The sequence below is a fragment of the Manihot esculenta genome, chromosome 14 (genome assembly GCF_001659605.2).
Source record: "Manihot esculenta cultivar AM560-2 chromosome 14, M.esculenta_v8, whole genome shotgun sequence".
NCBI classification, from domain to species: Eukaryota; Viridiplantae; Streptophyta; class Magnoliopsida; order Malpighiales; family Euphorbiaceae; genus Manihot; species Manihot esculenta.
Window position 1 is genome coordinate 18,106,664 of NC_035174.2, and position 72,089 is coordinate 18,178,752.

General features: G+C 32.7%; 1 protein-coding gene across 1 annotated transcript; it reads right to left on the bottom strand.

The window, feature by feature from the left end:
* Positions 1 to 47,320: 47,320 nt before the first annotated feature.
* LOC110599615 (NADPH--cytochrome P450 reductase) lies at positions 47,321 to 53,408 on the bottom strand. The gene is made up of 18 exons (XM_021736085.2): positions 52,841 to 53,408; positions 52,690 to 52,749; positions 52,487 to 52,563; positions 52,312 to 52,369; positions 52,116 to 52,199; positions 51,985 to 52,021; positions 51,153 to 51,222; positions 50,864 to 51,058; positions 50,676 to 50,768; positions 50,338 to 50,563; positions 50,103 to 50,186; positions 49,857 to 50,008; positions 49,303 to 49,399; positions 48,758 to 48,907; positions 48,592 to 48,669; positions 48,366 to 48,488; positions 48,113 to 48,226; positions 47,321 to 47,781 (listed from the first exon to the last, which is right to left on the bottom strand). The coding sequence occupies exons 1-18, from the start codon at positions 53,192 to 53,194 to the stop codon at positions 47,701 to 47,703; spliced, it is 2,133 nt and encodes a 710-aa protein (XP_021591777.1). The 5' UTR covers positions 53,195 to 53,408; the 3' UTR covers positions 47,321 to 47,700.
* Between the last annotated feature and the right edge of the window lie 18,681 nt (positions 53,409 to 72,089).

Below are 72,089 nucleotides of genomic sequence, written 5' to 3' on the forward strand. Positions count from 1 at the left end.
AAATGAAAGAGAAAGTGAGTAAGAAAGTCAATTCGCCAAATAAAAAGGATGAAAAGAGAAGTACCTTGATCCCGAGATATGAGTGTGCTTTTGAGAAGGATGGGTGGGTGAGGAGCGTGGGTCTGGCTTGCTAGCAGATGGCTCTGCCGGGACAAGATTGTGTTCCTCACCACCTGAGTAATATCAATCTTCCTTATGGCTTTACCCATTTCCATAAGAAAAAGGTAAAGCCTCGTCTTCCTCTCTCATTGGACGAACCCCATCCTTCTTCAGCTCTACCGAATAGTGCTAGCTGGTTTGAAGGCCCCCAAAGCCCCCCGACGTACGATGACAGAGGATAAAAAAACTTATTTTTCTACTGTTTCAAAGAAGATGGCATCTGATAAAAAATATTCAAGTACTTTCGACTGCTAAAGTACTAGAACTCCTAATTTTTATGGGTACTTAGTTGGCATAACTGGGAGAAAAGTGCTATATGTGATTATTAAAACACATGAACTGAAAGGCCACTAAGATTCTCCAACTATTAGGATGAAGCTGGATAACAAAAAGCTTGTGAACCCAGAGGACCTCCACAAAGGAGAGGTCTTATGTAACAGCCCGGCCTTCCTCTGGGTCCGGCACTGTTACCGCTCACGGCCCAGGGCTATCCCTCGCCTGGCCTCTTGCCACCTCGGGCTTTCCACTGGCGTCGTGAGCAGCTCTTAACATCCCTTCACCCTCACGGGTTCCAGGCAGGATTTGTCCCTCGGGGGAGCCATTACGGCCCGCCCTAGCCCGAGTGGATTTGGCCCAATTCCTTCCTCTGGGAATTAGGTCGCCTCCCCCACTGCTCGAACCCTTGACCTCCCACTTTAAGGGAATAGTCTAGTGAGAGTGAGTACCAGTTGTTCCATTGGAACAATTGGTACTCACTCTCACCAGACTATTCCCTTAAAGTGGGAGGTCAAGGGTTCGAGCAGTGGGGGAGGCGACCTAATTCCCAGAGGAAGGAATTGGGCCAAATCCACTCGGGCTAGGGCGGGCCGTAATGGCTCCCCCGAGGGACAAATCCTGCCTGGAACCCGTGAGGGTGAAGGGATGTTAAGAGCTGCTCACGACGCCAGTGGAAAGCCCGAGGTGGCAAGAGGCCAGGCGAGGGATAGCCCTGGGCCGTGAGCGGTAACAGTGCCGGACCCAGAGGAAGGCCGGGCTGTTACATCTAAAGGGAAACAGAGACCCACCTTCAACTGCTCCTCGAAGATAATGATAGTGTCGCCAATGGGGATTAAGTCGTTAGCACGAATGCGGGAAGGAGTAAAAATTCGAAAAATTTTTGAGAAATGTGATAGGTGTCATACAAACGATCCACGTTGCTATCCGAAAAGATGGACATGATATCACTAAGAGAGTCACCTTCGTTCTCGAGGGCCTCCCTCAATGGAACAATGGGAGCTGGCACTCGAATGAGACCATCGGAGGAGGAACTGAAAATAGAGCCCCGCTAGGGGAGAAAGAGGTGTTCCTATCCATATTAAAAAAGGACAATAAATTTACCGTGAAATAGGTAAAGACTTTAACAGAAACGAGAAGGGAGTTGTAGAATGAATTTCTCTAAAAAAAGAAGTTGCAGAAGAACCCAAAAGTGACACTTAGAGAAGACGATAGAACTTTATAAAGATGGTTTTGACAACAGGCGTTAAATGCGGCACGATAAACATTGCAGTAGTCATCAAAAGGATCAGTAGGTGAAGCAACATGAGTAGCAAGAAACCAATCTCGAGGAGCCACATGTCTCAAACCTTGATAAAAGATGTCCCCTTCGAATTTGAAGAAACGAAGACCAGTGGGGAGACCTCTAATGCAACATAACATCTGCCCAAAGTAAACTATGAGTTGTCACCACAAAACAAGAGTCACATGGCAAGTATCTGGCAAGTAAAAAAAGCGGTCCCACTTGAGGAAAGGAAGACCCAGACACTTTAATATCCGGTTTATCGACAAGACTCACCCTTTTCTGATAGACCGAGTATTGGCTCAGAGTTACCGTTATCAGGCACAGTCCAACATACTCTCATTTTTTCCTGTGATCGCAGGATCACCGACTTATTAGCTGACGATGTCTCTTATCGAGCAGCCAGCCACATCATCACCAGATTTTCAGAAAATGTTATATTTATCTCCATTTTCTTATAATATAAAAGGGAAACGATTACAGAAGTAAAGGTACACTATCTCTAATACCACTAAAACTCTGAGTCATCAATTGTATTCTCTATATTCTTCAAGGTACTGATTTGTGCGTCCAAGTGGTTGCCGTGGACACCCACCACCTCACGTTTTCTTTTTGTAGGTTTTCTTCAACCACAGTCCAATATCGTTTTAACCATATTATCAACCTAATCTCATCAACATCAATAATAATAAATTTTTAAGTAGATAATGATTTTATTATTTAGTTCAAAAAAAATGATTTTATTATTTAAATTAATTTAGATAAACTACAATTTAATGAAATATAAATTTTAGTTTTCATATTTTTTAAATTCTACAATTGAGTCTTTAAAATTTTAAAAAAATTATAATTTAGTCCCTATCATTAAAATTACAGTTGACTTACTGTTAATTCAAAAAAAAAAAAAAAAAAACCAAAATACCCTTTAGTATATATTTTCCATCTAAAACAACAATCCTTATGATTTAGTTAGATCTACAATCTAGTCCTTAATTTAAATGGTATATTTTTTTCAATTTATTCTAATAGTGTAAAATATTTAACTTTGAATATTTAACTATTTATAAATAAGTATCTATAATATTAGAAATTGGTCCTTAATAATATACTTATTTATAAATAAGTTCTTATCTTTTTATAAATTATCTTTAACTATTATAATTATTTATAAATAGCTCCTAAAATTTTCCAAATTGATACTTATGTATTATAATTATTTATGAATAAAACCTTATATTTTGCAAATTGATCTTAAATATTTTAATTATTTACAAATGATATCTAAAATTTTATAAATTAATTCCTGCATATTATAATTATTTTCGAACAAGTTAACTATTGATTTTTCTATGGCCAACTCATAAAAGTATGGGGTTTATGTATCAATAATCATAAAATTTAAGGCTTAATGTATAAAATTTAAGATCTTATTTATAAATAATTATAATATTTAGAGATTGATTTATAAAATTAAAAATATATTATTAAATAATTATACTATTTAAGGATTATATTGTAATGATATATGAAATTATTTATAAATGATTACAATATGTGGGGATTAATTTGTAAAATTATAGGAATTATTTATAAATAATTAAAATATTTAGGACCAATTTATAAAATATAAGGTCTTATTCATAAATAATTGTAATATATTAGGATTAATTTGTAAAATTATAGGAGTTATTTATAGATAATTATAATATTTAAAGATAATTTATAAAAAGATATGGACTTATTTATAAATAAGTATATTATTAAGGATTGATAAGTAAAATTTTAGGTACTTATTTGTAAATAGTTAAATATTCAAAGTTCAATTTTTTATAATATTAGAATAAATTAAAAAATATAAAATTTAAATTAAGGGACTAAATTGCATATTTAATTAAATCTTAGGACTGTTGTTCTAGATAGAAAATATATATTAAAGGGCATTTTGATAAGTTTTTTTATAAGTAATGACTAGTTAACTGCATTCTAATGGTAATAACTAAATTGTATTTTTTTTTTTGCCAAATGTCAAGGACTCCATTGTAGAATTTCAAAAACACGAGGACTAAAATTTATATTTTACTAAATTACAGATACTAAACTACAATTTATCTATTAATTTACTATTAATAAAAATTTGAATTTTGAGTTATATATAAAAATTAAAAGGTAAATTCATTCATGGCATAAAATTAATAAAATAATACATTTAAATATTAAATAATATTAAAAGAATAAAATGTGATAATATAAAATTATTATTATTATTATTATTATTATTATTATTATATATATAAAACTCCGAGCATTATAATGAGTATAAAAATATCCAACACACCTTGAATAAGACTAGTCTACTAAGTATATCCCTTGATATGTTTTATTGTTTCTTGCAAAATTATATTTTAAAAAATGAATTCAACCCGTCTCTTCAATATAATATCTATTGGCTAAGAGATGTCTCTTAAGAGATATATTTTAATTTTTTAATCATATGATCCATCTTTTCAATTTAACATCTATTGGCTAAGAGATATGTCTCTTAGAACAGACATGCCTTTGATGACTTAAGTGGTTGACCCACATGGATGACCCATTCTATTTTTCAATATCTCTCACTCACACGTATTATGTAAAATCTCATTTCAAATTATAAAATTTTATATTTTACAAATAAACTGTGTGACCAGTGCATACTTCGAGAACTTAATTGCCATATATCTATTAAGATGATATAGCATCTCAATTGATGGGGTTTAGAGTAGATGTGATATGATCATTTATCACATTCATATCTCTCACAATCTCTTTTCAATATTTTCATATTCATAATTATGTTTTTATCTCAAAAATAAATATATTGACCGATAAATGAATGCAAATTAATATGATAGTACTTCATGATCTTTCTTATCTCACAATTCTCTCAATTTTAATTTAATTTGTTTTCTAAAAATATCTTTTTAGATCGAATCATTCATAATCTTTTGACAACGGTCTAAAAAATTAATAACTAAATTAAGTCTTGATTAACTGATCGAAGCTATGAGGTACAAGTTCAAAATACTTATAACCTTTAAGACTTCACATAATAACAAGCATATATTAAATTTGTATTGTTTTTATTGGATATTTAATGCATACATGGCATGAATCGTATACCACATTATTAATTCTATTCCTATACAATTTATGTTTATATATCATTCAATATTGTGCAGATGATAGTTTAGATATTTAATGTCCGAATTTAAATATCTACTGCAAGAAACATGTTAAAAAACTCTCACTTGGCATTAAGATAAATTATTTAATTTAATCACATGATTAAATTCATTTTCGAAGGCGATATTAAAATTATAAAATTTAAACTCTTTATATTATCACTATTGATAATAATGAATTATAATTATCTTATCTTTATTAGTCACTTAGATGATAAAGGAGATTATCTATGTAAAAAGACTAATCTTTTATGTGTCTACCATACTTTTCAAATCTTAATATTCTAAAATATATATACAAAAATGCATATGAATTCATAAAATAATTTATGTATAAATAATATTATTTTTAATAATATAATTTACATGAATATCTATGTAAATTCAATGAATTAATACGTCTATTATAAACAATATTTGTAATAAACCTTGAAAAGGATTTTATAGCCACATATAAATCTTTAAAAATTGACTAGTGACTAAACACATAATAATTTTATATTATTATTATTATTATTATTAGTAGTAGTAGGAGGAGGAGGAGGAGGTAATAATAATAATTATAAATATATATACACACATACATATACATATATATAATTATTTTTAATAATTTTATATTTTAGTAGTATAATTCTATTAGTATGGAAACAATATATATACTACATATATAATCTATTTAGATGAACAAATTATAATTAACTAACTAAATTAGCTACATATAATAGTAGAAATATTTAATAATTAAATAATATTACGAATATATATGTGTTAATTTTATGGAAATTATATTATATATAAAACATATTATTAAAACTATATATTAGAATCATAATATCATTATAAATTATTTAAAAATGTATACATATAAAATTAATTTTTTAGTACGATTTCGATATGATTTTTGATAAAAAAAAACCATAACTAAATAGTTAAATAAATTCGGTTTGGTACATTTCGATTCCTACACCATCGATTTTTTTCGACTTCAATTCAATTTGGAACTTTAGGAACCGTGTACAACCCTACTAGTGACTTATGACTATTATCCATATTTACCACTCTTGATTTTTGTTCCGGCCTAAGTTCTATCATTTCCGTTTGTAATCATTACCACAATTTGATTGGAACCTTTCATGCCTCTTTTTATTATTATTCCTCATTATACTTGGTCAAATAATCAAGTTGACTTTTTTTCTCTTTTACTAGTAGAAAAATAAAATTATTATGTCATAATCTCATACATTAATTCAAAATATTATTGTAAACCTCGTACTTTTGCTTATCATTATTGTATTCATCGTTTTTCTGGATTCTATACTTCTAAATTTTATATTTTAATAATTACTTTTTACTCATGGACATATTGTTATAGTTGTAACTATACTTCTTGTCATGCCACAACTCTGAAATTTGTCTCATCCTTAATCACCTTTGTTGTATCCCTTTGTTTAACCGTCTTTCTAGCTACATACTCTATAAAATATGACATAGACATAGTAATTATGATGCCACATAAACTTCAATTTCGTCCTAAAAATCTAAGAAAATATTTTTAAAAAATTAAATATTCTATACTGAAAATAATTCTAACTTCACAATTCTATAAATTATATTCACATATTCTATGTACATCTCAAATCCATATATATAAACTTCAAGTCCACTACTTTAAAACCTTAGTTCATTTTCCATATTTACATATTCTAGATATCAATATAAACTAAGTTATTATACTTAAAATACTCTATAAATAATGGACCAAAATTATATTTATTCTAAACTATCTTTATCTCAATCACATATATGTTCTGAGAGTTTGAGCATTATTAATCATAAGTGATATGTTAATATTACCTAAGCAATCACTACTTATCTAATAAAATCTCCTAATATTTTATGACATTTATTACCCCCTTCTTCTTACTCTAATCAATTATTCATTAGCGAATTATTTTCATTTTTTAAATATTTTAAACATTAGATTAGCCTTATTTTGTCTTCTTTCTCTGTCAATTTATATACTAAAAATATCAAATGAGGTTCCATAAAAAGTTTTCATTTCTTCTTGGCCAAAAAGAATCTTCAATACGAAGTATCAAAATATTTGTAAAATATTAAGATATTACATTCAAGAATTAAATTTATAATCAAATATTTCACATAAAAAACTTATATTTTTACTATAACAACAATTCATTTTACACAATTGTCTCACTTGAAACAATACTTAGTTATTCTCTTCTAAAAAGTTTGTCTTACTTTTACTTATTCCTTTTAAATGCGACAGAGTTTTCATGAGAGCAGCCAAGTTACTTAGTCACATTAATGCCCAACATATATCACTGATATTCAAAAAGGTTACAAACTCCTTATTAGGGAGTTCTTAGCTCATCTGTAGACAAAAAAAAATCATATTATGGGACAATTGTATTAAAACAGAAGTTATCTGTGATTAAAAATATCAAAATGATGCACGAAGTTTTTTACTATAATCTAATATTCGTAATTTTTTATAATTTTATCGCTTTTTTAAGTGTATCAACATCATAATATTAATAAAAATAACATTTTAAACAAAATATTTTAATTAAAATAAAAATTTCAAGTTATTACATCAACCAATATATTAGATTTTTATATTGATATATAAATATAAAATAAAAAGGACATAATGCAACAAGCTTAGGTTTATATACATATTTATCCTATACAATAATTAAGTATGCTAATACTTATTTTATATTAGATTTAGAATTAAAAGTTCATTAAGTTCTCAATCAATATCTAAAATCCTAATATGTAATAAGTTTAACATAATTAATTATATAAAGGAATAATAATCTTAAATTAATTAACTTTAAAATTAAACATCAATATTTATCCAATAATAAATATGAAATTATTCAATAAAAATATATATACATATATATACCTCATCATATAAAGAATTTATCAGAACAAATATATTGTTCTTTATAAACAAACATGATTTTAAACATTTTAATAATTCCTTACAAGATCTAATGAAATCAAGATGTAGGTCTAAATACAACTCATAGTCAGATTTATATAACTTTATTTCACGAAATTTTATCTCTTAGTACCTCTTATGTATAGTTCAATAGGATAACTCACAATCTTTGTTACTACTTAGTTAATAAATTTTTTATAAAGTTCTAAATCAATCACTAGTAAAATTAAACTTAAGAGCTTTATGTATCTATATATTAGTTATTCTTCTAAGATTATATCATAAAATTGCTCATTGACTTAACAATTTGCTTTATAAACCAATTTAGATCATTCCTTAATAATTACAACTGTGGGTAGGTTAACAAATTATAATCATATTCAGTCATTCTAAAAGTGCATATCATCATTGATATCCTTACTGAATTTATCAATTTTTTTTGTATCATATATAAAAAATATTTAACCGTCAACAAAATAATTTATTTACACAAAATAAATAATTTGAAGACAATATAATGACTCAAAAAATTAAACAGTAGTAAAGAAAATTTGGACACATTATTTTTTTTATAGTTAAAAAATATTTATTCCCACAAAAAAAAATATAAAATATAAAGTGCACAACATTTTATTTGAAGTTACCAAAAATATTTTTAAAAAAGTTTTCATTAGAGGAAATATTTCAAAATTGTGGCATGTGCCCCATATGGCTCTAATGCGTAATGAGGATCTATATTCAGGCATATATAGCACTTATGTGAGGACTAAATGATTTGTCACTTTAATTGAAAAAAAATTTGGTTGAAAGCACATAAAATTATGAAAATATATAATTTTTTAATTTGAAAAAACACCTCTTTTCAATTGAAAAATGTACGTATTTTGATTGAAATCACATATATTTTTAGTTGAAATGACATATCTTTTTAGTTGAAATGACACTTCTTTTAGTTGAAAGGTCATATCTTTTCACATTAAAGAACATATATTTTCAGTTGAAATGACACATTATTTCTATTGAAACAACATATCATTTCATATGAAATACCATGATGTTTCAAATTTGTCCTTAGTATTGTAATTATGTATAATTTTTTTATTATCAGATGTCATTTGATTCGGTAAATAATTTTTCATATAGGTTTTCTTAAATAGTAGAATTTTGAGACTTTTTCTCAAATTTAGAGTCATGTCTCTCACACTTTCTAATAGTATAAATCATGTAGAGAGATATTAAGGCCTAAAATAGCAGATATGATCATATTGTTAAATTTTAGAATTTCTATTAAAAATTCAGAAATAATTTTAATTTAACTTAAAAATTTAATATGTTAAATATATAAAAAAGACAAGAAAAATAAATATTAGGGCTCTGATACCGATGAAGAAAAATATAGACTCTTCAACGCATGGATTCTTGTACATGAATCATAATCCATGTCTATGTATAATACTTTAGGACCATCATTTATATAACTAGTCTCTAATATAATCACATGTATTTAATACGAATTATATTAAGAATTTTACAGTCTAGATGTGTATCTTATTTGCAGAACTAAAATATTATGCACTTGATTGATAAGAGTCTACTAAAAGATGAAGATCAAAGTGCACACAATTTTCTTCCTCAAGTGTATCCCTTGATATGCTTTATTGCTTCTTGCATAATTACATTTTAAGAAATAACTTCACTTCTCTTTATATAGAAGAAAATACTAAGAGATATGTCTTTTAACCATATGATGCATCTCTTCAATAAAGCATCTATTAGCTAAGGGATATATCCCTTAGGATGGACATGTCTTTTGATGAATTGGAATTTAGTTAACCCACAGGGCCGGCTCATTTTAATTTCCAGTTGACATTATGAAACATAATAAAGAAAATATGAAGCTAGCAAAAGAGAAGAAAAACCCAATTGAATAACTCTTCAAATGATGAAAAACTTATCCAAGAGAGCCGCCATTGAAGAAGTAGCAGTTGCGCCTTTGTTTTTCTAGGTATTTTATATTGATAATGAAGAGATGAAGGTGAAATTTTTGAGAGAAAAAGGTAAACAGTTGCTATACTTTTAAAGTAATTTACAGAGATGTAACCTGCAAAGTAGTCCCTCATTAAACTTTGTGCAACAAATACTCATTAAACAAGGGATGAAATTGTCGTTAATTTGAAGAGAAATGATTGAATTACTCTTTAATTAAAAAAAAAAAGGAAATGACCCTTAAATCCATAAACGATTTAAAATCCAAAACCTAATAAGCTTCACCCAGACAGTGAAAACCTATCCTCTCAATCGACTTGATAGAGATGGACTTGAGGCTTACTCGATTTAAGTTGTTGAGCATATAAATGAGGTTAGGCTTTTATCATAAGGTTGATCAAATGCCATTAATGTTCATTGCGAGGTTGAGCAGATGCAAGGTTAAGCAGATAAAGCAGACACGAGATTAAGCCTTCCATCATTTGAGCAAACAAAATAGATGCGAGTTTGAGCGTTACATTGTTTAAGTAAATTGGGGTTAAGCAGATCATTGATGCACTGAATGAAACTATTGATTCAACATAGAGGTATAGATTTAGCCGCACACTACTCTTGCATTGTAAAAAACATACTCGATTAAAACTGCATGACCTTTATGTTACTCTAACATTTTTATTTAGGCATTTCCTCTTTAATGGCATTGCTTAGGTTTAAATACTTCAATGCGCGTGAAATTATTGGTTATTAATTTAAGTTACATTTCCTCTTCAGTGACATTTCTTTGTGGGTATGGTTCAGTTGAAATATCTTGTAGATCACTTTTCTTAACGATGAATGGTGAAATTGCATGTTTCATTGGATAGTTAATTAAATATCTAAAATTAGCTATTTGAACCTCTCAAATATCCATTCTCGTGGTAATGTATATTGCTATTATTGATTTCCATCATTTCCACTCTAAACATTATGGACAACCATTGCATTTTCAATTATTATTCTATACAATTGGTAAGATATGGCCCCAGTATATGAGATTCAAAATTTCAAATAAAAAATAAATTCACAGGTTAAATATGATTTAACGATTAAATAACAAAGTGAGAAACATTAATTTTTAACAAAATGTAAAAATTAGAATATGGCTTTATAGTAGGAAAATATCCTGAATGCTGAACACATTTTAAATTTTATCTCATACTTTCAATTTTATTAATTTATTTTCTAAGTTATTAATTTTTTCTTAGTTATATCTAATGGTAGTAAAGTATAAGCCTAACCTATCCTGGCAATGTTACTAAGGTAAAAAAATGTATGGACATTAACTACTTGATTTAGATATATTTTTATCTTGTGAGTTCAATATTGATTGGAATTTAATTAACATAATATGCTATATTTGTGAGTTTAATATTGATTAGATATTTCATTATATTTTAAAATAAATAGCTATGAATCCCTTAATTTATATTGTAACTCTGAAGTTTGACGATGAGGTAGTCAATTTGAGGAGCAAGCAAATAAGTACTTATACTTCACGCTGCTATCTGATTGTCATGATGCCTTTAAGATTCAATAAGATTTTATGGATATTATTCAGCATGTGAGTTACATGTGAAGTGTGACAATGACATTTTGGCCTTGTTTGATAAGCATAGGGATAATCCGGTGATTGAGTTATCATGTTATGAGAAATGGTTTACTATTGGTTTTATTATAAAAGGTTGTGCCAGTTTAGTAATGAATAAAATTAAACATAGAGTTACAAATCATCATTCCCTCTTTAGGCCAATATTGCATATTAATGAAAAAAAAATAAACAAGAAGAATATGAGGACAACTGGTACACCCAAAAGCAACCCACAATAAGTAGATGTTATAGATATTAGTAATCATCCTCATGCTTTAGGCAATGTTGATACACCTGTTGAGCCAGAGCCTAATAATTCATCCTCTCCTCATGTGTGTGATATTAGTAGATATATGCTAGGAGACAGGAGTATGACCTTAACTGTAGAACTTAGAAATTCAAATATTCAGGAGAAAGATTAAGAGGAGGAAGATTAAGGAAATGAAGATATTCAGTTTGATGTTCATGATGATGAAGCTCCTTGTGAAGTTCAAAGTGAGGATGAGGACTCAAGTGACGAAGAAGGGAATCTTGATGATGAGCAATTTAAAGTTGCTATAGATAGTGATAGAATGAGTAGCTTGTAGTTTGAAAATTCAACATTTATTGACTACTTGTGATGAAAGCTTTGATAGTGCAAGTGGTTCTTCTAAAAGGAAGAAAAAAAAACTCTCTTTCAGTTAATATTATAAGAAATCATATATACATTTTAGTAATGTCGATGTCCCTTTTGAAATTGGGCATTGTTTTGTGGATGAAAATGCCTTTAGAGCTGCCTTATGTGATTATACAATAAAGGAAGTGTATAAGCATAAAAAGAATGATACGCACAAGGTAACAACAATTTATAGTGCAGATGGTTGTCCATAATGAGTACATGCGTTTATAATCCCAAATGGTAAGACTTTCATGAGGAAGATCTTATGAGGGGAGCATAATTATGTAAGACCAGTGGAAAATAAAAACAAGAATGCAGATGCAAAGTGGATAGCTAACAAGCTAGCTAACTCATTATTTGTTGACATTAAGATTTTATATGATTTAATGTAGAATGAGTTGATTAAAAAATAAGGAGTGAATTCTAGTTGATGGATGTTATGTAGAGCCAGACATCAAATGAGATTACATGTTGAAGGCTGGCACAAGGAAAGCTACAAGATCCTAGAGCTGTATATTGAACATTTAAAGAGATGCAATCTTGATACTATTGTCAAGTTTGAGTTTGAAGAAAGATCTTTTGGATGCACTGAGAGTCTTTAAAAGGATGTTTCTATCCTTCCAAGCAATCATAAGTGGATTCTTATTTAACTGTAGACTATTTATCATATTTGATGGCTTCCACTTAAAATGACCTTATAGTGGAGTGTTACTAGTAGCCAGATGATGATGGAAATAGTGGGGTTATCCCATTAGCAATAGGTATTGTTGAAGTGGAGTGCGGATCAAGTTGGGACTTCTTTTTGTGATATTTACAAGATTGTATTCATAATGGTAACAATGATAAGTCTTACACCTTTATGAGTGATTGCTAGAAGTTAACTCACTTTCATAATAATTTTTCATTCATTGTTAAGATATTCATTTGTTTGTTTTTCCTTTAATTATTCTTTCTTCTTTGTACGGGATTGTTGATGTTGTTAATACTTCATTATAAATGGTTAATGTAGTTTCCATTAAATCAGTGGTGTCGTCATTCTTCTTGAGAAAACACAAATACATATCACCTTAAAACAATATGACTAAATCATCAATAATTAGATAAGGAAAATAAGAATATGGTCAATTATAGTACTATTAGAAGCTTTTAAGCAAAAGTATATAGTGAGAATGCACAAAAAATATACAAATGGATGTAGTTGGGATGGGAAACTTACACCAAAAGCAAACAATTCAATTAATAAAATTATAAGTCAGAGTTGACATTTCCGTTTTTCACCTCAAAGAAATGATGAGTTTGAGTCTGTGATGGACCTTTGAAACTTATAATCAAACTACAAGAAAAGACTTGTTCTAACAATTGCTGAGCAATCAACAGCCTTTCTTACAAACATGTTGCTTTATGCATAGGGTATAAGGGAGACAACATAGAAGATTACTGTAACTCTTATTACACTGTAACAACTTACATGCGATTGTATGAAGGGGTAATTCATATAGTGCCCTCATAAATATTTAGAACCACCTTTTGATGAGTAAAGCATACAACTTCTTCCATTGAAGAGATTACCTAGTAAACCTTGTAAAGTGAGGAGAAGGGAAGAAGGTGAAGATAGACCTTCTTCTGAACAGAAATTATCAGCATCTATTCAATGTTCAAATTGTATGGAGTTCGGGCATAATAAACATACATGTCAAAAGCACCTATTTGTAACAATGTATGTTAAATCTAATTTAACTTTATTTTATTCTGATTATAATTATGCTAGTCTTTTATAATTATAAAAACTTATAATTTTTTTAATATTGCAACAAGAAAGAAAGCGAAATATAGACCGTAAGAAAAAAATAGTGTATGTTTTCAAATATTTATTTAGTTGTATTCAAATAACATATTTGTATTGAACATTCAACTAGAACACACAAGTTAATATAGATGCAAGCAATAATAGACCAACATATACAAGTGAAACAACTAAACAAAATCTTATGGATACTATCATTTTTAGATGCAGGTTGTTGATAAGCTATATTTTGGATATTTTTGTTGCTTGTGCAACATTATAGATATTTTTATTGCATCTCACTTTTTGATATTTTTTTTTTCATATTTTTATAGATTGTGAATATGGACCCTTTTGAAGGTAATTTGTATATATGAAAGTTGTTGTGTGTTTGTTTAATGTGCATCATTATAGATGGCGAAGAAATGGATATGGAGCTAATTTGCATTATGGATGTGCAACTCATTTTTTGATACTTTTTGGATGATTTTGTTGATCATGGATATGGTATATGTAATACCCGGCTAGAGTCCGACATCGGAATTCTACTTTTCGATGGAATCTCGGATGTCGGAATTCGCTAGAAGGGTAAGCTTTATGTTTGGTAAAGGATTTTAGTATGTTTTCATGTTTTAAGTGCAAAAGGAAATGAGGTTGTGAAAGAAAAGCACCAAGGAAGAAATGCAAGGTTCGGCCGCCGAAGGTGAAGTTCGGCCGCCGAACATGCATGAGTTTTGATTTCACGTTAGGCCGCCGAAGGTGGTTGTAATACCCGGCTAGACTCCGGTATCGAAATTCCTACCGTCCGGTGGAATCTCGGATGTCGGAGACCTCTAGAAGGGTAGAACCATGCTTTCATAAAATGTTTTCATGTTTTTAATGGTTTTAAAGTATGAAATAAAATGATTTTTTGCATGAAAAAGTCCTTGGAGGAAAACCCAGGTTCGGCCGCCGAAAGTCAAGTTCGGCCGCCGAACATGCATGCGTTTTGGAGGCACGTTAGGCCCCCGAAAGCATGAGTGAGGGAAGTCCAGGTTCGGCCGCCGAAAGTCAAGTTCGGCCGCCGAAAGTCAAGTTCGGCCGCCGAAAGTCAAGTTCGGCCGCCGAACATTGCATGGATGCGGAGGCACATTCGGCCCCCGAACGTGGTCTGGCCAGCCACTATAAAAGGGTCCCTTAGCCGAAAACGGGCGAGCTTTTCCCCATTTTCGGCCAAGGTGAGCTTTCCGCCGTCCCTCACCCATTTTTGATGTTCTTCCTCTAAATCTTTCAAGATTTTCACTTGTTTTCACTTGGTTTGAAAGATTTAAGCTTTTTAAACCAAGTTTTGGAGCTTTGGGAACTCAGGAGCTCATTTTCGTGGATCTCCAAGTTTAGGTCGTCTCCCTCTCGATCTTCAAGAGGTAAGAGCCGATCTTAAGCTCCTTATATGTTTTAAGTAAGTTTTAAGTGATTTTATGGGGTAGAATGGCATGTATAGGGTTGTATGAGTTTTTAGGTAAATGTTAGGTTTTATGTGATTTTTGAGCAATGTGGCATGTTTGAGTATGTTTGAAGTGTTGTAGTTGGGGTATATGATAGTTTGAGACCCCTAGGTGTAATGTATGTGTGGTATGCATGTTGTAGAATGAGATTATGCATGATTGGAGGTTTTGGGAGGCAAGAGGTTCGGTTGAACCAAGTTTCTGCCCTTCTGGCAGAAACCAGGTTCGGCCGCCGAAGGGAGTTTCGGCCGCCGAACCCCCTTTGTGGAGGCAGCGCCGAAGTGGCCCCCGAAAAGAGACTTTCGTCTCTGTCTGGGACTTTCGGCCGCCGAAGGTGCCGCCGAACCTACCTGAGTTTCGTCTCTGTCCAGGACTTTCGGCCGCCGAAGGTGCCGCCGAAAGTGCCCTGTTCAGCCATTTCATGCATATTTTCATGTGATGTTTTCAGGATGTTTTAGGGGGGTTTTTAGGGAATGTATTAGAGTTATGTTTATGTATGTTTGGTCCCTCATTGGAGTCCACCTGTGTAGGTTCGGACCCGAGGAACCAAGGACCCCAGCAGTGAGCCAGCTGCTACAGAGTTTGTCAGGGTCAGCCAGAGGTGAGTGGAACTAAGCTTAACTTTTTAAATTAAGAAATGAAATGCTTTTATCATGCTTCATGCACCATGATCATATTATAGGTTGTTTGCATTAGAATTCACGACTATGCCGCATTGTACTGTTGTGATAGATGATAGTGGATGGACATTAGGATGATTCATTAGCCTTCTATATACGAAGTCCTGTGGTGCCCATAATAGGGCCGGGCAATACGAAGACCTGTGGTGCCCATAATAGGGCCGGGCAATAACTCCGAGTACGAAGTCCTGTGGTGCCCATAATAGGGCCGGGCAATACGAAGTCCTGTGGTGCCCATAATAGGGCCGGGCATGGAGTTGAGGGATTTGTGAATCAGTCCATCCGTGGTGTGATTTATTTGTGCAGTGACGCATTCCATAATAGCATGTTTTAAATATTCTTTTTACAGTTCTACTCACTGGGCATCTAGCTCACCCCTCTCCCCTAACCCCCAAGTTTGCAGGTACGGGATAGATAGAGAAGGCAAGAAGAAAAAGTCATATGTATGTAATAGTTTGTGTGTGGACATGACAACTGCATTATGAGGAAATGTAAAAATATTCAGGATGTTATGTAATGAGGTTATTGAGGATAGAGTTGTGCTTGACCATAATGTATTGTTAATCCCTTTTGTATATACATGATCTTATGTTATGATGTTTATGTAAACTAACTCAACACAGGTTGTTTTGCCTTTAAGGCTTGATGAGATCCCACAGAGGGACTATGTTATGTATATGTTCAGAGTATGCACAGGTTGAGTTAGTAGATGACAGTTGTATGAAGAAAAGTTTTAATTTTTATGCATGTTGTTGATCATGTATGGGATTATACAGGTTCACAGGTTTTATGTCAGGCTTGCTACGGGTCCCGGCGGCCTTAAGTCGACCCGGATCCTAGCGCAGGTAGCGGTCCGATTTTCGGGGCGTTACAGTGGTCTGGCCAGCCACCTATAAAAGGCCCTAGGTCGGTGAATGGATAAGATTTTCTTTCCATTCACAGACAGAGGTGAGAGCATGCTCTTCCTTGGGTGATTTTCATGTTTTCTTCAAATCTTGCAAAGTTTTGATGAGTTTTATGTTGTTTTGAAGCTTTTGAGCAAATTAACCAAAGTTTTGAAGTTGGAGACTTTGTGTAACGACCCGAAAATCAGACCGCTACCGGCGCTAGGATCCAGATCGGCTTAAGGCCGCCGAGACCCGTAGCAAGCCTGACATATAACCTGTAAACCTGTAAACCTGTATAATCCCATACATGATCAACAACATGCATAAAAATTTAAACTTTTCTTTCATTCATTTCTCATACACCAAACTCAACCTGTGCATGCACTAAGACATAATCATAAACTTGACCCCTCTGTGGGATCTCATCAATGCCCCAATGGGCGATATACATGTGTTGAGTTGGCTAACATCTGTATCATCAAATATCTAAGATCATGCATCAACAAGGGATTACAATACTCATAGGGTCAAGCACATCTATAACCTCAATATACCTCATTACATAACATACTGTAATCTCTTACATTACATCATAGTACAATTGTCATGTCCACAATCTAACTATTACATAAACATACTTCAAAACTCTGGCTAACCTCCTAGTCTACCCTGTACCTGCACATCTGGGGTTAGGGGAGAGGGGTGAGCTACAAAGCCTAGTGAGCAGAATAGTGAAATCATATATTAAAATTTCATGCTTTTATGAAATGCAACACATCACAACAAATCACATCTCGGATGGTATTGTCACCATTAGTCCTCTACATAGTCCAACTGTGCCGGGACGTAGAATGGGTACAACCGGTCTTTCCCTTAACATAACATATCATACAGTCCAACTGTGCCAAGGACGTAGAATGGGTACAACCTGGACTTTCTCTTACATCGTGCCAGGGACGTAGAATGGGTACAACCTGGACTTCAATACCATATCATGTCGTAACATCATCATGCCATATGAGGACTAAAGGATCATCCAATAACCAATCCACATCAACATCATAAATGCAATGCAACATATTCGTGAATACTAATGCAAACAACCTACTATATCTCATGGCATTCATGATGCATGGATCATGCTCAAAATTCATATTTCATTTAATTTAAAACTTAAGGTTTATTCCACTCACCTCTGGCTAGCTCTGACAAACTCTGTAGCAGCTGGCTCACTGCTGGGGTCCTCGGTTCCTCGGGTCCGAACCTACACAGGTGGACTCCAATGAGGGACCAAACATACATAAACATAACTCTAATATACTCCCCAAAAACCCCCTAAAACATCATAAAACAACTACATAAAAACATGCAAGAAATGGCTGGACAGGGCACTTTCGGCGGCAGGTTCGGCGGCCGAAAGTCCCTCCAGAGCCGAAAGTCAGGCAGGTTCGGCGGCACCTTCGGCGGCCGAAACTCCCAGACAGAGGCGAAACTCATGCATGTTCGGCGGCACCTTCGGCAGCCGAAAGTCTCAGACAGAGACGAAAGTCTCCTTTTGGGGGCAACTTCGGCAGCCGAAAGGCCTGCCTCCCCAGCCATGTTCGGCGGCCGAAAGTGCCTTCGGCTGCCGAACCTGATTTCTGCCAAAGGGCAGAAACTTGGCTCCTTTATGCACATTTGCCTCCAAAACTAACCAATCATGCATAAACTTGTTCTAAAACATGCATACACATCATACATCACACCTAGGGGTCTCAAACTACCTTAAACCCCAACTACAACACACATACACAAGCATTTGCAAGCCACATTTGCATAAACTCAAAAATCATCCATAACTCACTAAAAACCTACACATGCATTTCTACCCCATAGATCTAGCATAAAACTTATTTAAAACATATAATGAGCTTAAGATCGGCTCTTACCTCTTGAAGATCGAGAGAGAGACGACCTAAACTCGGAGATCCAAGCAAATGAGCTCCTAAGTTCCCAAAGCTCCAAAACTTGCTCAAAAGCTCAAATCTTCAAAACGAAGTTAAAACAAGTGAAAAACTTGAAAGATCTAGAGGAAAATCATCAAAGATCGGTGAGGGGCGGCGAAAAGCTCACCTTGGCCGAAAATGGGGAAAAGCTCGCCCGTTTTCGGTTAAGGGACCCTTTTATAGTGGCTGGCTAGGCCACGTTCGGGGGCCGAAAGTGCTTCCGCATGCATGCCATGTTCGGCGGCCGAACTTGGGTTTCGGCGGCCGAACCTGGACTTCCCTCACTCATGCTTTCGGGGGCCTAACGTGCCTCCAAAACGCATGCATGTTCGGCGGCCGAACTTGACTTTCGGCGGCTGAACCTGGGTTTTCCTCCAAAGACTTTTTATGCAAAAACTCATTTAATTTTCATACTTAAAACCATGAAATACCTTAAAAAATTTTATGAAAACATGTTTCTACCCTACTAAAGGCTTCCGACATCCGAGATTCCACCGGACGGTAGGAATTTCGATACCGGAGTCTAGCCGGGTATTACACTTTGAGGGAGAGTTTCTCCATATCTTCACGTTGGGATCGTTTATCTTCTTGTGTGTAAGAGGTAAGGGAAGATCCTGAACTTCTTTTCATGATTTATGCAAGTTTTATGGAGTTTTATGGGTAGAGATGTATGTTTAGGTTTCGTTGAGGTTTTGGTTGATTTGTGGTCAAAGCATGCTTATGTGTTGTTAGTTTTGGACCCCTTTGTGCCTATACTTGAGTATATGCAGGTTGTGAAGTTGTTGGTTGCATGTTTGAGTGAAGTTTGGGTACGTTTGCATGAAGCAGAACAAGTTTCTGCCTTACTGGAGAATCCAGTTTCTGCCGTTGAAAGAAGGTTCGGCCGCCGAACATGCTAAGGAGGTGGTTTCGGCTACCTAAGCTTGCCTAAGCTTGCCCCCGAAAGTTTGGACTTTCGGCTCTGGAGGAGGGTTTCGGCCGCCGAAGGTGCCGCCAAAGGGTAGAGACTTTCGTCTCTGGAGAGGACTTTCGGCAGCCGAAGTGCCGCCGAAAGTGCTTGAGTTTCGTCTCTGGAAGGGACTTTCAGCCGCCGAACCTGCCGCCGAAAGTGCCCTATCCAGCCTTCTTTTGCATGTTTTTCTTGATTCTTTTAGGATGTTTTCAAGGGGTTTTGGGGAGTTTTATAGAGTTGTTCTTGAGCTAATTTGGTCCCTCATTTGAGTCCACCTGTGTAGAAACGGACCAGAGGAACCGAAGAGAGCAGCAGTGAGCACTGCTTCAGAGTATTCAGAGTTAGCACAGAGTCAGCCAGAGGTGAGTGGAACTAAACTTAATGTTTTAAATTGAGAAAATAAATGCTTTGAGCATGTTCCATGCATCATGATATGTACTAGGTTGAGTGCACTAGAATACACTAATGTGACACATTGCATTATTCTATGCTTGTACGGATCGGACATAGTGGATTCATTAGCCCTCGTAGTAAAGTCCTGAGGAGCCCTGAGAGGGCCGGGCACAGGGCACCCTAGGGTGCGTAATAAAGTCCTGAGGAGCTCCTTCGCGGGCCGGGCACAGATTGAGGGAATTTTGAATCAGTCCGTCTGAGATGATGTGATTTACTTGTGATGTGATGCATTCCATTTGAGCATGTTTTATTGACGTGTTTGATTTGTTCTACTCACTGGGCTAGTATAGCTCATCCCTCTCCTTTAACCCCAGTCTTGCAGGATCAGAGTCAGAGGGAAGTCAGCAGGGTACAGGAAGAGTAAAGGCTTGTGTAATAGCATAGAGTGGACATGTAAATGTAATATTGTAAAGAAATGGTTTAGTATTGTATAGTGTAGAGTCTTGTGCTTGACCCATGTTGTAAATCCTTTTTATATACATGGTCTGTTTATGTGCTGTGAATGTTTTTTTATCAGTATGTGAAAAACCAGGCTTAACAGAGTATGAGTTGAACCCATCTAGAGCAAGCTCTAGTCAGGGGGTTTATAGTACAAAGATAGTGCATGCACAGGTTGAGCCTTGGTTCAGAGCATCAGTTTTATGTTTTACAAAACATGTTTGATCATGTATGGGATTTTACAGGTACACAGAGAGTATAGCAGGCTTGCTACGGGTCTCGGCGACCTTAAGTCGATCTGGATCCTAGCGCCGGTAGCGGTCCGATTTTCGGGGCGTTACAGTATATATGAAGGTTTCTATGGGTTTGTTTGATGTGCAATATTATGAATGGTAAAGAAATGGATATGGAGCTAACTTACGTGCATTATGGATGTGCAACTCACTTTTTGATAATTTTTGTTGTATAAGGAAATTAGACACTATCATTTGTGTAACTTTCAATTTAATATGTAAAACACTCCTTTTATAGAAGTTTGAATTTAGTATATGCAAATATGATGGTTTGTGTACTTAAATATTGTATGGTTCATGAATGAACCAACTATGTCCATGTAATATTCAAGTATATGAATGAAATTATAGGATTTTGCTAGTAAATTATATTGACTTATTTTAAATATGCATTGCAAGTTTTTTCTTACACAATGAGTTCAATTAAAATAAGATGTGTTATTGAATTATAAAAATATTCACTTCTATGCTTGTTTATAATTAGTAATTTAGTCCTTGTATTATTAAAATACCAACATATTACTCCCTACATTTTAATTTGATTAAATAAATTAATCCCTTAATATTCAAATTGACTAATGAATGTGCCCCTCAATTTATCTATTCCATGACCACTTTAGTCCCTCATTGTAAAATGTCATTTTTATTTATAGAATGAATATTTTGTTAGATGAAAATTAAACTTAGGAACTAATTTGTTACTGAAAGTTTAATGACAGACTATTCTATGTATATTGTCAAATTTCAAGGATGTCCCTGTAAATTACCATACTTTTTATTTTAGGATTTTCTATCTCCTAAGTGTAAAGAAAAAGTTGTATTTATATGTTTTAAAAAGTTGTCTAGAAAGTTAAAAAGGTTACCACATGCCTTATAAATAGAGCGACAGACATAAGTTACGATATAATTGTATCGCTCCTTATTCAATTTTATGCCCTTCTTCAAATAAGTCATTTTTTAAGAATTAATTGCAGTGCCTTTTACCTATAAAATAATTAAAAAAATACTTATAATGCACTAAAAATTAATTTAAATAACTAAGAACATTAAATAAATAAATAAAGCTATTTATATGAACAAAATAGATGAAAAATGTGTGTAAAATGCAAGTAAAAATTGAGGCGTCATGAAGAAAGAATTTCACTACCAAACTCTACAGCCTCCATAAATGAAATGTGCTTTCGGTTTCATAACAATTGATTCTTACTAGACTATATGCTTCATATAATTGCACAGATTTTTGAAGTCTGTGATAAGTCCCACATATCCAAAAAATCACTCTCCAAAGGATAAATTGTCTCCCACTATCCTAGTATAACCAATAATAACTAATAATTAATAGCAAATAGGCAAAAGACAAAAATATATATGACATCTTTAACCTCACCACAAAATAAATAGGAAAGATAATGTCAATATCTTTAACAAGTAAACCGGACTTCAAGGAAGAATATCCCTACACTCTCGCTAAATAAAATTTAGTATTTTAGAAGGAATATGAAGTTGCCACAACTTTCTCCACTAATCAATAACACATGCGTTAGAATCATTACAAAACATAGCAAATGCTACCCAATAAGTTGATTTAACATATGATTGACCCCTTTTATCAAAATGCCACATCTAAGTATTTGTGAATGCATAATAACTTAAGGGATATTGAGAATAGCATCAGTTACCTCTTTAGAAAATAAAATCTCAAGTATAGAAACATTCTATAAAGCAGAAGGCATATGTATGAGATCTCAAACCATCAAATCGTCCAAATTATAATCATTAGCATCAAAGATAATAAAAGGATCCAAACCAGAAATCCATGGATTAGTCCAAGCATGAATTTGTCTCTCATCACCCACACGACAATGATAGCCTTATTTTTAAACCACCCTAGATTGCATGATACTCCTCTATACAAAACATTGCCTTTACATGTATTCATTCTAGCATACAAGTTTTATTTTTGAATTCAAAACTGGGAAAAAATATTCCTACCCCACCTAAATAAATGCTCCCCACAAACAAGTAATCCATGAGATAAACAAGCAACGCATAAACACCGTCAAATACTTTGGAGCACCTAATTGAAATTTGGCTCTTTTAACCACACATTTTCAAATCTGAATCCCTTTTGATAACCAATAGACGCTCAAACTATAGTTTCTACCTGAATAGGTATATGATTTGAAATGGAAGCCTGTACATTATTTAACTGGAAAGAATGAAACAACTCTAGCCATGACAACTAAACACCTAACCAATTTTTTCCTCAATCAACTGAGTAGTACCCTGACCACATTCCTAGAGTGAACAGATAACCCACTAATGGAAGATTATGAAGATTACAATCATATATCACTTCCTAAAAACCCTCAAGTAAAGCATTTGGATGATCCATACCACCTCACTTATCACTTTGAAAAATAAAATCATTAAAATCACCAAAAAATAATCCATGGCAAATTTGAAACTTGTGCCAAACTCTTAAGCAAATCCCAAGATTCATGTCATCCATGCCTTTCAGGGAATCTATAGAAACCAGTCAATCTCCATTTATACTATCAGAGAGCTCCTCATCTATAAAATTATGTGAATAACTCTAAATCTAAACCAAATCCATAGATTTTCAAAACACTACTAAACCTCCTGAATGATCCTCCCTATCAACAGAAAAAGCACCTGAATATCCCAAGGCAACTGGAATCTCCTCAATATGAGTACTAGTAATCAATGTCTCCATTAAGAAAATAAGATTGGATTTTTCGAAATAAATCAATTCCTTCAAAGCAAGAACTATACGAGGATTACCCAAACCTCGGTAATTCCAACTTATGGCATTCATTACTATTGACGGGCTTAGCTACCAGGTTTCCTCCATTAAGTCACTTGGAAGTCCTTGCTCATAATCATACAATACATTATTGAAACTAGCATGGATAGAGGAGTCATTAACATTTTCACCATCACAAAACCCGAAAATTAGAGACAATACAAGAACATTTTTTACTATCAATTAGAGTAAGCACATTCTTTTGTTCCATCTCAACATCAAATAAAGTAGTATCATGCTTTGAACCAGTACGCATAGGCCATACATCATGCAAAGGCTAAATAACTAGTGCTACTGAACCAGACACAACATCACAGATAATTGTATCACGTACATGCCCATGCATTGATGGCACAACGCTAAAATTTTCAATGTAGTAAATAACAATTAGAATGAACTAGTAACGCATCCCCATTACGAAACCAAAGAGAACTGCCAAAACTATCTTGCAACTATTATAGCGGGGCATGAAACTCAGCCCTCCATGACCTTCCAATGGTACCAGTGGCAGCAAATAATTGTTCGCAGAAATTCTCATTATGACCTAAGCATCCACAAATAAAGTAGAAAGCTGGTAATTTTTCATACTTGAATATAATAATGCAAATAGGGCCATCATTTTTTTAAAATCTTCTTCCACTCTTTAATAGCTTCCTAATGTCCAGTCTTGCCCTAAGCCTCATATACCGCTGACAATTCATTGCAGAAAACCAAGTATCATACTGTAAAAACTTACCAGCAAAGTTCCGTAGTTGAACAGCAATTCCTTCATTCATAAAAATCATCGAAAGATCATGGACCTACCCAAAATCAGCATGATTGAACACCACAGAAAATGGGTCTTCATTATTAGAGATTTTAAAGGAGCAGGTAATTGTTAAATAACTAGGGCCTTTCATCATAAGCGCGATTCATATCCAGTGAATGGAAAAGACAAAATAAAAAGAGATTTGGAGCCAGTTTTTTTACATTAATCCCACGCACTGGACACTAAAGCTGAGGGCTATTCAGTTTAGACCGAAAAACCAATCCAACAGATTTAATTGATAATTTAGTATAATTTATATGGTAATTTGATTCGATTTAATTTTAATTTTTAAATATTTTTAGTCTAATTAGTTCAGTTCGATTTTAAACTTAAAATTTTGATAAAATCGAACCGAATCGCATAAATAGTTTTTGAAGTATACTAAAATACAATCTTCTTTATGTCTTAGTGGCAAACCAATTATAATGAGCGTTGGAGGCTAGGCTTTGAATCTCAGTGTCCATAATTTGTAATTTTTTAAAACTTTTTTCTCAACTTCAAATCCTAACAATCCACTTTTAAAAAATTACAGTCGTCAATTCCACGTATACATTCATTATTTTAGAATGAGAAATCCTAGCTAGCCATCTTTTGTTCCTTTCTCTGCCACCTTTCCTCCTTCAATCCTCCTTCGCCTTTCTCTTCCCAATATTAACAATCTATTTCTATTATTGAGATTAAATTCATGGATGAAGAAAAAGATACAAGTGCATCATCATAGCTCGAGTGTTGCAGGTGGTGCAACTCGCGGCACAGCTCCAGGCGACCTCCTAGCATCGTTAGCTGCACAACTGCAGGAAGCCTCCAGCGTCGTAGGCATCGCAGCTCCAGGCGGCCTCTAACATCGCAACTCCAGCATAGCAGTAGCAGCACCGCATCACAGCTCCAGCCTCACAACATCAGCATGGCAATGTCGTGTCACATCACAGCAGCAGCAGCGTCGTAACTTCAGCTAATAAATCTTTGTGTTGTTGTGGTTTCTATTTCTTGTATTTTGTTACTTCTAATCCTGAGATAGACTTATAAGTATTGTATTGATTTATATTCTTATAGTGTAAATTTTGTTTCTTTTCCCTTTTTAACTGGTAGTTATTTGGCATGAAAATATAAGAAAATAAGGTGAAAAAATTACACCTATTTTGTTTGGTTTGAGAGAAACTGCAAAAAAAAAAAAAAAAAAAAATTCATAAAACATTTCTATATTTTAGAATTACTCACTAGGTCATCTTTGTAAATTCACTAGGTCATCTTTATTTTAGAATTACTCAACAAAACATTTCTATATTGTCCTTAATCCTTTTGTGAAAAAAATCTTTAGTATTAATCCCATTTAAAAAATTTCAACTCTACGTTTCTATCTAAATTTTTATTCAAATTATTCACTTATTATTTAATTTAATTTATATATACAATTTTATTATTAAAAAGTGATAAATTTTTTATTCATCTCACTTAATATCTAATCTATTTATGTGATTAAAATTACATATTAAATTATTTAAATTAAAAAAATAAAATGTTAAATTTTTAGAAAAAAAAAAGTATTTTACGAGTATTAGTAGGTTGCATGTAGTATTTAAATTTAAGAAAAATAAAATTTAAATTTAAAAATATAAATTTAATAAGCAATAGATTAATAGATAATTTAATTAAAATTTAAAAAAAATAAATCAAATATTTTTATGGTTAATAAGTTAGATTATTTAAATTTAGAAAAAAAATAAAATTAAAATGTTATTTTTGTGAGTAATGAATTAAAGTATTTAATTTTAGAAAAAATTAAATTTTAATAGTAAATCTTATGCTAAATTATTATGTTATTTAAATAATATTTTTTATAAAAAAATTTTCTTTCAATAAATATAATTAAAAAGTTGACTGTCTACTAGAATGTGAGACGAACCATTTGAATGATGGATTCATAACATACATTAAAAAATATATTTATAAATATTGATAACACGAATCCACATTTTAACTCTAAATAATAAGAGAAAAATTATTATTAAGTCCATAAATCTTTTAAAAAATTATTTAATATATTTTTATTTAAAAATTATATAATTAAAATATTTTAATATTTTATAATATAATATCAAATTTTTCAATTTTATGAAAATGTATTAATTTATATTGATTATTTATATTATTTAATATATATAACTTTAATTATATATATTATTTAATTAAATATTTATAATATTTAGTTTTTATGTCAAAATAAATGGATTAATAGTTTTTTTTAATAAATTATTAAATAATTTAATTTTAAAAAATATAAAGAGGCTCTACTCATGTGTGATTAAGTGAATTAATAAATTTTTTAAAAATTCAAAAGCTTAATAATAATTTTTTTACAAATAAAACTACAATTCCAAATTATTTTTACAATGATCACCGATTTCTCTATTCTTATCTAATTCAGAAATTTTACTTCTAATTTGTAAGATTTCAACTTTTAGTATCCTACTTAATTTTTTTTTAAAATATTTATAAAATAAGTTATGTACTGATTATTTAATATATTTTTATTAAATAATTTTTTACTATTAAAAAATGGAGTTATTTGTATTTACTTTATTTATAATTTATGTTATCGAGATTATATTCTTGTAAAAATTTATGTTATTTGTATTTACCTGAAAATTATAAAAAAAAATAATTTTTTATTTATTTTTTTAACCAGAAATTTATTCTGTTCATAAAAAAAATTTTCTACCCAAACACTAAAATTCTTATAAAAAAAAAAAAAAACTACAAATAATCAAAATAATTTGATAGGAGAATAAAAAATTTCTTCTCAATTTTTTTTTTTTCATTGGATTATTTTGTTGTGGATATCAGGCTATTTCATGTATGTATCAGGTGACCTCCTATTCGTATGATATGAAAGGGTGTCTATCATAAAATGTATAGATATTTAGTTACTTGTGTTTTTGTAGAATATATTAAAATTTTAGGTAACTCTTAAACTATGGATTATATATGATTTGTACAAAATATGTGATTATGTATGGATTATGTGATATAAGGTGAATTGATATATTATTTATTAATTTTAATTCTAAAAATTTTATGAATTTTTTAACGTTCATATGAGAGACAGATTTCTTATATGTTATAGTTTTATTTATTAAAAAATTTATAGATATTTGTCCCTTTTATCTAAATATATTTTAAGTAGGTATTTTTTATTATCTATATCTTGCTTTATACTTTTTATGTAAAATATAAAATCCGTATCCTTGGAAAACTTTTAAAATAATTATGTTTTCCAATTATATGATATATGAATTTTTTTTATTTATATTGGCTAAGATATATATTATTAAAGTTTAAATCCGTTTGATTTTTTTTATTGGTTCAGAATGTTTATAGAAAATATTATTTTAATCACAATAAAAATTAAATGAATCCAAATTCTAATATTTGTTAGTTTTAAGAAAATTAAACCTCACCAAAAATCTCGAAACACTCAAATTCTATACTGAAAAGATGCCGAAAAAAAAAAAAAATTACAGCGCGCTGGTCCAGGCTTCTAAGCGTGGACCATGCGAACTGAGGCTGCGCACGGGAAATGGGCGCCTAGACCGCACGCAATCCCAAGCACGCGCCCAGGTGTGCGGCAATGGGCTACGGCCTGGACATTGGATGCCTAAGCTGCATGCAGGCACGTAGCACTGGCCGCGCGCAGGGCCAACTTCGGTTTGGCGCCTAAACAGCCCAAGCACGCAGGCTAGGTCACGGGTCTAGCCTGCACACCGGCTTGGACAATCCAGACATATTTTTTATAATTTTTTTAATTAAAAAGAAAAATTATAATTTTTTAAGTAAACAGAATAAATTTCTAGTTCAAAAATTTAGAAAAGTGACATTTATAAAAAAATTAAAATTGAGCCTTTTTTATATAATTATTTTTATTAATTTTTTAAAATTATTATTAAATATTTTTTTAATAATCAATAAAAAAATGTCCAATTTTTTTTATTGATGATGTCACTATCATTTTTATTTTGGATCGTTATTTATTTTTTTGTATGTATACAAAAAATATAATATCAGCTCTCAATGGGATATAAATCTTCCTTGGTTCCGTACAAGCACTTCTACCGAGTAAAGAGTTCATGTAAATGAGATGATTAGATAGTTGATAATCTCCAAGATAGATCTTATAGACACTAATAATGAGATAAACCGTCTGTATAGTTTTATGATCGATGTGAATGATAAAAAAAATTTTAGAATTTTTTTTTTTCAAAACAGAAAAAAAAAGTTGTATTTTTCTTTAAGAATCATATTGTCTAATTCTAATCTAAAAATAAATTGGATTCCATTTGGAGAATGTCTACAAGTCCTACATTTTATATTGAAATTTATTAGTGAATATTCTAAATAGGTAGCAAATAAAACAGAGGGTCGTCCAATAGGATTATTAAGACTTAATAGTAGATCTATAGTTAAGTCAAAACTTCCTAGAGTTGACTATGATATGAATCGACTAGATAAGATTCTATAAATGTTTATTGAATATTGTATACTTGTGTCTCAAGTCTATTAGACATAAATAATTTCTTTTAAAAATTATTGTTATCCATATAATTTGTTTATGCTATTGTAGATAATTTTATAATAAACAATATTATCTTTCATTGTTTTATGATTTTAAATAATATGTTATTTTATTTCATACACTACAACATATTACATCTCTAGTTACGATACGTAGCTACAAAATAAATTATTGTGGCTAATATATTTATTTTATTACGGCTAAAAACCTATTGTGGCTAATTTAAACTATTTAGTAACAAAAATGCAACAATTATAACTAATATGTATTTTTTGTTTTATTTTATATATAATGTAACTATTTGTTGACTATTTGCCACAATTAATTTTAGCTACAAAGTAATATCATAGCTAATAGATATAATAGCTATAAATTTAATTTTTTTGTAACAATTACTACCATTGTAGTCACAACACATTAATATTATAGGTAATAATTTTAATAGCCACAAAGCTAATATGATTGTAGTAATAATTATTTTATTAGCTACAGTTTATTAGTCATTACAAAAAATTTGTGGCAGAAACATAAAAATATTAGTCATATAATTATGTTTGTCATAACTATTACTAAATCATTAGCCACAACATCGTAGCTAAATGAATTGTATGAGTACTATGATATTTTAGTTATAATTATCAAAGAGTCATGGAATTAGCTATCAAATTAGCCATAATTATATAACTACGATAGAATACTATAACTAATAAAATATTAGTCATTAACGAAAGTTAGTCTTAATTCTACAAAATTATTATATTTTTTTCAGACTTGAATATAGTCGGTTTTTTCATACTTCAATACTAGTTCTTCTATGATTCTCGATTTTAAATCGGTTCTTCATGAACCTTACTCTGTCAAATAATTATATCTTAGAAAATTTATCTCTTAATTGAAACCATATAAAGAATTATATTTTCTAGTTTTGATTCTTCTCTTAGAGCTGAGACCAGAATTAAAACCTAAACCTGAACTATGGAAATATAATTGGAACCAATACTAGAACTAAGAAAAAAATTGGTATCAATTTCTTAATTTCCAGGAATCGTTTTTTTTTTATCTATTACCATTTTCTTCTAGGAATCAGTTTCAGAACCGGTACTACACACCCTTAGTAACATGAACTTTATACTGCCATATGCTTAAAGGTGAGCATTTTATAACCATCACCGTGACCAATTAGCAAATTTGGAAATTATGGTAATTGAAAATTTTTTACAGAATTACTAATTACTGAAAATAATTACTAATCGGTAACCAAAAAACCAAAATTCTTTATCCACAATATATAAATTAAATTTATACCAAAATTTTTCCCAATTTTTAACCAATGATTTAACACCTTTAGGGTCTTATTCCATCAAAAAACACAATTATGCCAAATTTGGCACACTTAAAATTTTTTTTTTTACATGAATTTTTTTTACCTACATATTTGTATTTTGTGTATAAATTAATTTTGAAGTTTTTTTTTTTTGAAAATAAATTTATTTTGATGTTAAAAATACAGTTCTATAAAGGTGTGGTCATGATTTTTTTCTTTTAAAAAAAATTCATAGCGTTGATTTTGAATATGCTTAAACAAATTAAAATTATTTTATTTTGCTTATTTAATTAAAAATATAAAATATTTTAATTACAAAAAAGTAAAAATAAATAATATTATATTAATTAATAAAGGGAACTATCAATTAGTGGCGGCAATATAATGATAAGCTTGCTAATATATATATTTTTGGCTTGGGGGGAATGAAAACCTTAAAATTAAAAATTCCCTCCCTACAGCCGCTACTACTACTGCTACGAATTCTAATTTTCATTCTCACTCATGATTCATTCAGTTTTCAATTTTTGTCCACTATCAAAAGGAGAAGCTCCCACTATCAAATCCAATCAGGTACGTTTAAAATTACAAAAGCCTTAAAATTAATGTTTCATTGTAATTGTTCTAGGTTAAACACGTGAAAGGCATCTGATATTTACTTTTCATTCATTTTTCATCTGTTAAAAAGCTTTGATTCACTATTTTTATATTAATTTATCCTCTATGTGTAATATTCAATTTTTTCCATGAAGCAGAAGCAAATATCATGGCTCGACGATGCAAGTTGCGGAAAGAGAATTCCATCAATATTAACTTGAAAAATGAGACTGAAAATAATGTTAACTAGAACTTTCAAGAAACTCAAGAGTTACACCAAAATCAGGCTTCAAATTTTCAAGGTAAATAATATTTATGTGATTTATAAATTTTAAGTTGTTTTCATAAATAATTAGATGGCTAACTTCAAATTTTTTTTTTTTTAGGGAATACTAGTCAGAAGACAATGAGGTATCATTATGAAGGCCATTTTATATTTTCACCAAATAGAATATATGAAAATGGTAGGTTCATGGAGAAACCTAATTTTGATGTTGATTTCATCTCATTTTTTGATATATTGGATGACTTGAAAAAGGATTGTGGATTTGATGTTATAAAAGGAGATAAATTTTATTACTTGAAGGCTGATAAAGCTCTTAGTGATCTTGATGCATTGATAGAGGTTAAAGATGATACAGATGTGAAAAATATGATGGATAGTTATAAGAAGTTCCCTTCGAAACTCATTGATATATACACTCTATTTCGAGATTATGATATTTTACCAAATGGACTTGGTGACGAGCTACCTGCAGTTACTGTTGATCACACTTCTAATCAACTTCAAAATCCAAATGCAACTGCAGCAACAGGTTTACTCATTTAATTTTATTTAAACAATTGATTATGTTTACTTGTTCTATGTACAGAAATTCTTATTATTATATGATTATTGTTTTACTTTTGTTTTGAAATAGGTTCTAATACAATTAAAAGAAAAACTAGAGGACCAACACGATGCTTGAAAATCACACAATTGGACAATGGGCAAAAATTGCCAGTAGAATTTGATGAAGATGATCAAGCTATTGTGATAATGCTACTGCATTTGTTTGGTTTTTAGGACAAACTATTAGAAGTGTGTCGTGTTGTCCATTGCAAGTGAAACAATGGAATAAAATTACCGATGATAAGCTCGACCACATGTGGTCTACCATATTGGTACGAAAATTTATATTAAATTACATCCATTATAAAATGATTATAATTTTTTTAGTTCTATTAAGTATAATAATCTTTGTTTCTTACTTCTATGCTAAAAGGAAAAGTTCACTTTTGAGTATTCTAATGCAAGAAATGGAGTAATTTTCGGTCATATGAATGCATTATATAGGTATTATAGGCATAAGTTGAAAAAGAAGTACTTTGATTCAAAGGCAACTTATTCACTTCGTCTCTGAAACAAGCCTAAGGATATGGATGTAAAAGATTGGAAGTATTTGGTTAATCTTTGGATAGAAAATGCATTTTAGGTATTAAAAATTCGTGTAAAATTTAATAATTTATTTTATATGAATTCAGTTTCTGTTAGCTAACATAAATTTTAAAAATTTTTCATTGTTTTTCTTTAGGAGAGAAGCAACAAAAATAAGACAAATAGATGCAAGCGTTTTGTGCCGCCATACACGGGGACAAAAAGCTTTGCTCGGCTGAGAGATCATATGGTATGAGTTTGTTTTTATTTTATTAGTATTATAGTGTTTTTTATTAATTAAATGATACATAAATAATCCCTTTTTACTGCTGTCGTTTTGTGGACTATGGCTAGAAAGAAACAAAATAGTATTTGATAATTCTAGTTTAGAGCTTGAGAAAGTTTATGATTTGATCTTTTATGGATCTTTTGTTTGGTTTAAGATGTGCCTAACTTTCCTTATTCCTTAATCCAAATTCTTTTTAGTAGCTCAACAATCAACCTGTAATGGTATAAGCTAGCTGCTTGTTGTTATTCTTTGTATTCTGCTATAACTCTCAAAGTTCTAATAAAAGCTATTTTTATCAAAAAAAATAATAATAATAATGCCTTTTGAAGTTCATATGATTGTTAGAACTTTTTGATATGTCATTTACTATTTTTTCTATAAATGCCTAATTAGACTCAGACTGCCGTTATTAACCTTCATTTCCCACATCAAAACAAATCCCCTTTTTCTTTATGCTCATTAAAGTTAAACATGGCAATTTTTTAGCAGTATTAGATTAGACAGCAAACACCATTAATAACTCACTCATTTAATGATGGAATTTGACCATGTTTAATATTACTCTTTTACAGAAAGTTTGGTTTTGCTTGAACTCAAATTTTTATTGATATAGATATATGATAAACTAATACTAATTGTTATATTTATTTGAACAGAAGAAAAAAAAAGGAAAAACACCTTCTCGCTTAGAGCTTTTTCTTGAATCTAGAAAGAGAAAGCAAGGCAAAGAAATTGATCCAATATCACAAGAAGCCATTGTAATACTTTTTACATATGTCTTATTTATTTGTTATGTATTTTATGCTATATTTTGATTTTTTTAATATCAATAAATATAAATATCTCTATAGGAAAAGTTTCAACAACTAAAGAAACAACGAGAAGAAGGACAAATTTCACTGGATGATGATGCTATGTTTGCTTATGTACTTGGGCCAGAAAAAAATGGTTATGTACGTGCTTATGGTCCTAGAAAAAATGTCACGGAATATTTTAGTGCTAGACCTACAAAGATATAACTACTTAGACAACTTGATACTTCAAGAAGAAAAGCAAACGAGCGTGTCCAATAAATTCAAAAAGAAGCAAGTGAACAAGTAAATGATGTTAAGAAGCAAATGGATGAGAAACTTGTAGAGATGAATAGAATATGGGAGCAGAAAGTCAATATGCTTTTGGAGAAAAACAATAATATTGCATCAGTAAGTGATTAAAAACTAAGTCTCATTTTTTTTCTAATATAAGAATTTTTGTAAGCTATATAACTAGTATGAACCTTATCTATTTTATATAATTTTGTTATTAATATTTTCAAATAAAATTTTATATAGCCTATGGAGGATTCCCAAGATGATGAAATTGGAGGATGATTTGCAGTATATTTGAAGTTTTGAATTTTGAAGCAGCCAGCAGCCTTATAATACTACTTTTAGAAAATTTAGATATTAATATTAGTGTTAGTATAATATTATAATTTCAAGTATTTTTAGTGTGATTGCTTTATGACTTAAATTAGTTTATTTTGGATATTAGTTCTTTTAAATTAAATTTATTGTTATTTTATAATTGTCATTCTGATTGAGTCTTAATATTAATATATAATTATTTTATAAATTTAAATTTTAGCTAAATTTTTTATATAAATTTTATATTCTATTATAAATTTTACCAAAATTATTAATAGATAAATAATATATGTAATAGTAAACTATAATATAATCCCATTAAATAATAATAAATTAAATAAATATTACATTTTAGCTACAAATAATTAATAGTAGCCGTATGTACTATATTTAGAATAGCTTCTAATTAAATAATTTTGTGGCTTTATTCAATAGTTATAAAATAAAATTAAGTGTAACAATTATACTAGAACTTGTCACTTTCTTATTTTTGTGGTTATAAATTTTATTCTTGCCTTATAATTATTTAAATGTGGCTAATAGTAAATATTTTTTGTCATACAATTAAGTTTATGGCTAAATTTAGATATGTTAGCCATAAAATTAAATTTATAACTATACATAAGTTTAAATTGCCACATTATTATTTTTGTAACATAATCATAGCAAAATCACTTACAAAAAAAAATTGCTGTGGCAAAAAGAAAATGTGGTTACAAATATTCCATTCTCGTGGCTAATAACTAGCCACAATATTTATTTTTAATTGCAATATTTTTGCTTCATTTAAATAAAAAGTGTGACTATAAATATTTATTTTAGCCACAACACAGGTAAATCTTGTAACTAAACTTTAGTTACGCCACTTCTAGCTACGGCATGTCACGGGAAAAATATGTTGTGGCAAAAGCATCTAGTCACCAAAATTCTATTTTTAGCTACAATTTATTTTGTGACAAGATATGGATAATGTTGTAGTGATAAATTTCTAATTGTTTATTATTTTTATATCATATGTTGATATATGGTGTATGAGTTGATGTTTCTAGATATCAATCATAAAATATTTTATAACACTTAAATTATAAGTAATTTAAGATATGAACCTTAACATAATTAATTATGATTAATTTTTACAATACATTAGGATTTTAGATGGTGATGGAAATATAGTGAACTTTCGAATTTAAAATTTAATATAAAATAATTATTAATATAATTCATTATTATTAAGGTTAGTATATGTATGAACTAAGATATTAACTCATGTGTATAAATATCCCTAATTTAGACTAAAAATAATATTTGCTTCCAAATCTTTTTAACTTATCTTAATAAGTGAGAGAAGTTAAATAAGTATAACTGAAATCTAAAGTAAGAATCCAGTATGTGCTCCAGAAACTAGGAGCTCGAGGAACTCTAAACCTAGTTATGAAAATATTAGAATAGGACAACACGGCCTAGTATAGACTTAATCCTGAGGCATATGATATTTGGAAGAAGTGAATTCAACTGCTCACATCACTTTAGTGAGCAATATGCATGATGTTATTATGCTTGAGTTTATAAAAAATATGATTTAACAGCAGGCATATAGTCTGCACCTGAAAGTGAGGTTTGATGGAATATCGCTTACCAATCTTATAGCTTACACTATATGATGAGACACTTATAAGAAAAATTCTCTTCATGATATAAGAATACGTCTTAAAATCATTAATAGTATAGTGAATGAACTAAAAGATGCTCGTCATATTTTGATTGACGAACAGAATGTTTAAGCGGTCATATGTTCTTTGCCCAAACACCTAGGATCACATGAAAAATGCTACTTACTCACAACGTCCATATTAAATATATGAAAGATGTTATGTGCTTCTTAAAATTAGAGTAGGAACATTTGCGGTTAAATCTAATAAGTACAAAAGTGTACATAACTAGCTCTAATTCTTAAGCAAGAAAGGGGAATTAGTGAAAGCATTAAAGGTAGTAAATAGCATGGGATAGAAAAGTTCAGCCCAACAAGAAATAATAATAAAGGGAAAGTCAAAAGTCCTTTCGGATGGAAGAAGGAAAACATTGCTAAAGTCAAATATTTTAACTGTATAGAATAGGATCGGAATACCTTCGTGAAATTTTTATGACTTCTTCTATGAGCAAGATGAATATTTGTTAGGAAATAACTTTAAAGTGGAGGTGAAAGGTTTAAGCACCTGCGAGCTTGTTATATGTAGTAAGCAAATTCTGTTCCTACATAATATCTAATTTGTTACATAAATTCAGAGGAATTTATTATTTGTGTTGGTGTTGATTAAACTTTAATTTTTTTAATTTTTCATGAACTAAGTGTAAACTTGTTTTAAGTATAAGTTCTAATGATTCCAAATATTTCATGAATATTCATATTAGCTTAGAAGTTATATGTAACTTCAATAATATATATTTTTTCTTTTTTACATTTTTGATATATTTATGAATGATGTAAATATGTGGTATGCTATGCTTAGCCACATACGTTAAAAGATATATAGTAATTAGTCAAAGTGAGCCTATTAGGTAATATTAACAAAATAGATATGTCCACTTGTAAATATTGCCTAATTTGAAATTATCTAGGAACAAGAACTAAATTTCTATTGTGTTTAACCTTTTCTAGTAAATATGATCATATGCATATGGGACTAGATATAGAGGGCATCTATTTTGTAATTAATGACTACTCTCTGTAACGTTATGTCTATTTAATATTTTATTAAATTGAGACTTTAAGTTACTTCATTAAATTTTTGGATTTAATTGAGAATCAATTAGACAGAAAAATAAAGACTTTAAGAACCAATCAAGATAGAAAATTATTGTTAGAGCAATTTAAAAATTGCATAACAGAAATGAGAAATAGAACTCTATTAGGTTAGGTTAATAATGAGATGAGCTAATTTTTGTTAATCATCTATTGGGGTGATACATTATTTGTAATACCCGGCTCGCGTCCGGCATCGGAATTCTACTTTCCGATGGAGTTTCTGATGTTGGAAGTCTCTAGAAGGGTTAGAGTGATGTTTTTTCTAACATGTTTTGGTATGTTTCATGTTAAAGCATAAGGAAATGAGTTTTTGAGTGAAATGAACCAAGGCAGAAAAGCCAGGTTCGGCCGCCGAAGTTGAGGTTCGGCCGCCGAACATGCATGGCTTTCGGTTTCACGTGTGGCCGCCGAAGGTGGTCTGGCCAGCCACATATAAATGGCCCTCAGTCGGTTGAAGCGGTAAGAACACCGTTTCTTTCACTTGCTGAGGTGAAACTCTGTCCTTTGTGAGTATTTCTTCCTGTTTTCAGTAAATCTTGCAAAGATTTGATGAGTTTTTATGATCTTTTGAAGGTTTTAAGCTAAAAACTCAAAGTTGTGAAGTTTGGAGAGTTTGAAGGAGAGTTGCTCCAAAACTCCACGTTAGGATCATTCATCTACTTGTTTTCAAAAGGTAAGTGAAGATCCTGAGCTTGTTTTTATGTTTTCTGAAGGTTTTATGGGGTTTATGGAGAGAGTTGCATGAATAGGGTTATTTGTGAGGTTTTCATGATTTTGTGAGTAAAGCTTGTTTCTGTGTTGTTTGTGTTGTGTGTTTGGGGTTTTAAGGTAGTTTATGACCCCTTTGAGCATATACATGAGTGTATGCAAGTGGAAGTATTGAGGTGTTTGAGGTGGAGTGAGTTTTGTGCATTGGGCGAGAGGCAGGGAAAGTTTCTGCCCTGCTGATGAACTCAGGTTCGGCAGCCGAAGGTACATTCGGCCGCCGAACCCCTGAGGAGGTGTAAGGAGGTGACTTCGGCTGCCCAAGCTTGCCCCCGAGCTTTTGGACTTTCGGCTCTGGAGGGGAGTTCGGCCGCCGAAGGTGCCGCCGAAGGATAGAGACTTTCGTCTCTGGAGTGCCTTTTGGCCTCCGAAACTTGCCCCCGAAAGGGTTCGGCTGCCGAAAGTAGAGTTTCGGCCGCCGAAGGTGCTTGAGTTTCGTCTCTGGAGAGGACTTTCGGCCGCCGAACCTGCCGCCGAAAGTGTTCTGTCCAGCTTTTCTTTTGCATGCTTTGCATAAGTTTTAGAGTGAGTTTGAAGGGATTTGAGGGGAGTTAAATAGAGTTGGTCATAAGTTAGTTTGGTCCCTCATTTGCGTTTATCTGTACCTATACAGACCAGAGGAACCAGAGAGAGCAGCAGTGAGTTCTGCTCCAGAGCCTGCAGAGTCAGTCCAGTTAGCCAGAGGTGAGTGGAACTAAACTTAACTCTTTTACTTGCACAATGGAATGTTTTAGCATATCTCATGCATCATGATTATGCCATAGGGTGATTGCATTAGTATCCACGAATATGTTGCATTGCATAGTTATTTGGTGATGTGGGTGAATGCTGAATGATCCAATAGTCTCAGACAAGAAGTCCAGGAGCCTTTGACTACGCCCTGGCAGGTATAGTAAAGACCAGGAGCCTTTGACTACGCCCTGGCAATGGTAAGTACAGAGGTGTTATATACACATATACATATATGACAGGAAGACCAGGTGCTCGATTCTACGCCCTGGCACAGAGTTACTGGGACTATGTGGTGACAGGTTTACTCTTGATGTGGCTTGTCTGTGATATGGTGCATTCCATGAGATCATATTTTACTGAGATGTTTTACTGTTCTACTCACTGGGCTATAGAGCTCATCCCACTCCCTTAACCCCAGTTTTGCAGGTTCAGTGTACAGTATACACAGGGACAGTCCAGCAGAGTACAGAAAGAGTAAAGAGATTTGTAATAGCTTAGAATGGACATGTAATATGAAAGAGATGTAATAGTTGTGTATAAAGTTAGAAATGTGCTTGACCTAGTGATGTATGTTTTGTACATGATCTGTATATGTATATATGTTTTGCTGTATGTGAAAAACCAGGCTTAACAGGTATGAGTTAACCCATCTAGAGCAAGCTCTAGTCAGGGGTACAGAGTACAGAGTACAGAGATAGTGCATGCACAGGTTAAGCCTTGGTTCAGAAAAGAATTTTTATTGTCACAGAAAATGTATGATCATGTATGAGTTTATAGGTTCACAGAGAGGATAGCAGGCTTGCTACGGGTTCTGGCGGCCTTAAGCCGACCTGAATCCTAGCGCCGGTGACGGTCCATTTTGGGGTCGTTACATTATTAGTAATCACTATTGAACTGAACCTAATACTCACATAATCAGTAACTTCCATTCCATATGAGTTATGACTAACCATAAATTTTTTTATGGATTTTAAAACCATAGGGTTGTAAAATTGCTCGCGAGCCTTCATATAAATTTGGAGGAACAAGAGGAATAATATGTTCTTTCCAAAATATCTTTGAACAGTTAAAAAGATATATATTATTTAGTGAGCAAGAGAATATAAGTTTAACTAAGTTGAATCATAGGAGATCACATTTTTTAGAATTTTTTTCCAAGCATATGGAGATAGAATAAGTCTTTATCTCTAAATTAAATTCGTGATCAGATTGTTTCCGCTATAGAAATTTTTTGACAGACACATGTCCAAGTGAGAGTAATAAGGATAGAGATGAATATGGGTATTAGTTGCATAATTGCATCTTGAAGTGAATGTAATCATCAAATCTGGTAACATGCACATTGATGAGTCAATGGACCAACCTCAATTACGGCGAACATATCATCTGAGGATTTTCAATTGTCATTTGAGATTGAAGAAGAAATATTTATTATTACTCCTGATGGAGATGATTTGAGAAATATATTTCTTAAGCTCTTAAATTTTCAGCTAAGAAATAAAAAATGGATTAAAACAATAAAACTAGAAATATCATCTAAGGATTTTCAATTGTCATTTGAGATTGAAGAAGAAGTATTTATTATTACTCCTGATGGAGATGATCTGAGAAATATATTTCTTAAGCTCTTAAATTTTCAACTAAGAAATAAAAAATGGATTAAAACAATAAAACGAGAAAGGAAGTCAATGTAGAGTTGGTCAATGTAAAATTGGCATTAGGACATAAGACGATTAGGAATTAGTGGATTTTCAATATGAAGCGTAAGGCTGACAGCAGTATTAAGAGATACAAAAACTCATTTGGTAGTTAAGGGGGTACACACAACAGGGAGGAATGAATTATAAGTTCCTTTTTTTGAACTTGTTGTGAGGTTTACCTCGATGAGGTTATTTTTTTTATTGTTAAATTGCATTTACTTGCTAACTTAGATCTTAAATAATATCAAATGGATATGAAGACTATTTTTTCTCAAACGAAAAACTAAAATTTACATGAAACCATCCACGAGCTTCGTTGTAAATTGCCAAGAACACAAAATATGTAGATTCTTGAATTCATTCTAAGTTATTTTGGATATATCTTCTTAAAAAGTGAGGAGTTATAGTTTACTATATTAAGGATATAAATGTACAAAATTTGAAAGTCTTTTATATGCATGAAGTGACTTTTGAGCTCACTAACGAAGACTAGTATAAAAGATATTTTGTACATATTTGTGAAATCATTAAGTTAGCATAGAGAATAAGATAATGAGTTGATGTATTTAAATCATTATTGTAATTGTATAATTTATACGTATTATTTTATATTATGAATATAATTATAAGAAGTATGTCAGATAGATAACAAATGTCTCCTCACACGGTATTAGTTTTATAATCTAGTGAGATAATAAAATATAAGACAACTATAAGTTTTATTTTATCTGTGGATAAAATTAAGAGCTCAACAACTTATAATACGATATTTCATATCAAATAGATTGAAAATAATAGTGAAAAATCATTGTATTAAATATATTGACCTTATGTGAATAAGTCACGTTATCTGTCTTAACAGCCAGATGGAGTTCTGTTTTAAAATGAGGAGGTTAGAGAACTCAAATGTGAACATTAAGTATACTTAAATTATCATTTGTATGATATTTTATATAGAGACACATGCTTCATTATGAATGGAAAGAGATATCATAGCATATAATTCATACCACATGTACTTGCTACCAATGACGGAAGTACAAGCGCTGATCTCTGCTTGTTAATGTGTGAGACCCTAAAGATTATAAGTAATCTTACTAATACTCTTAGGACTCTGATATGTTACGAGACTAATGTTTGCTATCTTAAAATATTATCAAATGATTATGAATGATTCAATCTGACGAGATATTCCTAGAAAAGCAAATTGACTTAAGGTTGAGAGTATCAAGATATGAGAAAGATCATATGAAAGTATCACATTTATTTTGTGTTCATTGAGCGGTCAATTATGTTTATCTATGGATAGATCATAATTATAGACATAAAAGAAAATAATTGAGATTATATGGATATTTAATGTGATAAATGATATAGGGTACTGCATACTGCAACTACTCTGAATTTCGACATTCAAGCAGTTATATTGCTGTAACAGATATATAATATTTGAGCTCTCGAAATATACACATGTTATACAGTCTATTTGTTAAGTATGAAAATTGCAGTGTACATATTATTATGCCTCATCATGTGTGAGTGGGAGATTAAAGAAAGTATACACCCAAGATAGAGCCAAAAAAATAAAGCGCCAAATAAGATTCTATATTTTATTTATAATAGCTCAGTTTTAATTTATTCAATATAAATTTAAAAAAAAATCCATGTAAATGCTCTATGTGAGTACTCTTCTCTCAACCCGATCATCGACTAAGATTCTCTGCTCTCAAGAAAAACATTATCTACTCTCTCTCTTGTTAAAAAAAAAAGCTACCAATAATCAAAACAGTTTGATGGGAAAATATGTTTGTTCTCAATTTTTTTCCGGTTGGTATAATTTCCTATGGATGTTGGGTTATCTCCTATATGCATCGATAACCTCCTATTCATGTGGAACGAAAGGATATTAGTCGTGGAATCTGTGGATATCTAAATATTTGTGTTTTTATGGAATACACTACAATTGCAAGTAATTTTTAGACTATAAATTATATACATGATTCATAGAAAATACGTGATTATATAGGAGTTATGTGATATAAGGTGAACTGATATGTTATTTATTAATTTCGATCTTGAAAAATTTATGGATTTTCCAACAATTACATTGTCTAAAAATAAACGTAAGCAAGACTAGCGCAATAAACCTTGAAAATGCTTTCAAGTTACCAGCAAAATAGCTATAAGAAGTCTTGTTAATTTCACTAACTCATATTTAAAATCAAAGATTTCATAACATTCAATTCTTTTTATAAAGAAATCATAAATTCAATTCTTTTCTTTTCTATCAATTTTTTTTAGAATAGAAAACTTTTTTTTAACTTATAAAATTTTAATTTTTAAAAAAAATGAAATCATATATGATTTTATAAAAATTTATTTAATTTTTTTTTTCTTATAAAATAAATCGTGCCAACCGAATAATAAAATAGAGGAATTTATGGTTGATTTCAACACGGTGAAATCATCGTAGCGGCAATATCGTATCGGCAACATATTAAGAATTTGAACTATGGAGTGATCGAAGACCAAGGCAAAAGAGAATCTAAGTCTTGAAGCCTTCATTAGCGCCTTAGTCAGAGAAGGCACCAGAAGAGGAGCCTTGGCAATTGCATTGAAGGGAAAATTATTGCAAGGAAAAATCTCTTTTGACGTGCTCAGACTTAGTTCTAAGCTTTTGAGCAATATAGGTCAAACACACTATAGAGTTTTAGGCTCCATTATCTGTAAATATATATTTGAAAATATAAATATTAACTAATAAATTTTTTATAATATATGAATAATAAATTTTTTAAAAAAATTCTATAAAAGCAAGAGAAGGATTGTGATATAGAAATTTCCATTTGATGTTTGATGTGATGGTCTAAAAGTCGTGAGCATTCACAGAGATGAATGGGATAAGGTAGCCTTGAAGCGACGTCGCCTTGGTCTAATTGCTTAAACGGAGCAGTCCTTTCAAGCTAGAATGGGCCAAATCCTGGAATTGACAAGGCTTCTTGATCGCCCCATTATATTATTATTATTATTATTATTATATAAATTTAAATATAATTAATAAGCATTATGAGGTTTAGCCTGGTGGAAAGTGCATTCTTGTAACCTTGTGAGGTCAAAGGTTTTACTCTCCCACCCCTATTTCAAAAAAATATATATATATATATAATTAATAAATTATACTATAAAAAAAATTTTTTTCATCATAAAAGTAAATATCATAAAAATAAATATTTTAAAAGAGATAAATGGAAATACTCGAATTTAAAATCTCATCTACCTTCAACAGTACAAGTACAACCAATAAATTAAATTAAGTAAATGATAATATTATTTATTTCAATATGTACTATTTTTATTCAAATTATTTTATATTATTATATTTAAATAATAAAAAATACAATTTTTTATTTTATTTCGCTATAACATTTAATATATTAAATTTTAATATTCATTAAAATAAGTGATTGTGTAAAAATGTTAGTACTTATAATTAGAACTTTAAAGTGAAATTCTAAATTACTTTTTAAATTACATATTAAAATTCAATTACATTTATTTTCATATGTGGTTATTTATATAATATGTTAATTAATTATTATAAGAATGTATTATTATTTTAATACTTATTTAATAATACATTAATTAAATTTCAGTTTGTTGATTTAATATTATAATTATTATTTTCTTTCACAGATTTAATTATTGAGCCATATTTAAAAAACTTAATAAGAATATAGCTTTAAAAAAAAAATTCTTTCTAAAACTCTTTTTACAATCACTAATTAGAATTAAAATTCTTAAATTCATAATTTTTAGAATGATCATTATATTATATATCTCTAAATAATAAATATTAATTTTTCAATTAAAATTTTGGTTGGATTAAAATGTAAATTACTCTAAAATGCTAGCTTATTTAAAACATTTTTATTTAAACATATATTTTAATTTATAAAAATTATTTATATAATTTAAATATTTATTTTTTAAAAATGATATATATTTTACGTCTATGATTTTGAAAAATAAATATTAAATAATATTATTAAAGTAAAAATAATAAATAATATGTGCAATAAAAATAAAAATAAGTTGCTTAATTTAAAATATAAGGTTATAGGTAAGAATACCCAAATAATAATAATGATAATATAATTTATAAATGTACCGTGGAAGACCATGAGGAAGCTTTATTTTATATCAAAGAATTTTAATTTAATAAAATTAAAATCTTATTTAAAAATATACAAATTTCCTAATTGAAATATATATCAAAAATAGAATAAATATAATATATTTTTAAATTTATATTAATTATTTCATGTTATTTTATTTTATATGCTTATTCACACATAGACACAGGCCGAGGTCGAATCTTGGTAGGACAGGTAGGTTTAAAACTCATCAGAGTTCATTATGCAAATTGATTTGTTAGCATATAATTCAATCCGCGATTGAAGCAGATCGGGCTGATCAGAGAGAAATCCAGCTCATCTGACGTGATTGGGAGTAGGAAAGCAAGCTCAGTTATGCCGCGACTCTATCAGCATGAGCGTCGAAAGGAAAGTGTCGAAAGGAAAGTTGTCTGAGAATGTGGACAGATGAGTATGTCTGTACGTATGACTCTGTGACAGGTGGTACTGTAGTATAGAATGACGGTTATGCGTCGTTAGAGAATAAAGAAAAAAATAATAAAAGATGAGAGCGTGACCTATTCAGACTAAACTTACTCGTACATACCTAAACCCTGCATTTTTCTAAATCTCATATCATCCCATATTAATTTGCATATGCAACTTACCCACCTTTTTACATGAAAAGGATTTTTTATCTTTTTTAACTTCAATTTTATTCTATTTACTCCTTCAATTTTTAAATAGTAAAATAATTTAATTTATACAATTGACCTGTAATTTTTAAATGCATTATATTATAAAAATTAAATTATTCAATAATTAAAGTTGAAAGAGAATAATTACATTCTTTTTACTTAGTGGAAATTAAATTTTTTTTAAATTTAAAAGTTAAAAAAAGAAATAAAATAACTTTTTATAAAAAAATAGGAAATAAATTATATATTTAGCTAAATTTATAACATTATATTTATATGTAAATCTACCATATTTTGACTAAAATCTATTATATTTTTAAATAACATGTCAATTTTAATTGAATAAATATAAATATCTGAATACATACGAAAATACTTTTTACTAATTAGTTTTTGTAATTTTTAAAAATAATTATTTAATTTATATAATTTCAAAATCACATTAATTCAGTTCCTATAAATTTAAAAGACAAATTTAAATAACTCAACTCAATACCAAAATTACAATTATTCATCCTTCGTATGAGAAATTTAAAATAATTAGCGATTTAAAAGAAAAAAAATAATTGATATATTTGTTAAAAATTAAAAAAATAAAATACTTATATTATTTTATATTTTAATCTAATCGTTTAAATTTTGGATGAATTAACTTAAATTTTATATTGAGATATAATTTTAGATAATTTTCAAAAATTAAAATATAAAAATTCAGATTTTATGTTAAATATAATATTTTTATTATTTTTTAAATATAAATTAATTTTATATATATAAATAATATCAATTCATATTTAACCATAAAAATAATAAAAATAAATTAATTTTATATATAAAATAATATTAACTCATATTTTTTTAATTTTAAAAATAATAATAATGTAATTATTAAATATATGATTCACAGTTTCAATAATAATTTATTTTATAATAATAATTATAATAATTTTATAATTAATATATATTACTATTTTAAATTAAATAACATATTTACTATAAAATATTAATAATTAGTGCTGTAAATTCACCATTGTAGAAGGTTTAAACTACCTATTTAATAATTGAGTTATTTATATTTAATTTTAATTTTTAAAATAGATTAAAATTATATTTAAATATAAATATTGAGTAAATTTATTTAAAATTTAAATATTTAAATTAAAACTCTGTTTATTTTATAAAAAATATTTTTTAGAAATTTTTTTTATATTTTCTTAGCATTTGGATCACTCAACAAATTTAGTAAAATATTTTTCTGATAAAAGAAAAAATAAGTTATTTTTCACATTTTAACATTTTTATTAAAATTTTTATATAAAATAAATTTTGTTTTTATATTAAAATTAAATGATAAAAAAATCATCTAATTAAAAAATATTTTTAAAAAAGCTAAAATATAAAATACACACAATCTTGCATTGGAACTTCTTCAACCAAATGACCTTAAAATAATTCATTCTACTAAATTACATAATCTAAATAGCACATTGAAAAGAATAAAAGAAATATGGTGTTGGTGAGCTACCAACTACCAAGGAAGCAGGAGCATGTGTGATTAATGTGCAAAAGAGCAGCTGACCTACCAACATTCAATGACTCTTCTCTATGGGCTCCTGCCCACCGGTTTGGCCTTTTTTTTATATTTTTTTTTCTTTTTGCTTGGCACTTCCAGTGGTGCTCAATTGTCCTCACCCACACCACCAGGTTGTTGGAAACATCATTCCCCCTTTTCCTATCCACATATTATTTATAATAAATGTTTTTAAAAAATATTAAAATTAGTTTTAAAAAAATAAAATAATAATAATAGAAAGCATAATGGACTGCTTCTCCGTTCTGATAACTCAAAAACTCACACGTGAACCCATGAAAGGGTCAAAAAAATTTAGTAATAATCAAATTATTACTCACACCTTGAAATGTTGACGTGGTTCAATGAGATACAGTCAGCAACTGCGATTCAAATAAAATCTCATTTGTCAGCATATCGGAGCAGAATCTGATATTTTCTTTTTATTTTTTTAAAAAAAATCTTAGTCCACTCCTTTTTTATGACATTGATATTTTATTTATAAATTTTTTAATATGCATTAAAAAATATTAATTCTGTAAATAATTTGACAGTAAAACAAGGAAAATTAATTATATAAGCAAAGATTTCACATGATCCATACAAGCAAATTACATATAGGTGTCTCTCATTTTGAACCATTATTGGTTCATCCAAGAAAGTTACAACTCATAAGCTAAACCATACTCATAATTATTGTAATTTTTGTATACATAAACAAAAAAATAGGAACAAGAAGCATAAGAAGAATCACAGGTGAAAGTGTTGTGACTTGTTTGCTTGCTTGCTTGCTCTTTCAGAAGGCACCCATTAGAGTAGCAGTCTCATAAATTTCCTTTCATCCCAAACCAGGCTTCACTATGTATATTTTGGTGCCTATGTTTTAATATTACAGGCTTTACCCTGAGGCTCACTTGGAAATTTTATCACCATACATCGCGGAGATATCTACCCGACATTTGTAGATTCTTCACCATGTTCTCAGCCTTGGAACTGTTAAGAGAACCCTGAACCAACAAACAAGTGCAGTTGATCAATGATAAGGAGTCAAATCTAAATCAAATATTTCCAATTGTTCAATACAGCCATGAAAGAGATGGGTTTCCATTTTGTAAGAAAATAATGCCCACAGAAAATCTCAAACACTAAAAGTTGAACAATCAGGCCCCCCAACTGGTGGGTCCTGTTTGTTTTTGTCCTTGTTTTATATACTTTTATATGCAAAATGTAATGTGTGGCTAACCTTTAAGAATATTTTGTTTATAACACTCAGACATCTGCCAACCGCATGTGAGAACTAACTATTATAGAGCCAAAATGAAATTGTGAGGTGCATACCTGCTCTTGCACAATGGTGTGAAGCGTTCTGTGTACATCTCTAGCCATGCCTTTGGCATCACCGCAAACGTATATATATCCTCCCTGAGAAATTATGTTCCAGATGTCCAAAGCCTGTTTGCGTAGAGAGCACGTCAGATACAGTAAATATAATAAACTGTATGCTTCACTTGATTAGTTAATCAATTTGTAAACAAATATTACTCCATGTTTTGATCTCTTATCAAGGTGGTAGGTGAAACAGATACCATACCTTCTCCAACATTTTATGCTGCACGTATTGCTTGGTAGGTCCCTCACGTGAAAAAGCAACAATCAACTCAGAAAGTGCACCACTTTCAACAAAGTTGTTGAGCTCATCTTCATAGATGTAATCCTGTAAGGTTTCTCGTGTTAAATTATTGAAAGTTAACTACAGGATAGCCTTGCACCAACCCATTTACCAACAACAGAGCATTCTAGAACTGAAAAGAACTCACCATCTTACTGTTTCTGCAACCAAAGAATAATATGGAGGATCCCAACTCTGCTCCAGCTTCTTTCAGGGCTAACCTTTCCTGAAAAAGTATAAAAATACAGATGGTTGGCTTAGATATTCAACACATGAAGCATGACAAATAGATGAGTGAAGTCTGCAAACTGAACCTGCAAAAAACCCCTGAAAGGAGCCAAACCAGTCCCAGGGCCAATCATAATGATGGGGACTTTGGTGTCCTCAGGAAGTTTAAAGTTTGATTGCCGAACAAAAATGGGTGCCCAACTGCATTCATGGCTCTTCTCCAAAGGCACAGAATTCTGCAGGGATGACAGGGCTAAGTGTTAAATTCCTATAGGAAATAATTTGAGGAATAAAATATGAGCGTGTCCTGAAACTGAAGAATATTTGTGAGAAAAAAATAAAATATATACATCAAAGAATAGCATAAAAATTCAGGAAGAAGGTAACATAACAGCTACAAGCAAATGAATCACGCTTAACCAAAACTTGGAGAATGCAACTCATACAAGGTGTAGAATAAGCAAATTTTTACATAAAAACAATCTCGAAAAAAGAAAAAAAAATACAGGACTCCAATTGGAATCCCCAAGTGTACTTCATCTACTTAGCTCAGAAGATCTCTTTTCCTTTCCCCACAATTTACATAAAAGGAGAAAAAAAAAATAGCACAGCAAAGAAATCAAAACAATACCTTCATCCAAGTTGAGCACACTCCTTTATGTACCCGTCCTGCTGGTGTTTTCTCAATAACTAGTGCACAAGTAACATGAATTCTGGATGGAGCCATCCTGCAGAGCAAAATTTCAAATGGTAAGGACATAATTTTCTAGATGTGTAAAATACATTAATGCATACATAGAGAGTGTCAAAGCAAATATGACATCATTCTCTCAGATTTTCCTCAAAAGAAGGGGTTAGAGTTTTCCTTTTCTCCCCAAATGAAGAGCCTCACTACAGTAAATTCCATTTAACAAGATTCCTTCTCACCAATTATATATACTGCTTGAATACTAAATGGAGGTAATTGTATGGCACTACGCAAATGCCTTAAAGGGTATAATTGTATGACACTGCCCAAACGCATTAAAGAATATGGAATCCTAACAAGTACTTTTATATCAGACTACTCTGAAGTTTAAAAAAAAAAAAAAAAAAAAAAAAAAAAAAAAAAAAAAAAAAAAAAAAAACACTTCAGCACTTGTGCTAAAATTTTTCCCAAAGAAGCCAGAAAAACAAAATATTCACCTTGGGGATGATGAGATAGAATAGTATCTAGGCTGTAAGCGAGGAGCCACTGCAGCAAAGAAGACACCAAGTGGGGGCCTGGCTGTTGGAAATTCAACCATGACCTCAAGGAGGCTTCTCTGATTGGCAACTATCCATTGTGCATATTCATCCTGTATTAAGTTACAGAAAGTAAATTATATTCACAAGAGAAAAACAATAATGGGACTAAATTGATACTAAAAATACTCGGCATAGATTCACAACCTTTCCAGCAGGGGAAGCAAGATGCCGTAGTCTATCAGCTTCTGCTGGATGAGTAGCATGAGCTGCTAAAGCAAGTAGAGCAGACTGAAAACCAAAAGCATTGGAACCATCAGTTGATCAGAAAATAAAAACAAATATAATAATATATACTTAAACGTCACGGTAAGAATAATTTCAAGTGAAACAAGAAAAATATGAAACACAAAGACTCAAAAAACTCAAGGAAACACCTAACCTTTTTGGGTGAACTCAACAGATCAGCATATCGAGTAAGAGCTGTTCTTAAGGAGCATGGTGGGAAAGGAGGTGGCAAGGAGCTTCCACCAAGTGATGTGCCGTCCTCTTTGTCAGAATGGAGAGAGAAACAAGTATCTGGTGATAAAGCCAATAATTGCAGAGCTTCGTCGACAACTTCATCAAGATTCTCACAGTATACACCAACATGATCCCCAGTTTCATATCTGAAAAAGGAAACAGTTGAATACATGCAAAAGTGTTTACTGCTAAGTTACAACTAGAAAATTTTTTCATGAAGAATGCCATTTTGTAACAAGTATGAATCCAACAACTTACGTGAGTCCAGTGCCAGCTATGTCAAACTCCAAATGGGTGCAAGAACGATCTGATGCAGATGTATGAAGCTCTTTTCTCACAGCAACATTAGACCTTAGTAGAAACATAATAGATTTAGATGAAAAGTGCAAAAGTAGTGAATTAAATAGCCACCAGAAAATATACTAGGTACATAATTATTATAGTACCTGCATGGATGTTGAGCATCATGAACTGCTTGTCCATTTGCATTACTCCAATTTTTATCCTCTAAAGGTGCATTTTCAGGATCATAAAATACAACCCGATATTCCAATACAGCAGCTGTATAGGGAGTAGAAACAGTTGTTGCATCATCCTCATCCCGAAGCAGCTGATCCAACTCAGGCCACAATGATTCTCTCCTGAAATAGCAAGTAGAAAATAAGCAGGCAAGTAGGAATCCCTCTTATAACAGAATTGTGCTGTTAATGCAGGATACAGTCAAGATCTCAATACCATCCTGCAAAGTCATCTTCTATGCACTGATCATCATCTCCAAGACCCACTGGAACAAGACGCTTTGCACCTGCAAATGCAAGGAGCAAACTTATTAATGAAAAGATCATTATGACCTGGATAATAAAACATCAATTAGCACATCAGGGCACTTGATTAATTATCACATGGAAATTACAGAAAAGTAACAGCTATCACCTGGTACCTAGAATATTAGGTTTTTTTCCCCAATTATTTGAAATTATAATAGACCTACTTTGGGGAGCAGAGGCGTATCATTTCAAAATCAGACATCACAATGCAAGCATATAATCTTCATCTTCAACAAATTTCCTGTTGTAATCCCCAAAAGGTAACTAAAAATTGAATTGTTGCAACATTACTAACTTTACCTTTTGGACAAAACCTGTGCTACATTATGCCTGCCAAGAAGGTACAGTAAGTAACAATGTGAAGAGCCTAATTTCCATCAGAATTTTGTAGGGTGTAATGCGCGAAATCATTTCATAGTTTCCAATTAAGATAAGCGTAAAAGACAAGCATAAAATTCAGTTCTACTGAAAATCAACAAGGGAATTACATGTAGGACTGTATTTGCAAGGATCATGCAAATAAAGTTTTTCCTTGTCTGTTTTTATTATTATTTTTTCCCATATTTTTCCATATGAACAGAAGCTCATTAAATTATGCTGAATCAGATATCCATGTCTAAGAAGACCACTCTAATCACAGTGCCTAGCTTATAAATTTTAAGTAGCAAAACATCAACACTCCAATAAGCAACATTCTAAAATCTGAAAAAACAGAGAGAAGGGAAACAGAAAAGGCATACCCTGCTGTTCAAACATCTCATCCAACACTTTAGCAATCTGTTTATTGACAACAAAGACACAAAAAAAACGTTAATAAACCCAATCAACCAGCTACAAAAAGAAAATAAAGCCTATTGAATCATATCCATGCCTTATTGAAATGTTCATATTGCTTGTTGCCAAGACCAAACACCCCAAACTGAAGGTTCTGAAGCCATTCTCCTCTCTCTTTACCCTGCTTGTGTAACCATATACACAATCAATCAACCAAGAATCACTACTTGATCTGGGACAATTCAAAACGAACTTTTCATAAAAAAACAAAAATCAACTCATTTAAAGTTTACCTCGGTAAACCATTTATAGAATCTCGCAGCATTATCTGTTGGCTCACCATCTCCGTATCTAAAACCACATCAACACAAGAGATTAAAAAAGCATTAAAAAAAAAAAAAGAATCAATCAAAACTTTAGAAACGACAAAACTGCGACGGCTTGGAAAACAAATCATGATATACTCACGTAGCCACAAAGAACAAAACCAATGACTCTTTCTTGAATTTCTCTTCATACTCATCATCATCAGCAGCATAATCATCCTATCAAGCATCCATTCCTTAAAAATCAATATCAAAATTGAAAATCCAAAAACTATAGTAAACCCATCTCAGAATTGCGCCAAAAAACTACAACACGAGGGGGGAAAAAGTTTTTAAAAAAATTACCAAATCAACAACTTTAAATTTCGCCTTTTCGTACCGCGCTTTTCCCTCTTCAGCCAAAGCCTATTAAGGAAACAGCTAACCAAGTCATGACTAGCGACTAAAAAGTCAAAACCATGCAAAAATACATATATAAATATCATAAAAGTTGAACCTTAGCGAATCCTTCCGCGGTACCGGTCTGAGTGCCGAAAAGGATGGTGACCTTTTTATGGCCATCATCATGCTCAGGCTCAGGCTCCTTAACAATCAAAGGCTTAGGAGGTTCAAAGGCAGAAGACTTAGATTTCGGACTGCTGGATCTTCTCCACACCAACACCACCACACACCCGATCAAAACCGCGATAGACGTCGTTAAAATCATAACAAAGTCCCGATTTTCAATGAACAACGTTGCCACCTCAGCAGCTGATTCCGACGACGCATTTGACGGGTCCATATTCCGTTTGATAATTGCGGACATCAGATCAAGCGGAGAGACCTTCAACGAGCTGCTTGAAGATTGCATGGTAGAATTTATCAGATGCTAACCAAGAAAAGGAAGTAGAAGAAGTTGTGTTCTAGCTTCAATGGCGGCGAGAGGTAGTATCCGGGACCGGAAGTATGGTCGTAGATAGATTTGCCGGCGTTGTAATGAGGTGATTGGTGGTGGGTGGGAATTTGTAGGTAGAAGAAAGAGTCGAGAGCAGAGAGAGGTCCCTGAGAGAGAACGGAGTAGGAGAGAAATGGAGGGGTTTTAATAAGGTGTTAGAGGAGCAAACGCCTACCAAACCAGACCGGTCAAACTCACCTAACAAGAATCTAACCATGGTTAAGAATTTCTTTTGTTTTTTTAATTTTTTTTTTTGTGAATAACTATGGTTGAAGTTCCAAAATGCCCTTTTCTGTGTTTTTCTGACAGCCGAATATTTACAGCAAAATTCTCCGTTTTGTCACTGTCCAACGGAAAATAAATCGGATTAAATTTAAATTTAATAGTAGCTTAGGTTAGTGAAACTTACGCTAATAATTTTTATATTTTTAAATATCAATTATTTACTATTTATAATTTAAAAAATTAAAATAGGTTATTATTAAATCACTATTGTAATATTATTTATTTAAGAACTAAACTCAGATTTTTTAAAAATAATTTGCTCTTATAAAATATTGACTTAAAAGTATTTTCTAAAAATAATTTATTTTTTACTGTTTGATGTCAATATTAAAAATAAAAATTAATATATTTGTGCATAAAAAATTAAGGCTTATTTCTTCTTTAATTTGAATATTAAAATTTTTTTAATTAATTTTTAGGAGTGTCCAAATATCAAAATATAAAAATATTTTTATGTAAACTATTTTAAAAATAAATCTAATTAAATTCATGTATTTTTATTTGAGATTTAAATAAATTTAATTTAATTATTTTAGGTCTTTATAATTTATTATGGATCAAGTAAGTTCTAATTTAATATAATATTTTTTAATTTAAAATATTAAAAATTTAGTATTTTAATTAACATAAAAGTTTTAAATATATATATATATATATATATATATATATATATATATATATATATAGAAATAGTAAATAATTTTAAAATTATAAAAATGGAATTTTATTATTAACAAATAATATTTTATTATTAAAAAAAGTTAAAATTTATTTAGTCTTTAGCAAAAATATAGTATTTAATTAATAAAAAATTGAATTAAACTGATTTAATTTTAAGTAAAAACACAAAAGTCTAACTGGATTTATTTTTTTTTTATAAAGCAAAAGTTTATTTAAAATACAATGAGTAAATTGTTACAATATATAAATTTATAACTAAAATTGTGAATAAAATAAAATGATCTAATTGTATTTTTCATAGTAAAGATTAATTTATTGATTTTTTAAAATTATAAATACAAAACAGTTGTTTCTAATTTACTCCATTTTAGGTCTTACTCCTCAGGTTTTTCCGATTATTCATCCTTAGTGTTTGTATGATTTTGCTTGGTGCCGAAGGTAGGGGAAGGCGGTTTGAATTTGATTTCATTTTGGCTTTGTTTCCAGATCGTCGGTTTTGCAACTGTGAGGATTGTTTCTTTGATCTGGTGATGATGTTGTTTTTGGAGTTGCGATAACCAACTTTTATTTACTGGAAGGGCTTTGCATGTCGCTGGCAATGGATTTCCAAAGAGTCACCGATGCTTCCGGTGGTTCATATCCCTTTGATTAGTATTTGGCATAGGCTCTTCCTCTGTCATCTACTGGTTTTGTTCCTTTTGCTACTTAATTTAACAATATGGATTTTGGGTTTCTGTGGATGCCTTGGTATCGTGGTTCTTCTTCGTTCTAGGCAAATTTCTCTTGGATTCTAGTGTGGCTATGTCTTAGACGATGGTCCATTCGACTGCATAGGTGGATTGATTTGGCTGGATATTTTGGTTCAATTTCTTTTTATTGAGTTGGCCTGATTTGTATTGTTTTAGATTGGACTCTACTTTGATTGGGTTTTGTAATGATTCTCATATCCTATTATGCTTTTTACTCTTTTATCAATCGACCATGCAAAATACAAGCTAATTTGTATTGTTAAAAAAAAGTTTTTAAAATATGGCTTATTGGCTCCAAGATATCACAGTTGATTTTTTTATATTTATAACCAAAATTTTTAATATCGAACTAATTTTAAGAGATAATTACCTTCGTATTCCTATAATAAGACCAAACAAAATTCAGCACCACCAAAATCAGAGTGTGGATCACCATACAAAGGCTTAATTGAAAATGATAATATCATGCTAACAACTCAATCCACTCCTGGGAGTTGGGTCTGCTAGCTTGCTGCTGCTGATTGTTTGAGCCAATAGATTTTAATTTTATGTTTATGTTTGATCAAGGTGTATCATAATATACATTTCAAAATAGTTTGCTATTAAGCAACCGGTAGTTACGAGTTTCTATTTAGTTTTTATTATGTGAAAAAATTTATTAATTATTTTTTTAATTTTAAAAATATATTAAAATATTATTAAAATTTTAAAAAATTTACTAATTAATAATTTTTTATTAATTTTAAACATTAAATATTTATAATTTAGTCTTTATATTATAAAAACACTTATTAATTATTTTAAATTAAAATTAAAATAATAAAATTATTAACTACATGAATAATTAAATTAAATACTATTACAAATAATTTAAAGGGTTAAGGGAAGAATTTCATTATTCCCTCACTCCAACTTTATATAATAGATAAGTTTTTTATTCATTTAATTATGATTTTATTCATTTAAAATTTCATATGTTTTAAAAGTAATTACAAAATCATTTAACCAAAAGCTAATGATAATTTATTTAAAAAGTCACAAAAAAACAATTTTCAATGTCTCAAATTAGACAAGAAAATTTATTTAAAACTTTTAAGAAAAGTAAATAAAAATATAATATTTATAAAATTAAATTTTTATAAATGAAAATTTTGAGAAATGTTTAACTTATTTTCAAAAAGAAAAAATTTATCTAAGAGAATTTTTATTTTCCCTAAAATAAAACACAACACCATTGATTAATATCATAAGTATATATTTAAAGGTTTCATTTATTTTGTGGAAATTTTTTTAAAAGAAATTATTTTTTTAAAATAATAACTTTTTATATTATTCAATTGTAAAGTTAAAATAAAAAATATTAATAAAATATATAAAAAAAAACATTTATCCCTTATTTGCAATAAAAAAAATTTACAAGAATTTAATTTAATTTAACTATTTTTATTAATTTTTTACTTGAAATGGAAGAATCCATAAATTTTTATTTTCAAACAAAATAAAATTATAGATGATTTTATATGAATTTTTCTTTTAAAATGATAATTTTAAATAAAAAATTATTAGAAATTAATTCAATTAATTAAGTTCTTATAAAATTTTTTATTCTAAACCTAGCCTTAAATAATTATTTTTTTATTATAAGAAAAAACCAATATATTCAAAGACCAAGTTTAAATTAAATAATTAATTTTCAGCAAAAATGACAACATATAAGGAAACCATTTACTGACTTCTATTGACTAATTAAATGATTTGATTATTGAATAGTTTCACTGAAACCTAGTCAATCGGTATTTAATTTATATCAAAAAAATTAATCAAATTGAATAAATTTAAAATTTTGATTTAATTTTTTTATTTATTTCAATTTAATTTTTAATTTTAAAAATTTTAATTTTTTCGGTTCAGTTTAATTTTAATTAAAAAAAATTTAAAAAAAATTAATTCAAACCGATTAGTGATAATAATATATTATTTTTAATAATATAAATAGATTAGATCATACGTAAAAATATTTCAATTAAATTTTAAAATATTAAAAATAACATGTAAAATTTATTAAAAATTTAAATCGATCAAATCAAATTGAATCAAACTGAATTAAATCAGTTTGATTCGATTTCTAATTAAAATTGATTTAATTTCTAATCAAATTGATTCGATTTAATTTTTATAAATATTAAAATTTTAAATTTTAATTTATAAAAATTTTAATTTTTAATTTATTTAATTCAATTTAATTTTAAATTAAATCAATCTGGTGCTGATACCTGGTAAAAAAAAAACAAAGTCTAAGATTTTGACAAAAAATATGGAAGAAATTATTTAAAGGTCAAAATAAATATGCTAAAAATAATATATTCATATAAATTTCTTTTCATATAAAAAAGTGTTTAGTCGTAAATGCTAAAGAATAGTCGTCAGTCGTCATTCTATGTGACGGTTTCCTTGAGAAGCTCTGAGTAGTAGCCGTCATCAATTAATTTTTTCAACAACCCCTTTCGGCCGTTGTTTGCCTCACGACTACGGTGGTAGTTTAATAATTTTTCCAGTCAGCCACTATAGTCAGTTTTTATTTTTATTTTTTAAATAATTGCATACAAAATTATTATTTAATTTATAGAATTAATGAAAATAAAGTACCTTTATTTTTAAAAATATATTAGTCGGTTTCTAATTTTTTAAATCATTAATTATTTAATTTTTTTAAAATGTAAACGTTGAATGATTATAATTTGAAAATTATAGACACTGAATAATTATTATTTTGAAATTAGAAATTATGGATGTTGATCAGAGAGAAAAACATTTTAGTTATTTCAAATTTATTGGTAAAAATAATCTAAGTGTAAAAACTATAAAAGGAGATGAAAAGGATATGTTTATGCCATTATTGTGAAATTTTAAAATTAGCAGTAAAATTTTTATTTCAGCATTAATTTTACTATTATATAAATTAATGTATAGTAAAAATATGAATACTAATTGTTAGTGGTATATAAAAGATATAATAATAATAATATTTGTACTCACAAATTTAGTCTGATAGTAAATATATTTAAATAAATTTGAGAGATCTTAAATTCTACTTCTCCGATCTCTAATCTTCGTTTAAAAAAGAACAACAATAATAATATTTATAAATATTAATAAAAAAATTTCACATTAATATTTATTATTACTGATAATTATTTTTTTACAATGATTATAATTTTATTATAAAATACCTACCATCACCATATTATAGCAATAACATGTATTAATAATATATTAATGTCATAAATTTATAAAAATAAATTTTATATTTTAATAACAAAAATTTTTTACTGCTGATTTTAGCATTTTTTGCAGTGGTAGATGAATTGGTAATTTAACCATAGATCAATAGTTCAATTGGTGGATCGTTAGAATTAATTAGATCTATGTAAATTAATTAAATATAATACATATTAATATAATAAATAAATCCAATTAATTAAATTTTAACTGTTTAAAATTAAACTTTTAATAATGGTTATTGTACCATTTCAAAAAAAAATAATGGTTATTGTTATTTTGGTATATATTTTAATAGTATTTTTAAATTCTACACAAAAGTAATTAATTTTAATTATACTATTAAATATTTTTTTCAATATTTATGAGTAATAAACATATAAATTCGTACCTACTTTTATCATACTTATGCTATTAATATAAAAATACAATTTTTTTTTACCAGTAAAGTAAAATTGTATTTCAAAACTCATAAGAGCAAAAGCCTACAACAAATGGGTGTACAAGAAATTTAGAAAACCCAATTCAACTAGCTCAATCAACAACTCAATTAAAAAAGTGAAAATCAAATCGGCTAAAATCGAACCGAAAGAAATCATCTAGAGGTAGAAATACTTCAATATCTTTCTATGAAACACGACACCAACAATAAAAGTAGAAAATCAATTGTTCTCCATACCAAAGTTGGAGAAGCGGCCGATCATGCTAAGTGAGCTCCTTAACCAAAGATCAAATACGACAAAGAACAAAGAATAAACTCCAAGCAACAATAAGAAAAAACAGATAGCATCAACATAAATCCAAGGCATAGGAGAGGACACGATAGAGCTTACGACATACAGCCGGAAGGAGAGATGTCAGCGTCGAAGCATGCAAACTCTCCTTTCAAGCAAGAAAAGAACCCATCGAAGCGGCCGATGAAAGAACCACCGAAGGAGAGGCTATTACTACAGAGAGAGATAAACCCCAGCACCGGAAAACAAAGCCAAAAGACATACAAACCAAACAGATTCCAATCGTAAACCTCACATTGAAAACACATACTTTGCAAGATTTGAAGAAAACAAAATAAAATAAACAAAAAACCACGGTTGGAGGGGTGCCGAGGTGAAACAATCTCACCGCTAGAGTTAAACTCCTTTCTCTATCGCTTTCTCTCTACGTTTTCTTTCTCTCTACTATCCTCTTTTCACTATCCTATAAAAAACAAACTATCTATATATGAGAGTATATATATATATATATTTTTATGTAATAAAGCCAACATAAATGTCAAGTTAGTATAATTGGTTGTGTTTTTAAAGTCTTGGTTTTGGATACTTGAAATTTTTTTTAATTTTACTCAATATTTAACTCAACCAAGTCAACTTTTTATTTGGTTAATTATAAATTCAATTGATTTGAAGTCCGATTCTCTAATTTGACCAACCGATTTTGTTCAGATTCAATAGTTATGGTTTTAATAATTGATATTACATAACATTCCTCCAAGGTAAGCCGTGAGCCGCCACTACGAAGTAAGGCTACGCGGCAAGGACCAGATACATAGGAAAGGCGGTCTATCTTGAGAAAGGAAGATCTGGACACCTTGAACACATTGATCACCATCAAAGACTCACCCTTCCCTTGACATGACAAGTCTCGGTACAGAGTTACCGTTAATGAGTATAGTCTAGAGTATCACTATTATACTTGTAATCATAGGATTACTAATCTTTTAGCTGGCGATATTCCTTATCAAGCAGCTCACTACATCATTGCTAGATTATCAGAAAAATATCATATTCATCTCTACCTTTTACAGTATAAAAAGAGAAGAATTATAGAGACGAAGATATGATATTCTCTAACACTAAAGTTCTAAGCAATTTTTTGCATTCTTTATACTCGTCATACTAACTTGAGTGTCGGAGTATTGCCATGGGCACTCACCACCACCTCATGTTTTCTTCTTTGTAGATTCTAGATAATCACACTACAGTTTCATTTTGATCACGTTATCAATCTAATTCAGCAACATCATTTTGTTCCGTTGCTAGAAAATCCTTTGAATTTCCACTATTCATTTGGATTACAATCAATCTCCTACTCATTTTTTCGAAAATAAATATCTCCCTTTCACTTTCAAGATGGCTGATAGTTTGCAAGCTGCTGCTAATATTGCTACCAATGAAAGAGTCATCATTTCCTCTACCCCTGACAACACCCCGGTGGTCAATGAAGCAGACCTCAATAATTTAAACAACGAACAGATACTCCAGTACATCCAAAGGCTGCAGGCTATCCTCGGGCAGTATAAGGCTCAAGAGAAGGCATCAAGAGAGGAAGCCTCTATAGACACCCCAAGTGCATGAACAAAAGCGGTCCAAATGCAATCCAAAGGGAGGGTCGAATCTGAAGATGAACGACGAGGCTCCGAAAAGCGTTGATTGGAAGCTATACAGGCTGTGTAAAGATACCAAAAGGAACAAGAAAAGGATTTCATCCTAGATGGTGTTTCACCTCTTTCGGAAGAGATCTTAGCGAAAACCTTTCCCACCAAGTTCAAGTTGTCTAGCTTAGATAAATATGACGGAACGGTAGACCCCGAAAGCCACCTGGCGATCTTCAAGACGACCATGCAGCTTCAGGATGTAAGCGATTTTGTGTTATGTAGGGTGTTTCCATCTACACTCATAAGTTTGGCTTAGAAATGGCACCAGCTTCTAAGTCCAGGTTCAATCCAAAACTTTACACAATTTGCCGCGTTATGTAAATCTAGATTTATTACTTGCATACCTCCTAAAAAGCTTTCCTCTAACTTGCGGAAGATCTGCCAGGGCGAGGGCGAGTCTTTAAGGAGTTTATTTCACATTTCAACGTTGAAGCCATATAGGTGGAAGAGTTAAATCATGAGATAGCATGTGAAGCATTAAAGAAAGAAACCCGCAACGTCAAATTCATGGATTTCTTAATAAAAAAAAATCCAACCACTACCTATTACCAGTTGATAGACAAAATTCAAAAATATATCAGACTGGCTGGATGACGAAGTCCAAGCGTTAAAAGAAGACAAGAGGACGAATTAAAAGGAAATTCAGAAGTTCGAGAGACGAGGACATATAGAAGATCATAAGAGTTATCCCATCTCACGAAAGAGGGATGATCAAAGTAAGTATAAGAATTACACTCTGTTAAATGACTTACGAAATCATATTTTGATGTGGATCAGGAAAAATGATAAAGAAATTAGGTGGCTACCCAAACTCAACCCTAAGAAAGCAGAGAAACGAAACAGGGCGAAGTATTGCCACTTCCATGAAGATCATGGTCATACCACAGAAAAATACTGACAAGTCAAGGATGAGATTGAAAGATTGATAAGGGACAGTATCCTTCAAAATTCACAAGGAACGAAAGGTAAGAGAAGAGTTTTGAGCCGGAGGAAACAACCTTTGAGACAACTCCTAATCGAGAATCTATAGGAATCATACATATACTAACGGAAGGACCTAGGGAAGGCGGGGAAAGTAAGAAGATTGTAAATATAATTGTCGAACTAGTAAGAAACCTTTCAAGATCCTAAAGGTCATCTGCCCAGAAATTTCATAAGTTAGCCATCTTAAGGGCCGAGTGGTCCCCCACTCTCGATATATCTGTAACATAAGAATATTCTTTTAATAAAGTTAACGAGGTATTTTCATATGTTATATTCTTCGGTGATAGGGACGATCAGATTGCCTTCCTCAAAAGAGAAAAAAGAATTAAAGAGATAAGAAAAGGCCACAAGACAGATTCCGCTAGGCCCGATCACAAGGCGGGTTTCGCCAGACTATTTGGGCATTGGTTCAACTAAACAAGGCAGATTTCGCCAGGCCAAGTTACAAGGTGGGTTCTACCAGATCATTCGGGTGTTGGTCTCACTAAACAAGGCCACAAGGCGAATTTAGCAGGCTAGGTCACAAGGTGGGTTCAGCCAGACCATCCGGGCATTAGTCCCACTAACCAAGTTCATAAGGCAGATTCTGCCATGCAAGTTCACAAGGCGGGTGCCGTTAGACCATCCGGGTGTTAGTCCCACTAAACTAGGCTACAAGGTGGATTTTGCCAAGTCCAGTCATAAGGTGAGTTCTGCTAGACCATCCGGGCATTGCTCCCATTAAACAAGGCCACAAGGCGAATTCTGCCAGGTCAGGTCACAAGGCAGGTTTCACCAGACCATCCGGGTGTTAGTCCCACTAAAACAAGGCCATAAGATAGATTTCGCCAGGCTAGGTCACAAGGCAGGTTCTGCCAAATCATCCAGTTGGTCCCACTAAATGAGGCCCAAGGCGGGTTCCGCCAGACCAGGTCAAAAGGCGAATTTTACCCACCCTTCGGCGGGATCTTCTTCCTCGGGAAGGATGTCGTCTATCTAGAAGAAATCCTCAAGAGGAAAACTGTAATACCCGGCTAGACTCCGGTATCGGAATCCCTACCGTCCGGTGGGACCTCGGATGTCGGAAACCTCTAGAAGGGTAAAACTATGATTTTATGAAATGTTTTCATGTATTTCATGTTTTTAAGTAAGAAATTAAATGAGTTTTTGCATGAAAAATCTTTGGAGGAAAACCCAGGTTCGGCCGCCGAACATGCATGCTTTCGGAGGGACTTTAGGCGCCCGAAAATTTTGAGTGAGGGAAATGCAGGTTCGGCCGCCGAACTCCAAGTTCGGCCGCCGAACCTTGCATGCATGCGGAGGCACTTTCGGCCCCCGAACGTGGCCTGGCCAGCCACCTATAAAAGGGGCACTTAGCCGAAATGGGAGAGTTTTCTCCCATTTTCAGCCGCAGCAAGCTTCCGACCTCCCTCTCCCAAATCTTGTGTTTTTCCTTCAATCCCCACCATTTTCTTTGAGTTTTAAGGTTCCACAAAAGTTTTTGAGTGTTTTTAAGCAAGTTTGGAGCTTGGAAGTCTTGGAGCTAAATCCCTCCATTTTCCGAGCTAGGGTCGTTCTTCCTCTCGATCTTCAAGAGGTAAGCTTCGATCTATGCTTCTTTTATGTTTTATGAAAGTTTTATGCAAGTTGATGGGGTAGAATGCATGTTTAGGCTTGTTGTTAGGTTTATGTTGTGATTTGAACAATGTATGTGGGAAATGTGTTGTTTGAAGTGTTGTAGTTGGGGTATATTATAGTTTGAGACCCCTAGGTGTGATGTATGATGTGTATGCATGTGTAGAAACAAGTTTATGCATGTTTTGAGGCGTTTTGGAGGCTGTGGACACAAGGGAGCCAAGTTTCTGCCCTTCGGCAGAAACTCAGGTTCGGCCGCCGAAGTGACTTTCGGCCGCCGAACCCCCTTGTGGAGGCAGTTTCGGCTGCCGAAGCCTGCCCCCGAAACTCAAGTTTCGTCTCTGTCTGGGAGGTTCGGCCGCCGAAAATGCCGCCGAACCTGCATGACTTTCGGCCGCCGAACCTGCCGCCGAAAGTGCCCTGTTCAGCCATTTCTTGCATGTTTTCATGTGATGTTTTCAGGATGTTTTAGGGGGTTTTTGGGGAGTATTTTAGAGTCATATTCATGTATGTTTGGTCCCTCATTTGAGTCCACCTGTGTAGGTTCGGACCCGAGGAACCGAGACCCCCAGCAGTGAGCCAGCTGCTTCAGAGTCTCTTCAGAGCTAGCCAGAGGTGAGTGGAATAAACTTTAAGTTTTAAAGCAAATTAATGAAATGTTTTAGCATGATTCACGCATCATGAATGCCATGAGATATATTAGGTTGTTTGCATTAGAATTCACGAATATGTTGCATTGCATACTTTGTTGTTGATGTGGATGAATGTTGAATGATCCATTAGCCCTTGTATGTCATGATAGCCTATGTGAGTCCAGGTGTGCCTGCTACGGCTCTACGCCCCTGGCACTATGACTGATTATGGAAGTCCGGGTGTGCCTGCTACGGCTCTACGCCCCCGGCATGTATAAGTAAGAAAGATAGGGGCTAAATGGTGACAAGTTCATCCTTGTTGTGAAATGTTTGTGTTATGGCGCATACATGAAAGCATGATTTAAATTGATGTTTTATTATTCTGCTCACTGGGCTCTAGTAGCTCACCCCACTCCCTTTATCCCCAGAGTTGCAGGTACAGGATAGATCAGGAAGTCGGCTAGAGTGAAGTTAAGTCATGTATGTTGTAATAGATAGTAGTGGACATGAACATGATGTAATGAGTATTTATGACCATGTAATGTAATGAATGATTTGATGATGTATTGAGGATTATAGTAGTGCTTGACCTAGAGGTGTGTGAATCCCCATTATGTACAGAGTGTTTAATGAGTAACGATGTTAATGACCATGATTATCCAAGCTAATATGTATGATGATGATACCCCATTGGAGTATTGATGAGGACTCCAGTGTGGGGTTTATGTATGATTTTGTGCATGCACAGGTTTCGCTTGGATAAGAGAAAAGAAAAATTTTTACAGATCATGTATATGTTGTTATGTATGGGATTCCACAGGTTTACAGGAGGTATGTAGGCTTGCTACGAGTCCCGGCGGCCTTAAGCCGATCTGGATCCTAGCGCCGGTAATGGGTCGGATTTCCGGGTCGTTACAGAGTGGTATCAGAGCCCTAGGTTCATATGGTCGGACCTAGAGTGTCGGGCTCATAGATGTTCTAGAAGGTCAAGCACACTAGGAAAAATCATGTCCACTAGGATAGGATGTAGAGTCCTGTCTATATGATGATATGATATGCCATGATGATATGCATGTGCATAAATGCTATGATGTGATGCTATGTATGTGATGAGGGTTTATGTGTTTCCACATGAACCATATGATGCTAATGATTGCTTATACTATGTGCTGTTTTTCAGAAGATAGAATGAGAGGAACTCGTCGATCTGCACGATTGACTGGAGTGCCACCTCAGGACGAGGGCGCTGATGCCCGTCCTCCAGCATTGCCTAGGGCAATGTCCAGTAGGTCCAACAGAGACAGAGTAGCTAGAGACCCTAGAAGGTCTTTGGATCTGGGTAGAAGCAGATCAGTAAGGGGAACAGTGCAGGGAGGAATGTCTGAGGATATGGAAGTAGATCAGAGGAGGGATGGCAGTCTCGATGTGAGCATGCCGGAAGAGGGCATGGGAGAATCAGAAGGAGGCACTCAGGCCTCGAGTTATGTCCAGCCACATCACTACCCACCCTATTCACACCATCTAGGGTATTCGATGGGAGGTACATCGGATTACCCCAGTTTTAGCCCTTATCCTCCACATATGCCATACCCACCTTACTACCCACCATACTCTCAACACCCCATGAACCCACCTCCACCTCCCTATACCAGTACAGCTGTAACAGCCCGGAAACCGAACTGCCACCGGCACTAGGATCCAGATCGACTCAAGGTCGCCGGGACCCGTAGTAAGCCTGCTATCCTGTCTGTATACCTGTGAAATCCCATACATGATCATACATTTGCTGTAAAAATATAAAACTTTTCTTCATTCCAAGGCTTAACCTGTGCATGCACTCTCTCTGTGCTCTACTAATCCCTACTAGAGCTCCTCATGGCTCTAGGCGGATCACACTCATAATGTTAAGCCTGGTTTTGCTCATAAACATACAACAATATATGTAAACATAAACTGATCATGTGAGAAGAACAAGGGATTACAACTCTTATAGTCAAGCACCATTCTATACACTATACATAAACCTTATCTCTTTACATTTACATGTCCACACTAGCTATTACACCACTCTGTACTCTTCCTGTACCCTGCTGAGTTCTCTCTGATCTCTGAACCTGCACAACTGAAGTTAGGGGAGAGGGATGAGCTACGATAGCCCAGTGAGTAGAATAAGCAAATATAGGTGATAAAACATGCTCTCATGGAATGCAACACATAATCACATAACCTCGGCCGGACGGATCAAAACTCCCTCTATCTCATCTGGGGTACCTAAGTACCATGTGCCTGGTCCCCGTAGGGCTGTTCCAGGTCTTTCCTCTGAGGGCTAATGAATCCTCACGAAGTCCGTGCCGTCTCACATAAGCAATGTACAAGGAGCAGTGCCAAGTACAAGGATAAATGCAATGCATCATCTTTGTGTACACTAATGCACTCACCCTAGAGCATATTCATGATGCATGAAGCATGATAAAATATCAGTTGTCAGATTAAAACATTAAGTTCAGTTCCACTCACCTGGTTATCTCTGAACTGACTCTGCAGGTTCTGACACTGGACTCACTGCTGACCTCCCTGATTCCTCTGGTCCGTACCTACACAGGTGGACTCAAATGAGGGACTAAACTCACTCAAGACCAACTCTATGAAACTCCCCAAAACCCCTCTAAACAATCCTCAAACCATCAAATAAAACATGCAAAAGAAAGCTGGACAGGGCACTTTCGGCGGCAGGTTCGGCGGCCGAAACCCCACTCCAGAGACGAAACTCATGCATGTTCAGCGGCACCTTCGGCGGCCGAAGGTCTCGTCCAGAGACGAAACTCACACACTTTCGGCGGCCGAACGCCCTCTTTCGGCGGCCGAAAGTCCCTTTCTAAACCGAAAGCCTAGCTTTCGGGGGCAACCTTTGGCAGCCGAAACTGCCTCCACAAAGGGTTCGGCGGCCGAACCTTCCTTCGGCGGCCGAACCTGGTTTTGCCCGAAGGGCAGAACCCTGCTCTGTTTCATGCAAACTTTGCCCAAAAACCTACCAACATGCATATCAACTACTCCCAACTAGCATATACACATATATATGCACAAAGGGGTCTAAAACTACCCTAAAACCCCAAACAAACATAGCACATAACACTTAAACATGCTGGAACACCACAAATCACCAAAAACCACACCTAAACCTAAACATGCAAACTACCCATACAAACTTCATAAAACCTTTCAAAATCATCAAAGAAGCTCAGGATCTTCACTTACCTCTTACACAACTTGAGGATGAAGGATCCTAACGTGGAGATATGAAGAAAAGCTCTTCCAAAGCTCCAAGCTTCAAAACTTGCTTCTTTTGCTCAACACCTTCATAAATCACCAAAACTCTTAAAACTCTTGAAAGATTTGATGAAAATCATGAAAAACATGAAAGTCAACGTGGGGAGAGGCTGAAACTCACCTCTGGCTGCAAGTGGAGGAGAAATAACCTCCTTCCACCGACCCTTGGCCCTTTTATAGGTGGCTGGCCAGACCACCTTCGGCAGCCGAACGTGAAGCCGCAACCATGCAATGTTCGGCGGCCGAAAGGGACCTTCGGCGGCCGAACCTCTGCATGTCTCCCTTGTTGCTTTTCTTTCAAAACTCAATGCTTTTAACAATTCAAAACATGAAAACCAGTGAAAATACCTTGAAAAACATATGCATTACCCTTTTCGAGGGTTCCGACACCCGAGATTCCACCGGACGACAGGAATGCCGATGCCGGACTCGAGCCGGGTATTACATTCTCCCCCCCTTAAGAACATTCGTCCCCGAATGTCCCTAACACAACATAAACACATAGAAAAGGGGAAAAACTAACCTTAAAACAGATATGGGTATTGCTGGAGCATGGACTCCCGAGTCTCCCAAGTGCACTCTTCTAGGTTGTGGTGGTTCCACAGAACTTTCACCATTGGTATCTCCTTATTTCTCAGCTTTCTGATCTGGGTGTCAAGGATCCGCACTGGCTGCTCTATATAGGTGAGATCACTTAAGATTTCCACCTCAGGTTCACTCAGAACCTTCTCTGGATCTGACACAAATTTTCTCAACATAGAAACATGGAATACCGGGTGAATTCGTTCCATAGAAGCCGGTAAATCTAGCTTATACGATACAGGCCCGATCTTCTGCAAGATTTCAAAGGGACCAATGTACCGTGGGGCCAGTTTACCCTTCTTTCCAAACCGAACCACTCCCTTCATCGGAGACACCTTAAGCAATACCATATCCCCCTCCTGGAACTCTATCTGCTTCCTACGGTCTCTGGCCCTGCAAGAGTTTTCTCTCCTACCTCTTCCCAGCAAACAGGTGTTCGGCACTTCCTCCCATACAAAGCTTCATAAGGGGCCATCCCTATGCTAGCATGATGGCTGTTGTTGTAGGCAAACTCCACCAGAGGTAGATGTTGCCTCCAAGAACCGCCAAAGTCTAACACACACATTCTCAGCATATCTTCAATGGTCTGGATGGTTCTCTCAGACTGACCGTCTGTCTGTGGATGGAAAGCAGTGCTGAAATCCAACCTTGTGCCCATTTCCGTTTGCAGACTCCGCCAAAACCTGGAGGTGAACTGAGGTCCTCGATCTGATACTATCGACACTGGAACTCCATGCAACCTTACTATCTCGTCTACATACACCTGCGCCAACTTGTCCACAGAGTAGTTACTCCTGACTGGAATGAAGTGAGCAGATTTAGTGAGTCTCTCCACAATCACCCAGATGGAGTCTAGTCTGTTAGACGTCGCTGGTAAGCCCACTACAAAATCCATAGCTATGTTTTCCCATTTCCATTCTGGGATCGGCAGTGGGTTAAGCTTTCCAGCCGGCTTCTGGTGCTCTAACTTCACCCTTTGACATGTCACGCAGGCTGACACAAACTGTGCCACTTCTCTCTTCATTGCTGGCCACCAATACACCCTTCTCAGATCTTGATACATCTTGGTGGCTCCCGGGTGAATGCTATACCGCGTATTATGAGCTTCCCTCATAATGTCGGCCTTCAAACTGCTGTCATCTGGTACACATAACCTCTTACCATGTCGAAGAATCCCCTCACTATCAAATCTGAACTCTGTACTGTTGCCCGACTGAACAGTCCTGGCAATCTTCACTAACTCGGGGTCTTCGTGCTGTTTCAGAGCCACTTGCTCTAGAAACACTGGTATCACTCTCATCTGTGCGATCAAAGCACCTGTACCAGATAACTGCAACTGTAACCCTTCTTCCACGAGCTTGTAGAAATCCTTCACCACTGGTCTTCTCTCTACTGCAATGTGGGATAAACTGCCAAGTGACTTTCGGCTTAAGGCATCAGCTACAACATTAGCCTTGCCCGGATGATACTGGATCTTACAATCGTAATCACTGAGCAATTCTACCCACCGTCTCTGCCTCAAGTTTAACTCTCTCTGACTTAAGATGTGCTGCAGGCTCTTATGATCCGTATAGATCTCACATTTTACCCCATAGAGGTAATGCCTCCACATCTTAAGTGCAAAGATAACAGCTGCCATCTCAAGATCGTGTGTCGGGTAATTCAGCTCGTGCTAAGCATAAGCTATCACTTTGTCATTCTGCATCAACACACAACCTAATCCCACTCGGGATGCATCACAGAACATTGTGAAATCTTCATCACTAATCGGCAGAGCTAACACCGGTGCTGAAGTTAACCGTTTCTTCAACTCTGCAAAACTCTCCTCACATTCCTCTGACCACACAAACTTCTGATTCTTTCTGGTCAGTCTGGTCATAGGAGCAGCTATCTTCGAAAAGTCCTGAACGAACCTCCGATAGTAGCCTGCCAAACCCGGAAAACTCTTGATCTCTGTCACTGTCGTGGGTGTAGGCCAGTTGGCTACTGCCTCTACCTTTTTGGGATCTACTGCTATACCTTCCTCTGATACAACATGTCCCAAAAAAGAAATGCTCCTTAGCCAGAACTCGCACTTGGAGAACTTGGCATACAAGCCATGCTCTCTCAAGGTTTGCAGCACTATCCGCAGATGCTGGGCATGGTCCTCTGCATTCCTGGAGTACACCAAGATATCATCAATAAAGACGATCACAAAACGATCCAAGTACTCCCTGAAAACCCTGTTCATGAGATCCATGAATGCTGCAGGGGCGTTAGTCAACCCGAACGGCATCACAAGGAACTCATAATGCCCATATCTGGTTCGGAAAGCAGTCTTGGATACATCTCCTTCCCTGATCTTCAACTGGTGGTATCCGGATCTCAGATCTATTTTAGAAAAACAACCTGCTCCTGCCAGCTGGTCGAATAGATCATCGATCCTGGGTAAAGGATACTTGTTTTTGATCGTGACTTTGTTCAACTGTCTGTAGTCAACACAAAGTCTCAAAGGTCCATCCTTCTTTCTGACAAATAATACTGGAGCACCCCAGGGTGAGGTACTCGGGCGGATGAAACCCTTAGCTACCAAATCCTGTAACTGCTCTTTCAACTCTCGCAACTCTGCTGGTGCCATCCTGTAGGGAGGACTAGAGATCGGTCTGGCATTGGGCATCAACTCAATCTCGAACTCTATTTCCCTATCCGGTGGTAGTCCTGGAAGCTCTTCAGGAAACAAATCTGGGAAGTCTCTAACAACTGGTACTGAGGATGGTTCCCTAACCTGACTGTCTAGCTCTCTCACATAAGCTAGGAACCCCTGACACCCCTTCCTTAACATCCTATGAGCTTGGAGGGCTGATATCAAACCCCTAGGTGTCCCTCTCCTGTCTCCTCTGAAGACACACTCTGACCCATCCTGGTCTCTGACACTGACTACCTTGTCTCTACAGTTCAGGGTAACATCATACGTAGATAACCAGTCCATCCCTAGAATGACATCAAAATCTGTCAACTCTAGAACCACCAGGTCAGCTGGAAGGTATCTACTCTCTATGCACACTGGACTGAACCGACAGACTGACTCTGCCAACGATGGATCACATTTGGGTCCACTGACCCATAGAGGACACTCTAACTCAGACACTATCAGACCCAACCTCTCTGCAGCTCTAGAAGAAATGAAAGAGTGAGAAGCACCGGGGTCCATTAAAGCATACACCTCTGAACACCCAATGATGAGATTACCTGACACCACCGTGTTCGACGTGTCTGCCTCCTGCTGAGTCAGGGTGAAAATCCGTGCTGGGGCTGACGGACCTGCACCTCGGGAACCCATCCCTGATGAAGAGGCTGCCCCTCTTCCTCTTCCTCTGCCACTGCTTGGTGGTACGGCTGAAGCTACTGGCTGTACTACACTGCCCGTACTCATCTGCTGGGATGGTGCAACCAAAGTCGCCTGAGGACATTCCCGTGCATAATGTCCCTCCTGCCCACATCTATAGCAGGCTGTGGATCCCAACTGACAAGCTCCTCTATGCTGTTTGCCACACCTCTTGCACACTGGAAAATCTGCGCCATAACTAGAGCCACTACTCATTCCCAGACCCGACTTAAGCCTGTTCCAGAACTTGCCTCTCTTTCCTCTGAATTTCTCCCATCTCTTCTTACTTGCACTTGCTGTACTCTGTGAGGAGGAACCTGGTTTAACACCAGAAGACTGTGCCTTGACTACACCTTGACTTATGGCACTGGCCTCCATCTTTCTAGCAGCATCCACAATAGAGTGGAAACTTTCCTTCTCCGCATGAAGAATCAAAGAGAAATACCTGGGATGTAGCCTTGTGGCATATCTCTTTGCCTTCTTCTGATCTGTATCATATGCCTGACCGACATATGGCAACAATTCCAGGAACTTATCTGTATAGTCATCAACGCTCATCTCCTCCGTCTGTCTCAACTGCTCAAACTCTACAACCTTTAGTTCCCTGAAACTGTCAGGAAAAGCCCATCCAGCAAATTCGTTGGCGAACTCTTCCCATGTCATACTCTCAAGTCTCGGGTCCACATAATTCTTGAACCATTCTCTAGCTTTCTTACACTTTAACGTGAACCCTGCCATCTCAATGGCTCTACCATCATCTGCTCCTAACTCACTTGTTATCATTCTGACTGCACTGAGATACTCAAAGGGATCATCTCCTGTATTGAATTTCGGAGCATCCAACTTTAAGTACTCGGTCATCTTCACCTTACTTCCCCCT

What these genes read in the sequence shown, in the direction of transcription:
- LOC110599615 (XM_021736085.2), bottom strand. Translation starts at nt 53,194, where the DNA reads ATGCAATCTTCAAGCAGCTCGTTGAAGGTCTCTCCGCTTGATCTGATG. An exon ending in GTTTTGTTCTTTGTGGCTAC is followed by an intron (nt 52,370 to 52,486) that starts GTGAGTATATCA and finishes ATGTGGTTTTAG; the next exon opens with ATACGGAGATGGTGAGCCAA. An exon ending in TCTATAAATGGTTTACCGAG is followed by an intron (nt 52,200 to 52,311) that starts GTAAACTTTAAA and finishes TTACACAAGCAG; the next exon opens with GGTAAAGAGAGAGGAGAATG.